Genomic DNA, 72,089 nt, shown 5'->3' on the forward strand with positions numbered 1-72,089 from the left:
GCGAGGTGGGGGACTCGCACACAGCGAGGGGGGGACACGCTCGCACACAGCGAGGGGGACACACACACACACAGCGAAGGAGGGACACGCTCACGCACATAGCGAGGGGGACACACACGTACACAGCGAGGGGGGACTCACGCACATAGCGAGGGGGAGACACACGCACACAGCGAGGGGGGGACTTACGCACACAGTGAGGGGGGGGACTCACGCACACAGCGAGGGGGGGACTCACGCACACAGCGAAGGAGGGACACGCTCACGCACACAGCGAGGGGGGGACTCACGCACACAGTCAGGGGGGACTCACGCACACAGTGAGGGGGGGACTCACGCACACAGCGAGGGGGGACTCACGCACACAGCGAGGGGGGGACTCACGCACACAGCGAGGGGGGGACACGCACACAGTGAGGAGGGGGGCTCACGCACACAGCGAGGGGGGTACACACGCACACAGCGAGGGGGGGGGACACGCACACAGCGAGGGGAGGGGACTCATGCACACAGCGAGGGGGGGACTCACGCACACAGCGAGGGGGGTCACGCACGCACAGAGCGAGGGGGGGATCGCACACAGCGAGGCGGGGGACACCCGCACACACAGCGAAGGAGGGACACGCTCACGCACACAGCGAGGGGGGGACACGCACGCACACAGCGAGGGGGGATCACGCACACAGCGAGGGGGGGGACTCACGCACACAGCGAGGGGGGGACTCACGCACACAGCGAGGGGGGGGACTCACGCACACAGCGAGGGGGGGGGACTCACGCACACAGCGAGGGGGGACACGCGCACGCACACAGCGAGGGGGGGGACACACACACACAGCGAGGGGGGGACACGCACACAGCGAGGGGGGGACACGCACACAGCGACGGGGGGGACACGCACACAGCGACGGGGGGACTCACGCACACAGCGAGGGAGGGACACGCACACACACAGAGAGGGGGGGACACACACACACAGCGAGGGGGACACACGCACACAGCGAGGGGGGGACACACGCACACACAGCAAAGGAGGGACACGCTCACGCACACACCGAGGGGGGGGACACATGCACAAAGCAACGGGGGGACTCACGCACACAGCGAGTGGGGGACACACGCACACAGTGAGGGAGGGACACATGCACACAGCGAGGGGGGGACTCACGCACACAGCCAGGGGGGGACTCACGCACACAGCGAGGGGGGGACTCACGCACACACAGCAAAGGAGGGACACGCTCACGCACACAGCGAGGGGCGGACACACGCACACAGCGAGGGGGGGGACACACGCACACACAGCGAAGGAGGGACACACTCACGCAGACAGCGAAAGGGGGACACGCACACAGCGAGGGGGGACTCACGCACACAGCGAGGGGGGGACACACGCACACACAGCGAAGGAGGGACACGCTCACGCACACAACGAGGGGGGGACACACGCACACAGCGAGGTGGGGCACACGCACACAGCGAGGGGGGGGCTCACGCACACAGCGAGGATGGGGGCTCACGCACACAGCGAGGGGGGTACAGACGCACACAGCGAGGGGGGGGACTCACGCACACAGCGAGGGGGGGACACACGCACACACAGCAAGAGGGGCGACTCACGCACCACAGCGAGGGGGGGGACTCACGCACACAGCGAGGGGGGGCTCACGCACACAGCGAGGGGGGGGCTCACGCACACAGCGAGGGGGGGGACTCACGCACACAGCGAGGGTGGGGACTCACGCACACAGCGAGGGGGGGGAGTGACGCACACAGCGAGGGGGGGGACACGCTCATGCGCACAGCGAGGTGGTGTCGCACGCACACACAGCGAAGGAGGGACTCGCTCACGCACACAGCGAGGGGGGGGACTCACGCACACAGCGGGGGGTACTCACGCACACAGCGAGGGGGGGCTCACGCACACAGCGAGGGGGGGGGTCACGCACACAGCGAGGGGGCTCACGCACACAGCGGGGGGGACTCACGCACACAGCGAGGGGGGACTCACGCACACAGCGAGGGGGGACTCACGCACACAGCGAGGGGGGGAATCACGCACACAGCTGGGGGGGGACTCACGCACACAGTGAGGGGGGACTCACGCACACAGCGATGGGGGGTCTCACGCACACAGCGAGGGGGGGACACACGCACACAGCGAGGGGGGTCTCACGCACACAGCGAAGGAGGGACACACTCACGCACACAGCGAGGGGGGGGGACTCACGCACACAGCGAGGTGGGGGACTCGCACACAGCGAGGGGGGGACACGCTCGCACACAGCGAGGGGGACACACACACACACACAGCGAAGGAGGGACACGCTCACGCACATAGCGAGGGGGACACACACGCACACAGCGAGGGGGGACTCACGCACATAGCGAGGGGGAGACACACGCACACAGCGAGGGGGGGACTTACGCACACAGCGAGGGGGGGGACTCACGCACACAGCGAGGGGGGGACTCACGCACACAGCGAAGGAGGGACACGCTCACGCACACAGCGAGGGGGGGACTCACGCACACAGTCAGGGGGGACTCACGCACACAGTGAGGGGGGGACTCACGCACACAGCGAGGGGGGACTCACGCACACAGCGAGGGGGGGACTCACGCACACAGCGAGGGGGGGACACGCACACAGTGAGGAGGGGGGCTCATGCACACAGCGAGGGGGGTACACACGCACACAGCGAGGGGGGGGGACACGCACACAGCGAGGGGAGGGGACTCATGCACACAGCGAGGGGGGGACTCACGCACACAGCGAGGGGGGTCACGCACGCACAGAGCGAGGGGGGGATCGCACACAGCGAGGCGGGGGACACCCGCACACACAGCGAAGGAGGGACACGCTCACGCACACAGCGAGGGGGGGACACGCACGCACACAGCGAGGGGGGATCACGCACACAGCGAGGGGGGGGACTCACGCACACAGCGAGGGGGGGACTCACGCACACAGCGAGGGGGGGGACTCACGCACACAGCGAGGGGGGGGGACTCACGCACACAGCGAGGGGGGACACGCGCACGCACACAGCGAGGGGGGGGGACACACACACACAGCGAGGGGGGGACACGCACACAGCGAGGGGGGGACACGCACACAGCGACGGGGGGACTCACGCACACAGCGAGGGAGGGACACGCACACACACAGAGAGGGGGGGACACACACACACAGCGAGGGGGACACACGCACACAGCGAGGGGGGGACACACGCACACACAGCAAAGGAGGGACACGCTCACGCACACACCGAGGGGGGGGACACATGCACAAAGCGACGGGGGGTCTCACGCACACAGCGAAGGAGGGACACACTCACGCACACAGCGAGGGGGGGGACTCACGCACACAGCGAGGTGGGGGACTCGCACACAGCGAGGGGGGGACACGCTCGCACACAGCGAGGGGGACACACACACACACACAGCGAAGGAGGGACACGCTCACGCACATAGCGAGGGGGACACACACGCACACAGCGAGGGGGGACTCACGCACATAGCGAGGGGGAGACACACGCACACAGCGAGGGGGGGACTTACGCACACAGCGAGGGGGGGGACTCACGCACACAGCGAGGGGGGGACTCACGCACACAGCGAAGGAGGGACACGCTCACGCACACAGCGAGGGGGGGACTCACGCACACAGTCAGGGGGGACTCACGCACACAGTGAGGGGGGGACTCACGCACACAGCGAGGGGGGACTCACGCACACAGCGAGGGGGGGACTCACGCACACAGCGAGGGGGGGACACGCACACAGTGAGGAGGGGGGCTCATGCACACAGCGAGGGGGGTACACACGCACACAGCGAGGGGGGGGGACACGCACACAGCGAGGGGAGGGGACTCATGCACACAGCGAGGGGGGGACTCACGCACACAGCGAGGGGGGTCACGCACGCACAGAGCGAGGGGGGGATCGCACACAGCGAGGCGGGGGACACCCGCACACACAGCGAAGGAGGGACACGCTCACGCACACAGCGAGGGGGGGACACGCACGCACACAGCGAGGGGGGATCACGCACACAGCGAGGGGGGGGACTCACGCACACAGCGAGGGGGGGACTCACGCACACAGCGAGGGGGGGGACTCACGCACACAGCGAGGGGGGGGACTCACGCACACAGCGAGGGGGGACACGCGCACGCACACAGCGAGGGGGGGGACACACACACACAGCGAGGGGGGGACACGCACACAGCGAGGGGGGGACACGCACACAGCGACGGGGGGACTCACGCACACAGCGAGGGAGGGACACGCACACACACAGAGAGGGGGGGACACACACACACAGCGAGGGGGACACACGCACACAGCGAGGGGGGGACACACGCACACACAGCAAAGGAGGGACACGCTCACGCACACACCGAGGGGGGGGACACATGCACAAAGCGACGGGGGGACTCACGCACACAGCGAGTGGGGGACACACGCACACAGTGAGGGAGGGACACACGCACACAGCGAGGGGGGGACTCACGCACACAGCCAGGGGGGGACTCACGCACACAGCGAGGGGGGGACTCACGCACACACAGCAAAGGAGGGACACGCTCACGCACACAGCGAGGGGCGGACACACGCACACAGCGAGGGGGGGGACACACGCACACACAGCGAAGGAGGGACACACTCACGCAGACAGCGAGAGGGGGACACGCACACAGCGAGGGGGGACTCACGCACACAGCGAGGGGGGGACACACGCACACAGCGAGGGGGGGACACACGCACACACAGCGAAGGAGGGACACGCTCACGCACACAACGAGGGGGGGACACACGCACACAGCGAGGTGGGGCACACGCACACAGCGAGGGGGGGGCTCACGCACACAGCGAGGATGGGGGCTCACGCACACAGCGAGGGGGGTACAGACGCACACAGCGAGGGGGGGGACTCACGCACACAGCGAGGGGGGGACACACGCACACACAGCAAGGGGGGCGACTCACGCACACAGCGAGGGGGGGGACTCACGCACACAGCGAGGTCGGGCTCACGCACACAGCGAGGGGGGGGCTCACGCACACAGCGAGGGGGGGGACTCACGCACACAGCGAGGGGGGGGACTCACGCACACAGCGAGGGGGGGACTCACGCACACAGCGAGGGGGGGGAGTGACGCACACAGCGAGGGGGGGGACACGCTCATGCACACAGCGAGGTGGTGTCGCACGCACACACAGCGAAGGAGGGACTCGCTCACGCACACAGCGAGGGGGGGGACTCACGCACACAGCGGGGGGGGACTCACGCACACAGCGAGGGGGGGCTCACGCACACAGCGAGGGGGGGGTCACGCACACAGCGGGGGGGCTCACGCACACAGCGGGGGGGACTCACGCACACAGCGAGGGGGGACTCACGCACACAGCGAGGGGGGACTCACGCACACAGCGAGGGGGGACACGCGCACGCACACAGCGAGGGGGGGGACACACACACACAGCGAGGGGGGGACACGCACACAGCGAGGGGGGGACACGCACACAGCGACGGGGGGACTCACGCACACAGCGAGGGAGGGACACGCACACACACAGAGAGGGGGGGACACACACACACAGCGAGGGGGACACACGCACACAGCGAGGGGGGGACACACGCACACACAGCAAAGGAGGGACACGCTCACGCACACACCGAGGGGGGTACTCACGCACACAGCGAAGGAGGGACACACTCACGCACACAGCGAGGGGGGGGACTCACGCACACAGCGAGGTGGGGGACTCGCACACAGCGAGGGGGGGACACGCTCGCACACAGCGAGGGGGACACACACACACACACAGCGAAGGAGGGACACGCTCACGCACATAGCGAGGGGGACACACACGCACACAGCGAGGGGGGACTCACGCACATAGCGAGGGGGAGACACACGCACACAGCGAGGGGGGGACTTACGCACACAGCGAGGGGGGGGACTCACGCACACAGCGAGGGGGGGACTCACGCACACAGCGAAGGAGGGACACGCTCACGCACACAGCGAGGGGGGGACTCACGCACACAGTCAGGGGGGACTCACGCACACAGTGAGGGGGGGACTCACGCACACAGCGAGGGGGGACTCACGCACACAGCGAGGGGGGGACTCACGCACACAGCGAGGGGGGGACACGCACACAGTGAGGAGGGGGGCTCATGCACACAGCGAGGGGGGTACACACGCACACAGCGAGGGGGGGGGACACGCACACAGCGAGGGGAGGGGACTCATGCACACAGCGAGGGGGGGACTCACGCACACAGCGAGGGGGGTCACGCACGCACAGAGCGAGGGGGGGATCGCACACAGCGAGGCGGGGGACACCCGCACACACAGCGAAGGAGGGACACGCTCACGCACACAGCGAGGGGGGGACACGCACGCACACAGCGAGGGGGGATCACGCACACAGCGAGGGGGGGGACTCACGCACACAGCGAGGGGGGGACTCACGCACACAGCGAGGGGGGGGACTCACGCACACAGCGAGGGGGGGGGACTCACGCACACAGCGAGGGGGGACACGCGCACGCACACAGCGAGGGGGGGGACACACACACACAGCGAGGGGGGGACACGCACACAGCGAGGGGGGGACACGCACACAGCGACGGGGGGACTCACGCACACAGCGAGGGAGGGACACGCACACACACAGAGAGGGGGGGACACACACACACAGCGAGGGGGACACACGCACACAGCGAGGGGGGGACACACGCACACACAGCAAAGGAGGGACACGCTCACGCACACACCGAGGGGGGGGACACATGCACAAAGCGACGGGGGGTCTCACGCACACAGCGAAGGAGGGACACACTCACGCACACAGCGAGGGGGGGGACTCACGCACACAGCGAGGTGGGGGACTCGCACACAGCGAGGGGGGGACACGCTCGCACACAGCGAGGGGGACACACACACACACACAGCGAAGGAGGGACACGCTCACGCACATAGCGAGGGGGACACACACGCACACAGCGAGGGGGGACTCACGCACATAGCGAGGGGGAGACACACGCACACAGCGAGGGGGGGACTTACGCACACAGCGAGGGGGGGGACTCACGCACACAGCGAGGGGGGGACTCACGCACACAGCGAAGGAGGGACACGCTCACGCACACAGCGAGGGGGGGACTCACGCACACAGTCAGGGGGGACTCACGCACACAGTGAGGGGGGGACTCACGCACACAGCGAGGGGGGACTCACGCACACAGCGAGGGGGGGACTCACGCACACAGCGAGGGGGGGACACGCACACAGTGAGGAGGGGGGCTCATGCACACAGCGAGGGGGGTACACACGCACACAGCGAGGGGGGGGGACACGCACACAGCGAGGGGAGGGGACTCATGCACACAGCGAGGGGGGGACTCACGCACACAGCGAGGGGGGTCACGCACGCACAGAGCGAGGGGGGGATCGCACACAGCGAGGCGGGGGACACCCGCACACACAGCGAAGGAGGGACACGCTCACGCACACAGCGAGGGGGGGACACGCACGCACACAGCGAGGGGGGATCACGCACACAGCGAGGGGGGGGACTCACGCACACAGCGAGGGGGGGACTCACGCACACAGCGAGGGGGGGGACTCACGCACACAGCGAGGGGGGGGACTCACGCACACAGCGAGGGGGGACACGCGCACGCACACAGCGAGGGGGGGGACACACACACACAGCGAGGGGGGGACACGCACACAGCGAGGGGGGGACACGCACACAGCGACGGGGGGACTCACGCACACAGCGAGGGAGGGACACGCACACACACAGAGAGGGGGGGACACACACACACAGCGAGGGGGACACACGCACACAGCGAGGGGGGGACACACGCACACACAGCAAAGGAGGGACACGCTCACGCACACACCGAGGGGGGGGACACATGCACAAAGCGACGGGGGGACTCACGCACACAGCGAGTGGGGGACACACGCACACAGTGAGGGAGGGACACACGCACACAGCGAGGGGGGGACTCACGCACACAGCCAGGGGGGGACTCACGCACACAGCGAGGGGGGGACTCACGCACACACAGCAAAGGAGGGACACGCTCACGCACACAGCGAGGGGCGGACACACGCACACAGCGAGGGGGGGGACACACGCACACACAGCGAAGGAGGGACACACTCACGCAGACAGCGAGAGGGGGACACGCACACAGCGAGGGGGGACTCACGCACACAGCGAGGGGGGGACACACGCACACAGCGAGGGGGGGACACACGCACACACAGCGAAGGAGGGACACGCTCACGCACACAACGAGGGGGGGACACACGCACACAGCGAGGTGGGGCACACGCACACAGCGAGGGGGGGGCTCACGCACACAGCGAGGATGGGGGCTCACGCACACAGCGAGGGGGGTACAGACGCACACAGCGAGGGGGGGGACTCACGCACACAGCGAGGGGGGGACACACGCACACACAGCAAGGGGGGCGACTCACGCACACAGCGAGGGGGGGGACTCACGCACACAGCGAGGTCGGGCTCACGCACACAGCGAGGGGGGGGCTCACGCACACAGCGAGGGGGGGGACTCACGCACACAGCGAGGGGGGGGACTCACGCACACAGCGAGGGGGGGACTCACGCACACAGCGAGGGGGGGGAGTGACGCACACAGCGAGGGGGGGGACACGCTCATGCACACAGCGAGGTGGTGTCGCACGCACACACAGCGAAGGAGGGACTCGCTCACGCACACAGCGAGGGGGGGGACTCACGCACACAGCGGGGGGGGACTCACGCACACAGCGAGGGGGGGCTCACGCACACAGCGAGGGGGGGGTCACGCACACAGCGGGGGGGCTCACGCACACAGCGGGGGGGACTCACGCACACAGCGAGGGGGGACTCACGCACACAGCGAGGGGGGACTCACGCACACAGCGAGGGGGGGAATCACGCACACAGCTGGGGGGGGACTCACGCACACAGTGAGGGAGGACTCACGCACACAGCGATGGGGGGTCTCACGCACACAGCGAGGGGGGGACACACGCACACAGCGAGGGGGGTCTCACGCACACAGCGAAGGAGGGACACACTCACGCACACAGCGAGGGGGGAACACGCACACAGCGAGGGGGGTCTCACGCACACAGCGAAGGAGGGACACGCTCACGCACACAGCGAGGGGGGGACACACGCACACAGCGAGGGGGGGACACGCACGCACACAGCGAGGGGGGGACACACGCACACAGCGAGGGGAGGACTCACGCACACAGCGACGGGGGGGGACACACGCACACAGCGAGGGGGGACGCATGCACACAGCGAGGGGGGGACACACGCACACAGCGAGGGGGGGACACGCACGCACACAGCGAGGGGGGGACACACGCACACAGCGAGGGGAGGACTCACGCACACAGCGACGGGGGGGGACACACGCACACAGCGAGGGGGGACGCATGCACACAGCGAGGGGGGGACACACGCACACAGCGAGGGAGGGACTCACGCACACAGCGAGGGGGGGACACACGCACACAGCGAGGGGGGGGACAGACGCACACACAGCGAAGGAGGGACACACTCACGCACACAGCGAGAGGGGGACACGCACACAGCGAGGGGGGACTCACGCACACAGCGAGGGGGGGACACGCACATAGCGAGGGGGGGACACACGCACACAGCGAGGGGGGGACACACGCGCACACAGTGAAGGAGGGACACGCTCACGCACACAGCGAGGGGGGGACACACGCACACACAGCGAAGGAGGGACACGCTCACGCACACAACGAGGGGGGGACACACGCACACAGCGAGGTGGGGCACACGCACACAGCGAGGGGGGGGCTCACGCACACAGCGAGGATGGGGGCCCACGCACACAGCGAGGGGGGTACAGACGCACACAGCGAGGGGGGGGACTCACGCACACAGCGAGGGGGGGACACACGCACACACAGCAAGGGGGGCGTCTCACGCACACAGCGAGGGGGGGGACTCACGCACACAGCGAGGGGGGGCTCACGCACACAGCGAGGGGGGGGCTCACGCACAAAGCGAGGGGGGGGACTCACGCACACAGCGAGGGGGGGGACTCACGCACACAGCGAGGGGGGGGACTCGCACACAGCGAGGGGGGGACACGCTCGCACACAGCGAGGGGGACACACACACACACAGCGAAGGAGGGACACGCTCACGCACATAGCGAGGGGGGGACACACGCACACAGCGAGGGGGGGACACACGCACACAGCGATGGGGGGACACACGCACACAATGATGGGGGGGGACACACGCACACAGCGAGGGGGGGACACACGCACACAGCGATGGGGGGACACACGCACACAGCAAGGGGGTACACACGCACACAGCGAGGGGGGGACACACGCACAAACAGCGAAGCAGGGACATGCTCACGCACACACCGAAGGGGGGACTCACGCCCACAGCGAGGGGGGGGCTCACGCACACAGCGAGGGGAGGGGACTCACGCACACAGCGAGGGTGGGACTCACGCACACTGCGAGGGGAGGGGACTCACGCACACAGCGAGGGGGGGAACACACACACGCAGCGAAGGAGGGACTCGCACACGCACACAGCGAGGGGGGACTCACGCACACAGCGAGGGGAGGGGACTCACGCACACAGCGAGGGGGGGAACACACACACGCAGCGAAGGAGGGACTCGCTCACGCACACAGCGAGGGGGGGGACTCACGCACACAGCGGGGGGGGACTCACGCACACAGCGAGGGGGGGCTCATGCACACAGCGAGGGGGGGGTCACGCACACAGCGGGGGGGCTCACGCACACAGCGGGGGGGCCTCACGCACACAGCGAGGGGGGACTCACGCACACAGCGAGGGGGGGAATCACGCACACAGCTGGGGGGGGACTCACGCACACAGTGAGGGGGGACTCACGCACACAGCGATGGGGGGTCTCACGCACACAGCGAGGGGGGGACACACGCACACAGCGAGGGGGGTCTCACGCACACAGCGAAGGAGGGACACGCTCACGCACACAGCGAGGGGGGGACTCACGCACACAGCGAGGAGGGTGCTCACGCACACAGCGAGGGGAGGGGACTCACGCACACAGCGAGGGGGGGACACACGCACACAGCAAGGGTGGGGACTCACGCACACAGCGAGGGGGGGACTCACGCACACAGCGAGGGGGGGACTTACGCACACAGCTGGGGGGGGACTCACGCACACAGCGGGGGGGCTCACGCACACAGCGAGGGGGGACACATGCACGCACACAGCGAGGTGGGACACGCATACAGCGAGGGGGGGACTCACGCACACAGCGAGGGTGGGGACTCACGCACACAGCGAGGTTGGGGACTCACGCACACAGCGAGTGTGGGACTCACGCACAGAGCGAGGGTGGGAGTCACGCACACACAGCGAAGGAGGGACACGCTCACGCACACAGCGGGGGGGGGACTCACGCACACAGCGAGGGGGGTGGACACGCACACAGCGAGGGGGGGGACACACGCACACAGCGAGGGGGGCCTTACGCACACAGCTGGGGGGGGACTCACGCACACAGCGAGGGGGACTCACGCACACAGCGAGGGGGGACTCACGCACACAGCGAGGGGGGACTCACGCACACAGCGAGGGGGGGAATCACGCACACAGCTTGGGGGGGACTCACGCACACAGTAAGGGGGGACTCACGCACACAGCGATGGGGGGTCTCACGCACACAGCGAGGGGGGGACACACGCACACAGCGAGGGGGGTCTCACGCACACAGCGAAGGAGGGACACGCTCACGCACACAGCGAGGGGGGAACACGCACACAGCGAGGGGGGTCTCACGCACACAGCGAAGGAGGGACACGCTCACGCACACAGCGAGTGGGGGACACACGCACACAGCGAGGGGGGGACACGCACGCACACAGCGAGGGGGGGACACACGCACACAGCGAGGGGAGGACTCACGCACACAGCGACGGGGGGGACACACGCACACAGCGAGGGGGGACGCATGTACACAGCGAGGGGGGGACACACGCACACAGCGAGGGGGGACTCACGCACACAGCGAGGGGGGACACATGCACACAGCGAGGGGGGGACTCACGCACACAGCGAGGGGGGGACTCACGCACACAGCGAGGGGGGTCTCACGCACACAGCGAGGGGGGGAACACACACACACAGCGAAGGAGGGACACGCTCACGCACACAGCGGGGGGGCTCACGCACACAGTGAGGTGGGGGACTCACGCACACAGTGAGGGGGGACTCAAACACACAGCGATAGGGGTTCTCACGCACACAGCGAGGGGGGGGGACACACGCACACAGCGAGGGGGGACACATGCACGCACACAGCGAGGTGGGACACATGCACACAGCGAGGGTGGGGACTCATGCACACAGCGAGGGGGGTGACACGCACACAGCGAGGGGGCGGCTTACGCACACAGCTGGGGGGGGACTCACGCACACAGCGAGGGGGGTCTCACGCACACAGAGAGGGGGGAATTCACTCACACAGCGAGGGTGGGGCTCACGCACACAGCGAGGGGGGGACACACGCACACAGCGAGGGGGGGACACACGCACACAGCGAGGGGGGGACTTACGCACACAGCGGGGGGGGACTCACACACACAGCGAGGGGGGGACTCACGCACACAGCGAGGGGGGGAACACACACACGCAGCGAAGGAGGGACACGCTCACGCACACAGCGAGGGGGGGGACTCACGCACACAGCGAGGGGGGGACACGCACGCACTAAGCGAGGGGGGGACACACGCACACAGCGAGGGGGGGTCACGCACACAGCGAGGGGGGGGACTCACGCACACAGCGAGGGGGGCTCACGCACACAGCGGGGGGGACTCACGCACACAGCGAGGGGGGGCTCACGCACACAGCGAGGGGGGTCATGCACACAGCGGGGGGGGTCACGCACACAGCGAGGGGGGGGACTCACGCACACAGCGAGGGGGGCTCACGCACACAGCGAGGGGGGCTCACGCACACAGCGAGGGGGGCTCACGCACACAGCGAGGGGGGGACTCACGCACACAGCGAGGGGGGACTCACGCACACAGCGAGGGGGGACTCACGCACACAGCGAGGGGGGACTCACGCACACAGCGACGGGGGGCTCACGCACACAGCGAGGGGGGCTCACGCACACAGCGAGGGGGGCTCACGCACACAGCTGGGGGGGGACTCACGCACACAGCGAGGGGGACTCACGCACACAGCGAGGGGGGGGACACACGCACACAGCGAGGGGGGGGACTCACGCACACAGCGAGGGGGGGAATCACGCACACAGCTTGGGGGGGACTCACGCACACAGTGAGGGGGGACTCACGCACACAGCGATGGGGGGTCTCACGCACACAGCGAGGGGTGGACACACGCACACAGCGAGGGGGGTCTCACGCACACAGCGAACGAGGGACACGCTCACGCACACAGCGAGGGGAGAACACGCACACAGCGAGGGGGGTCTCACGCACACAGCGAAGGAGGGACACGCTCACGCACACAGCGAGGGGGGGTCTCACGCACACAGTGAGGGGGGGACACGCACGCACACAGCGAGGGGGGGTCTCACGCACACAGCGAAGGAGGGACACGCTCACAGACAGCGAAGGAGGGACACGCTCACGCACACAGCGAGGAGGGGACACGCACGCACACAGCGAGGGGGGGACACGCACGCACACAGCGAGGGGGGGATACACGCACACAGCGAGGGGGGGACTCACGCACACAGCGAGGGGGGACAGAAACGCATACAGCGAGGGGGGACACATGCACACAGCGAGGGGGGGAACAAGCACACAGCGAGCGTGGGGACTCACGCACACAGCGAGGGTGGGACTCACGCACACAGCGAGGGTGGGACTCACGCACACAGCGAGGGTGGGAGTCACGCACACACACAGCGAAGGAGGGACACGCTCACGCACACAGCGAGGGGGGGACACACGCACACAGCAAGGGTTGGGACTCACGCACACAGCGAGGGTGGGACTCACGCACACAGCGAGGGTGGGAGTCACGCACACACAGCGAAGGAGGGACACGCTCACGCACACAGCGAGGTGGGGGACTCACGCACACAGCGAGGGAGGGACACGCTCGCACACAGCGAAGGAGGGACACGCTCACGCACACAGCGAGGGGGGAACTCACGTACACAGCAAGGGGGTTACACACGCACGCACACAGCGAGGGGGGGACAACGCACACAGCGAGGGGGGGACACACGCACACAGCGATGGGGGGACACACGCACACAATGATGGGGGGGACACACGCACAAACAGCGAAGCAGGGACATGCTCACGCACACACCGAAGGGGGGACTCACGCACACAGCGAGGAGGGTGCTCACGCACACAGCGAGGGGAGGGGACTCACGCACACAGCGAGGGGGGGACACACGCACACAGCAAGGGTGGGGACTCACGCACACAGCGAGGGGGGGACTCACGCACACAGCGAGGGGGGGACTTACGCACACAGCTGGGGGGGGACTCACGCACACAGCGGGGGGGCTCACGCACACAGCGAGGGGGGGGACACACGCACACAGCGAGGGGGGACACATGCACGCACACAGCGAGGTGGGACACGCACACAGCGAGGGGGGGACTCACGCACACAGCGAGGGTGGGGACTCACGCACACAGCGAGGTTGGGGACTCACGCACACAGCGAGTGTGGGACTCACGCACACAGCGAGGGTGGGAGTCACGCACACACAGCGAAGGAGGGACACGCTCACGCACACAGCGGGGGAGGACTCACGCACACAGCGAGGGGGGTGGACACGCACACAGCGAGGGGGGGGACACACGCACACAGCGAGGGGGTCTTACGCACACAGCTGGGGGGGGACTCACGCACACAGCGAGGGGGACTCACGCACACAGCGAGGGGGGACTCACGCACACAGCGAGGGGGGACTCACGCACACAGCGAGGGGGGGAATCACGCACACAGCTTGGGGGGGACTCACGCACACAGTGAGGGGGGACTCACGCACACAGCGATGGGGGGTCTCACGCACACAGCGAGGGGTGGACACACGCACACAGCGAGGGGGGTCTCACGCACACAGCGAAGGAGGGACACGCTCACGCACACAGCGAGGGGAGAACACGCACACAGCGAGGGGGGTCTCACGCACACAGCGAAGGAGGGACACGCTCACGCACACAGCGAGTGGGGGACACACGCACACAGCGAGGGGGGGACACGCACGCACACAGCGAGGGGGGGACACACGCACACAGCGAGGGGTGGACACACGCACACAGCGAGGGGGGTCTCACGCACACAGCGAAGGAGGGACACGCTCACGCACACAGCGAGGGGAGAACACGCACACAGCGAGGGGGGTCTCACGCACACAGCGAAGGAGGGACACGCTCACGCACACAGCGAGTGGGGGACACACGCACACAGCGAGGGGGGGACACGCACGCACACAGCGAGGGGGGGACACACGCACACAGCGAGGGGAGGACTCACGCACACAGCGACGGGGGGGACACACGCACACAGCGAGGGGGGACGCATGTACACAGCGAGGGGGGGACACACGCACACAGCGAGGGGGGGACTCACGCACACAGCGAGGGGGGGACACATGCACACAGCGAGGGGGGGACTCACGCACACAGCGAGGGGGGGACTCACGCACACAGCGAGGGGGGTCTCACGCACACAGCGAGGGGGGGAACACACACACACAGCGAAGGAGGGACACGCTCACGCACACAGCGGGGGGGCTCACGCACACAGTGAGGTGGGGGACTCCCGCACACAGTGAGGGGGGACTCAAACACACAGCGATAGGGGTTCTCACGCACACAGCGAGGGGGGGGGACACACGCACACAGCGAGGGGGGACACATGCACGCACACAGCGAGGTGGGACACATGCACACAGCGAGGGTGGGGACTCATGCACACAGCGAGGGGGGTGACACGCACACAGCGAGGGGGCGACTTACGCACACAGCTGGGGGGGGACTCACGCACACAGCGAGGGGGGTCTCACGCACACAGAGAGGCGGGAATTCACTCACACAGCGAGGGTGGGGCTCACGCACACAGCGAGGGGGGGACACACGCACACAGCGAGGGGGGGACTCACGCACACAGCGAGGGGGGGACTCACGCACACAGCGAGGGGGGGGACTCACGCACACAGCGGGGGGGGGACTCACGCACACAGCGAGGGGGGGGGACTCACGCACACAGCGAGGGGGGGGACTCACGCACACAGCGAGGGGGGGGACTCACGCACACAGCGAGGGGGGGGACTCACGCATACAGCGAGGTGGGGGACTCACGCACACAGCGAGGGGGGGGACACACTCACACAGCGAGGGGGGTCACACACACACAGCGAAGTAGGAACACGCTCACGCACACAGCGAGGGGGGAACTCACGTACACAGCAAGGGGGTGGGACACGCACGCACACAGTGAGGGGGGGACAACGCACACAATGATGGGGGGGGACACATGCACTCAGCGATGGGGGGACACACGCACACAGCGATGGGGGGACACACGCACAAACAGCGAAGGAGGGACATGCTCACGCACACAACGAGGGGGGGCTCACGCACACAGCGAGGGGGGGACTCACGCACACAGCGAGGGGGGGCTCACGCACACAGCGAGGGGGGGACTCACGCACACAGCGAGGGGAGGGGACTCACGCACACAGCGAGGGGGGACTCACGCACACAGCGAGGGGGGACTCACGCACACAGCCAGGGGGGGACTCACGCACACAGCGAGGGGGGGAACACACACACGCAGCGAAGGAGGGACACGCTCACGCACACAGCGAGGGGGGGGACTCACGCACACAGCGAGGGGGGGACACGCACGCACTAAGCGAGGGGGGGACACACGCACACAGCGAGGGGGGGTCACGCACACAGCGAGGGGGGGACTCACGCACACAGCGAGGGGGGCTCACGCACACAGCGGGGGGGGAATCACGCACACAGCGAGGGGGGGCTCACGCACACAGCGAGGGGGGTCATGCACACAGCGGGGGGGGTCACGCACACAGCGGGGGGGGGGACTCACGCACACAGCGAGGGGGGCTCACGCACACAGCGAGGGGGGCTCACGCACACAGCGAGGGGGGCTCACGCACACAGCGAGGGGGGGACTCACGCACACAGCGAGGGGGGGACTTACGCACACAGCTTGGGGGGTACTCACGCACACAGCGGGGGGGCTCACGCACACAGCGAGGGGGGACTCACGCACACAGCGAGGGGGGACTCACGCACACAGCGAGGGGGGACTCACGCACACAGCGACGGGGGGCTCACGCACACAGCGAGGGGGGCTCACGCACACAGCGAGGGGGGCTCACGCACACAGCGAGGGGGGACTCACGCACACAGCGAGGGGGGCTCACGCACACAGCGAGGGGGGGGACACACGCACACAGCGAGGGGGGGGACTCACGCACACAGCGCGGGGGGCTCACGCACACAGCGAGGGGGGAATCACGCACACAGCGTGGGGGGGAATCACGCACACAGCTGGGGGGGGACTCACGCACACAGTGAGGGGGGACTCACGCACACAGCGATGGGGGGTCTCACGCACACAGCGAGGGGGGGGACACACGCACACAGCGAGGGGGGGGACTCGCACACAGCGAGGGGGGTCTCACGCACACAGCGAAGGAGGGACACGCTCACGCACACAGCGAGGGGGGGTCTCACGCACACAGTGAGGGGGGGACACGCACGCACACAGCGAGGGGGGGTCTCACGCACACAGCGAAGGAGGGACACGCTCACAGACAGCGAAGGAGGGACACGCTCACGCACACAGCGAGGGGGGGACACGCACGCACACAGCGAGGGGGGGACACGCACGCACACAGCGAGGGGGGATACACGCACACAGCGAGGGGGGGACTCACGCACACAGCGAGGGGGGACAGAAACGCACACAGCGAGGGGGGACACATGCACACAGCGAGGGGGGGACACACGCACACAGCGAGCGTGGGGACTCACGCACACAGCGAGGGTGGGACTCACGCACACAGCGAGGGTGGGAGTCACGCACACACACAGCGAAGGAGGGACACGCTCACGCACACAGCGAGGGGGGGACACACGCACACAGCAAGGGTTGGGACTCACGCACACAGCGAGGGTGGGACTCACGCACACAGCGAGGGTGGGAGTCACGCACACACAGCGAAGGAGGGACACGCTCACGCACACAGCGAGGTGGGGGACTCACGCACACAGCGAGGGAGGGACACGCTCGCACACAGCGAAGGAGGGACACGCTCACGCACACAGCGAGGGGGGAACTCACGTACACAGCAAGGGGGGTACACACGCACGCACACAGCGAGGGGGGGACAACGCACACAGCGAGGGGGGGACACACGCACACAGCGATGGGGGGACACACGCACACAATGATGGGGGGGGACACACGCACAAACAGCGAAGCAGGGACATGCTCACGCACACACCGAAGGGGGGACTCACGCACATAGCGAGGAGGGTGCTCACGCACACAGCGAGGGGAGGGGACTCACGCACACAGCGAGGGGGGGACACACGCACACAGCAAGGGTGGGGACTCACGCACACAGCGAGGGGGGGACTCACGCACACAGCGAGGGGGGGACTTACGCACACAGCTGGGGGGGGACTCACGCACACAGCGGGGGGGCTCACGCACACAGCGAGGGGGGGGGACACACGCACACAGCGAGGGGGGACACATGCACGCACACAGCGAGGTGGGACACGCACACAGCGAGGGGGGGACTCACGCACACAGCGAGGGTGGGGACTCACGCACACAGCGAGGTTGGGGACTCACGCACACAGCGAGTGTGGGACTCACGCACACAGCGAGGGTGGGAGTCACGCACACACAGCGAAGGAGGGACACGCTCACGCACACAGCGGGGGGGGGACTCACGCACACAGCGAGGGGGGTGGACACGCACACAGCGAGGGGGGTGGACACGCACACAGCGAGGGGGGGGACACACGCACACAGCGAGGGGGGACAGAAACGTACACAGCGAGGGGGGACACATGCACACAGCGAGGGGGGGACACACGCACACAGCGAGCGTGTGGACTCACGCACACAGCGAGGGTGGGAGTCACGCACACACACAGCGAAGGAGGGACACGCTCACGCACACAGCGAGGGGGGGACACACGCACACAGCAAGGGTGGGGACTCACGCACACAGCGAGGGTGGTACTCACGCACACAGCGAGGGTGGGAGTCACGCACACAGCGGGGGGGGAATCACGCACACAGCGAGGGGGGGGTCACGCACACAGCGGGGGGGCTCACGCACACAGCGAGGGGGGGACTCACGCACACAGCGAGGTGGGACACGCACTCAGCGAGGGGTGGACTCACGCACACAGCGAGGGTGGGACTCACGCACACAGCGAGGGGGGGGACTCACGCACACAGCGGGGGGGGAATCACGCACACAGCGAGAGGGGGTCACGCACACAGCGGGGGGGCTCACGCACACAGCGAGGGGGGGGACTCACGCACACAGCGGGGGGGGAATCACGCACACAGCGGGGGGGGGGGTCACGCACACAGCGGGGGGGCTCACGCACACAGCGAGGGGGGGACTCACGCACACAGCGAGGGGGGCTCACGCACTCAGCGAGGGGGGGACTCACGCACACAGCAAGGGGGGGACTTACGCACACAGCTGGGGGGGGACTCACGCACACAGCGGGGGGGCTCACGCACACAGCGAGGGGGGACACATGCACGCACACAGCGAGGGGGGACACATGCACGCACACAGCGAGGTGGGACACGCACATAGCGAGGGGGGGACTCACGCACACAGCGAGGGTGGGGACTCACGCACACAGCGAGGTTGGGGACTCACGCACACAGCGAGTGTGGGACTCACGCACACAGCGAGGGTGGGAGTCACGCACACACAGCGAAGGAGGGACACGCTCATGCACACAGCAGGGGGGGGACTCACGCACACAGCGAGGGGGGTGGACACGCACACAGCGAGGGGGGTGGACACGCACACAGCGAGGGGGGACAGAAACGCACACAGCGAGGGGGGACACATGCACACAGCGAGGGGGGGACAACGCACACAGCGAGCGTGGGGACTCACGCACACAGCGAGGGTGGGACTCACGCACACAGCGAGGGTGGGAGTCACGCACACACACAGCGAAGGAGGGACACGCTCACGCACACAGCGAGGGGGGGACACACGCACACAGCAAGGGTGGGGACTCACGCACACAGCGAGGGTGGGACTCACGCACACAGCGAGGGTGGGAGTCACGCACACAGCGGGGGGGGAATCACGCACACAGCGAGGGGGGGGTCCCGCACACAGCGGGGGGGCTCACGCACACAGCGAGGGGGGGACTCACGCACACAGCGAGGGGGGCTCACGCACTCAGCGAGGGGGGGACTCACGCACACAGCGAGGGGGGGACTTACGCACACAGCTGGGGGGGGACTCACGCACACAGCGGGGGGGCTCACGCACACAGCGGGGGGGGGACACACGCACACAGCGAGGGGGGACACATGCACGCACACAGCGAGGTGGGACACGCACACAGCGAGGGGGGGACTCACGCACACAGCGAGGGTGGGGACTCACGCACACAGCGAGGGTGGGGACTCACGCACACAGCGAGGGTGGGACTCACGCACACAGCGAGGGTGGGAGTCACGCACACACAGCGAAGGAGGGACACGCTCACGCACACAGCGGGGGGGGGGACTCACGCACACAGCGAGGGGGGTGGACACGCACACAGCGAGGGGGGGGACACACGCACACAGCGAGGGGGGACTTACGAACACAGCTGGGGGGGGGACTCACGCACACAGCGAGGGGGGGACACACGCACACAGCGAGGGGGGGACACACGCACACAGCGAGGGATGGACTCACGCAAACAGCGAGGGGGGGACACACGCACACAGCGAGGTGGGGGACTCACGCACACAGCGAGGTGGGGGACTCACGCACACAGCGAGGGGGGGACTCACGCACACAGCGAGGGGGGGGACTCACGCACACAGCGAGGGGGGGGACTCACGCACACTGCGAGGGGGGGGACTCACGCACACAGCGAGGGGGGGACTCACGCACACAGCGAGGGGGGGGACTCACGCACACAGCGAGGGGAGGGGACTCACGCACACAGCAAGGGGGAACTCACGTACACAGCAAGGGGGGGACACACGCACGCACACAGCGAGGGGGGGACAACGCACACAGCGAGGGGGGGACACACGCACACAGCGATGGGGACACACACGCACACAATGATGGGGGGGGACACACACACACAGCGATGGGGGGACACACGCACACAGCGAGGGGGGGGCTCACGCACACAGCGAGGGGGGGACTCAAGCACACAGCGAGGGAGGCACTCACGCACACAGCGATGGGGGGCTCACGCACACAGCGAGGGGGGGACTCACGCACACAGCGGGGGGGCACTCACGCACACAGCGAGGGGGGGATACACGCACACAGCGAGGGGGGGATACACGCACACAGCGAGGGGGGGATACACGCACACAGCGAGGGGGGGATACACGCACACAGCGAGGGGGGGACACACGCACACAGCGAGGGGGGTCACACACACACAGCGAAGTAGGAACACGCTCACGCACACAGCGAGGGGGGAACTCACGTACACAGCAAGGGGGGGACACACGCATGCACACAGCGAGGGGGGGACAACGCACACAGCGAGGGCGGGACACGCACGCACACAGCGAGGGGGGGGACACACGCACACAGCGAGGGGGGGACACACGCACACAATGATGGGGGGGACACACGCACAAACAGCGAAGGAGGGACATGCTCACGCACACAGCGAGGGGGGGGGACTCACGCACACAGCGAGGGGGGGGACTCAAGCACACAGCGAGGGGGGGGACTCACGCACACAGCGAAGGGGGGACTCACGCACACAGCGAAGGGTGGGACTCACGCACACAGTGAGGGGGGGGACACACGCACACACAGCGAAGGAGGGACATGCTCACGCACACAGCGAGGGGGGGACATGCTCTCACACAGCGTGGGGGGGACACACGCACACAGCGAGGGGGGGACACGCACGCACACAGCGAGGGGGGGACACGCACGCACCCAGCGAGGGGGGGTCACACGCACACAGCGAGGGGGGGGACACACGCACACAGCGAGGGGGGACACACGCACACAGCGAGCGGGGGTACACACGCACACAGCGAGGGGGGGACTCACGCACACAGCGAGGGGGGGGACACACGCACACAGCGAGGGGGTACACACGCACACAGCGAGGGGGGGACTCACGCACACAGCGACGGGGGGACTCACGCACACAGCGAGGCGGGGACTTACGCACACAGCGAGGGGGGGAACACACACACACAGCGAAGGAGGGACACCCTCACGCACACAGCGAGGGGGGGGTCACGCACACAGCGAGGTGGGCTCACGCACACAGGGAGGGGGGGACTCACGCACACAGCGAGGTGGGCTCACGCACACAGCGATGGGGGGGACTCACGCACACAGCGAGGGGGGGGACTCACGCACACTGCGAGGGGGGGACTCACGCACACAGCGAGGGGGGGGACTCACGCACACAGCGAGGGGAGGGGACTCACGCACACAGCGAGGGGGGAACTCACGTACACAGCAAGGGGGGGACACACGCACGCACACAGCGAGGGGGGGACAACGCACACAGCGAGGGGGGGACACACGCACACAGCGATGGGGACACACACGCACACAATGATGGGGGGGGACACACGCACACAGCGATGGGGGGACACACGCACACAGCGAGGGGGGGGCTCACACACACAGCGAGGGGGGGGCTCACACACACAGCGAGGGGGGGACTCAAGCACACAGCGAGGGAGGCACTCACGCACACAGCGATGGGGGGCTCACGCACACAGCGAGGGGGGGACTCACGCACACAGCGGGGGGGCACTCACGCACACAGCGAGGGGGGGCTCACGCACACAGCGAGGGGGGGATACACGCACACAGCGAGGGGGGGATACACGCACACAGCGAGGGGGGGATACACGCACACAGCGAGGGGGGGACACACGCACACAGCGAGGGGGGTCACACACACACAGCGAAGTAGGAACACGCTCACGCACACAGCGAGGGGGGAACTCACGTACACAGCAAGGGGGGGACACACGCACGCACACAGCGAGGGGGGGGACAACGCACACAGCGAGGGCGGGACACGCACGCACACAGCGAGGGGGGGGGACACACGCACACAGCTAGGGGGGGACACACGCACACAATGATGGGGGGGACACACGCACAAACAGCGAAGGAGGGACATGCTCACGCACACAGCGAGGGGGGGGGGACTCACGCACACAGCGAGGGGGGGGACTCACGCACACAGCGAGGGGGGGGACTCACGCACACAGCGAAGGGGGGACTCACGCACACAGCGAAGGGTGGGACTCACGCACACAGTGAGGGGGGGGGACACACGCACACACAGCGAAGGAGGGACATGCTCACGCACACAGCGAGGGGGGGACATGCTCTCACACAGCGAGGGGGGGACACACGCACACAGCGAGGGGGGGACACGCACGCACACAGCGAGGGGGGGACACGCACGCACCCAGCGAGGGGGGGTCACACGCACACAGCGAGGGGGGGGACACACGCACACAGCGAGGGGGGACACACGCACACAGCGAGCGGGGGGACACACGCACACAGCGAGGGGGGGACTCACGCACACAGCGAGGGGGGGGACACACGCACACAGCGAGGGGGTACACACGCACACAGCGAGGGGGGGACTCACGCACACAGCGACGGGGGGACTCACGCACACAGCGAGGCGGGGACTCACGCACACAGCGAGGGGGGGAACACACACACACAGCGAAGGAGGGACACCCTCACGCACACAGCGAGGGGGGGGTCACGCACACAGCGAGGTGGGCTCACGCACACAGGGAGGGGGGGACTCACGCACACAGCGAGGTGGGCTCACGCACACAGCGATGGGGGGGACTCACGCACACAGCGAGGGGGGGGACTCACGCACACTGCGAGGGGGGGACTCACGCACACAGCGAGGGGGGGGACTCACGCACACAGCGAGGGGAGGGGACTCACGCACACAGCGAGGGGGGAACTCACGTACACAGCAAGGGGGGGACACACGCACGCACACAGCGAGGGGGGGACAACGCACACAGCGAGGGGGGGACACACGCACACAGCGATGGGGACACACACGCACACAATGATGGGGGGGGACACACGCACACAGCGATGGGGGGACACACGCACACAGCGGGGGGGGGCTCACACACACAGCGAGGGGGGGGCTCACACACACAGCGAGGGGGGGACTCAAGCACACAGCGAGGGAGGCACTCACGCACACAGCGATGGGGGGCTCACGCACACAGCGAGGGGGGGACTCACGCACACAGCGGGGGGGCACTCACGCACACAGCGAGGGGGGGCTCACGCACACAGCGAGGGGGGGATACACGCACACAGCGAGGGGGGGATACACGCACACAGCGAGGGGGGGATACACGCACACAGCGAGGGGGGGACACACGCACACAGCGAGGGGGGTCACACACACACAGCGAAGTAGGAACACGCTCACGCACACAGCGAGGGGGGAACTCACGTACACAGCAAGGGGGGGACACACGCACGCACACAGCGAGGGGGGGACAACGCACACAGCGAGGGCGGGACACGCACGCACACAGCGAGGGGGGGGGACACACGCACACAGCTAGGGGGGGACACACGCACACAATGATGGGGGGGACACACGCACAAACAGCGAAGGAGGGACATGCTCACGCACACAGCGAGGGGGGGGGGACTCACGCACACAGCGAGGGGGGGGACTCACGCACACAGCGAGGGGGGGGACTCACGCACACAGCGAAGGGGGGACTCACGCACACAGCGAAGGGTGGGACTCACGCACACAGTGAGGGGGGGGACACACGCACACACAGCGAAGGAGGGACATGCTCACGCACACAGCGAGGGGGGGACATGCTCTCACACAGCGAGGGGGGGACACACGCACACAGCGAGGGGGGGACACGCACGCACACAGCGAGGGGGGGACACGCACGCACCCAGCGAGGGGGGGTCACACGCACACAGCGAGGGGGGGGACACACGCACACAGCGAGGGGGGACACACGCACACAGCGAGCGGGGGGACACACGCACACAGCGAGGGGGGGACTCACGCACACAGCGAGGGGGGGGACACACGCACACAGCGAGGGGGGACACATGCACACAGCGAGGGGTGGACTCATGCACACAGCGACGGGGGGACTCACGCACACAGCGAGGGGGGAACTCACGCACACAGCGAGGGGGGGAACACACACACACAGCGAAGGAGGGACACCCTCACGCACACAGCGAGGGGGGGGTCACGCACACAGCGGGGGGGCTCACGCACACAGTGAGGGGGGGACTCACGCACACAGCGAGGTGGGCTCACGCACACAGCGAGGGGGGGACTCACGCACACAGCTGGGGGGGGACTCACGCACACAGCGGGGGGGGCTCACGCACACAGCGAGGGGGGACTCACGCACACAGCGAGTGGGGGACTCACGCACACAGCGATGGGGGGAATCATGCACACAGCGAGGGGGGGAATCATGCACACAGCGATGGGGGGTCTCACGCACACAGCGAGGGGGGGGACACACGCACACGGCGAGGGGGGACACATGCACGCACACAGCGAGGTGGGACACACGCACACAGCGAGGGGGGGACTCACGCACACAGCGAGGGTGGGGACTCACGCACACAGCGAGGGTGGGGACTCACGCACACAGCGAGGGTGGGACTCACGCACACAGCGAGGGTGGGAGTCACGCACACACAGCGAAGGAGGGACACGCTCACGCACACAGCGAGGGGGGGGACTCATGCACACAGCGAGGTGGGGGGACACACGCACACAGCGAGGGGGGTACTTACGCACACAGCTGGGGGGGGACTCACGCACACAGCGAGGGGGGGACACACGCACACAGCGAGGGGGGGACACACGCACACAGCGAGGGGGGACACACGCACACAGCGAGGGGGGGACACACGCACACAGCGAGGTGGGGGACTCACGCACACAGCGAGGTGGGGGACTCACGCACACAGCGAGGGGGGGACTCATGCACACAGCGAGGGGGGGGACTCACGCACACAGCGAGGGGGGGGGACTCACGCACACAGCGAGGGGTGGGACTCACGCACACAGCGAGGGGGGGGGACTCACGCACACAGCGAGGGGGGAACTCACGTACACAGGAAGGGGGGGACACACGCACGCACACAGCGAGGGGGGGACAACGCACACAGCGAGGGGTGGACACGCACGCACACAGCGAGGGGGGGGACACACGCACACAGCGAGGGGGGGACACACGCACACAATGATGGGGGGGACACATGCACAAACAGCGAAGGAGGGACATGCTCACGCACACAGCGAGGGGGGGGGGACTCACGCACACAGCGAGGGGGGGGGACTCACGCACACAGCGAGGGGGGGGACTCACGCACACAGCGAAGGGGGGACTCACGCACACAGCGAAGGGTGGGACTCATGCACACAGCGAGGGGGGTCTCACACGCACACAGCGAAGGAGGAACACGCTCATGCCCACAGCGAGGGGGTGGCTCACGCACACAGCGAAGGGGGGGGACTCACGCACACAGCAAGGGGGGACTCACGCACTACAGCGAGGGGGGGGGACTCCCGCACACAGCGAAGGGGGGGGACTCACGCACACAGCAAGGGGGGACTCACGCACTACAGCGAGGGGGGGGGGACTCACGCACACTGCGAGGGGGGTGGACTCACGCACACAGCGAGGGGGACACACACTCACACAGCGAAGGAGGGATACGCTCACGCACACAGCGAGGGGGGGAGTCACGCACAGAGCGAGGGGGGGCTCACGCACACAGCGAGGGGGGGCTCACGCACACAGCGAGGGGGGTGCTCACGCACACAGCGAGGGGGGGGCTCACGCACACAGCGAGGAGGGGGACTCACGCACACAGTGAGGGGGGGACGCACGCACACAGCGAGAGGGGTCTCACGCACACAGTGAAGGAGGGACATGCTCACGCACACAGCGAAGGGGGGACACACGCACACAGCGAGGGGGGCACACACGCACACAGCGAGGGATGGACACACGCACACATCGAGGGGGGGACACACGCAGACAGCGAGGGGGGGACACACGCACACAGCGAGGGGGGACACACGCACACAGCGAGGGGGGCACACACGCACACAGCGAAGGGGGGACACACGCACACAGCGAGGGGGGACACACGCACACAGCGAGGGGGGGACACACGCACACAGCGAGGGGGGACACACGCACACAGCGAGGGGGCGACTCACGCACACAGCGAGGGGGGGACTCAAGCACTCAGCGAGGGAGGGTCTCACGCACACACAGCGAAGGAGGGACACGCTCATGCACACAGCGAGGGAGGGACACATGCACGCACACAGTGAGGGGGGACACACACGCACACAGCGAGGGGGACACGCACGCACACAGCGAGGGGGGGACACACACGCACACAACGAGGGAAGGACACGCACGCACACAACGAGGAGGGGGACACGCACGCACACAACGAAGGGGGGGACTCACGCACACAGCGAGGGGGGGACTCACGCACACAGCAAGGGGGGGGACTCACGCACACAGCAAGGGGGGGTCTCACGCACAGAGTGAGGGGGGACACACGCACACAGCGAGGGAGGGGACTCACGCACACAGCGAGGGGGGACACACGCACACACAGCGAGGGGGGACACACGCACACAGCGAGGGGGGGACACGCACGCACACAACGAGGGAAGGACACGCACGCACACAACGAGGGGGGGGACATGCACGCACACAACGAGGGGGGGACTCACGCACACAACGAAGGGGGGGACTCACGCACACAGCGAGGTGGGGGACTCACGCACACAGCGAGGGGGGGACACACGCACACAGCGAGGGGGGGACACTCGCACACAGCGAGGGGGGGACTCACGCACAAAGCGAGGGGGGGACTCACGCACACAGCGAGGGGGGGACTCACGCACACAGCGAGGGGGGGACTCACGCACACAGCGAGGGGGGGACTCACGCACACAGCGAGGGAGGGTCTCACGCACACACAGCGAAGGAGGGACACGCTCATGCACACAGCGAGGGGGGGGACACATGCACGCACACAGCGAGGGGGACACACGCACGCACACAACGAGGGAAGGACACGCACGTACACAGCAAGGGGGGGGACTCACGCACACAGCAAGGGGGGGGACTCACGCACACAGCGAGGGGGGGACTCACGCACACAGCAAGGGGGGGGACTCACGCACACAGCAAGGGGGGGACTCACGCACACAGCGAGGGGGGGGACTCACGCACACAGCGGGGGGGGGGACTCACGCACACAGCGAGGGGGGGGACTCACGCACACAGCGAGGGAGGGGACTCACGCACACAGCAAGGGGGGGGACTCACGCACACAGCGAGGGGGGGACTCACGCACACAGCGAGGGGGGGGACTCACGCACACAGCAAGGGGGGGGACTCACGCACACAGCGAGGGAGGGGACTCACGCACACAGCGAGGGAGGGGACTCACGCACACAGCGAGGGAGGGGACTCACGCACACAGCGAGGGAGGGGACTCACGCACACAGCGAGGGGGGACACACGCACACACAGCGAGGGGGGACTCACGCACACAGCGAGGGAGGGGACTCAGGCACACAGCGAGGGGGGGACACACGCACACAGCGAGGGGGGGACACACGCACACACAGCGAGGGGGGGACACACGCACACAGCGAGGGGGAGACACACGCACACAGCGAGGGGGACACACACGCACACAGCGAGGGGGGGACACACGCACACAGCGAGGGGGGGACACACGCACACAGCGAGGGGGGGACACGCACGCACACAGCGAGGTGGGGACACACGCACACAGCGAGGGGGGGTCTCACGCACACACAGCGAAGGAGGGACACGCTCATGCACACAGCGAGGGGGGGGACACATGCACGCACACAGCGAGGGGGACACACGCACGCACACAACGAGGGAAGGACACGCACGTACACAGCAAGGGGGGGGACTCACGCACACAGCAAGGGGGGGGACTCACGCACACAGCGAGGTGGGGACGCACGCACACAGCGAGGGGGGTCTCACGCACACAGCGAGGGGGGTCTCACGCACACAGCGGGGGGGACTCACGCACACAGCGGGGGGGGTCTCACGCACACACAGCGAAGGAGGGACACAGTCACGCACACAGCGAGGGGGGACTCACGCACACAGCGAGGGGGGGACACACGCACACAGCGAGGGGGGGACTCACGCACACAGCGAGGTGGGGACACACGCACACAACGAGGGGGGACAGTCGCACGCACACAGAAAGGGGGGGACACGCACGCACACAGCGAGGGGGGGACTCACGCACACACAGCGAAGGAGGGACACGCTCATGCACACAGCGAGGGGGGGACACATGCACGCAGCGAAGGGGGGGGACTCACGCACACAGCAAGGGGGGACTCACGCACTACAGCGAGGGGGGGGGACTCACGCACACAGCGAAAGGGGGGGGAATCACGCACACAGCAAGGGGGGACTCACGCACTACAGCGAGGGGGGGGGACTCACGCACACTGCGAGGGGGGTGGACTCACACACACAGCGAGGGGGGGACACACGCACACAGCGAAGGAGGGATACGCTCACGCACACAGCGAGGGGGGGGAGTCACGCACAGAGCGAGGGGGGGCTCACGCACACAGCGAGGGGGGGGCTCACGCACACAGCGAGGGGGGGGCTCACGCACACAGCGAGGAGGGGGACTCACGCACACAGTGAGGGGGGGACGCACGCACACAGCGAGGGGGGTCTCACGCACACAGCGAGGGGGGTCTCACGCACACAGTGAAGGAGGGACATGCTCACGCACACAGCGAAGGGGGGACACACGCACACAGCGAGGGGGGGGGCTCACGCACACAGCGAGGGGAGGGGACTCACGCACACAGCGAGGGGGGGACTCACGCACACAGCGAGGGGAGGAGACTCACGCACACAGCGAGGGGGGGACTCACGCACACAGCGAGGGGGGGGACTCACGCACACAGCGGGGGGGGAATCACGCACACAGCGAGGGGGGTGTCACGCACACAGCGGGGGGGCTCACGCACACAGCGAGGGGGGCTCACGCACACAGCGAGGGGGGACTCACGCACACAGCGAGGGGGGGACTTACGCACACAGCTGGGGGGGGACTCACGCACACAGCGAGGGGGGGACTTACGCACACAGCTGGGGGGGGACTCACGCACACAGCGGGGGGGCTCACGCACACAGCGAGGGGGGGGACACACGCACACAGCGAGGGGGGACACATGCACGCACACAGCGAGGTGGGACACGCACACAGCGAGGGTGGGGACTCTCGCACACAGCGAGGGTGGGGACTCACGCACACAGCGAGGGTGGGACTCACGCACACAGCGAGGGTGGGAGTCACGCACACACAGCGAAGGAGGGACACGCTCACGCACACAGCGAGGGTGGGGACTCACGCACACAGCGAGGGGGGTGGACACGCACACAGCGAGGGGGGGGACACACGCACACAGCGAGGGGGGGACTCATGCACACAGCGAGGGGGGTCTCACACGCACACAGCGAAGGAGGGACACGCTCATGCACACAGCGAGGGGGTGGCTCACGCACACAGCGAGGGGGGGGACTCACGCACACAGCGAGGGGGGACTCACGCACTACAGCGAGGGGGGGCTCACGCACACAACGAGGGGGGGGCTCACGCACACAGTGGGGGGGGACGCACGCACACAGCGAGGGGGGTCTCACGCACACAGCGTGGGGGGTCTCACGCTCACAGCGAGGGGGTCTCACGCACACAGCGGGGGGGACACACGCACACAGCGGGGAGGGTCTCACGCACAAACAGCGAAGGAGGGACACAGTCACGCACACAGCGAGGGGGGACTCACGCACACAGCGAGGGGGGGGACACACGCACACAGCGAGGGGGGGACTCACGCACACAGCGAGGGGGGACACACGCACACAGCGAAGTGGGGACACACGCACACAGCGAGGGGGGACACTCGCACGCACACAGAAAGGGGGGGACACGCACGCACACAGCGAGGGGGGACTCACGCACACAGCGAGGGGGGGGACACACGCACACAGCGAGGGGGGGACACACGCACACAGCGAGGGGGGACACACCCACACAGCGAGGGGGGACACACGCACACAGCGAGGGGGGGACACACGCACACAGCGAGGGGGGGACACACGCACACAGCGAGGGGGAGACTCACGCACACAGCGAGGGGGGGACTCACGCACACAGCGAGGGGGGGACTGAAGCACTCAGCGAGGGGGGGGGTCTCACGCACACACAGCGAAGGAGGGACACGCTCATGCACACAGCGAGGGGGGTACACATGCACGCACACAGCGAGGGGGACACACACGCACACAGCGTGGGGGGGACACACGCACGCACACAAAGAGGGTGGGACACGCACGCACACAACAAGGGGGCGACTCACGCACACAGCGAGGGGGGACTCATGCACACAGCAAGGGGGGGGACTCACGCACACAGCAAGGGGGGGGACTCACGCACACAGCAAGGGGGGCGACTCACGCACACAGCGAGGGGGGGACACACGCACACAGCGAGGGAGGGGACTCACGCACACAGCGAGGGGGGACACACGCACACACAGCGAGGGGGGACACACGCACACAGCGAAGGGGGGATACACGCACACAGCGAGGGGGGGACACACGCACACAGCGAAGGAGAGACACGCTCACGCACACAGCGAGGTGGGGGGAGTCACGCACACAGCGAGGGGGGCTCACGCACACAGCGGGGGGGGCCTCACGCACACAGCGAGAGGGGGACGCACGCACACAGCGAGGGGGGTCTCACGCACACAGCGAGGGGGGACTCATGCACACAGCGAGGGGGGGACACACGCACACAGCGAGGTGGGGACACACGCACACAGCGAGGTGGGGACCCTCGCACACACACAGAAAGGGGGGGACACGCACGCACACAGCGAGGGGGGGACTCACGCACACACAGCGAAGGAGGGACATGCTCATGCACACAGCGAGGGGGGGACACACGCACCCAGCGAGGGGGGGGACACACGAACACAGCGAGGGGGTGACTCACGCACACAGCGAGGGGGTGACTCACGCACACACAGCGAAGGAGGGACACGCTCACGCACACAGCGAAGGGGGGATACACGCAGACAGCGAGGGGGGGGACTCACGCACACAGCGAGGGGGGGACGCACGCCCACAGCTGGGGGGGACACACACGCACACAGCGAAGGAGGGACACGCTCACGCACACAGCGAGGGGGGGATCTCGCGCACACAGCGAGGGGGGGCTCACGCACACAGCGGGGGGGCGGACTCACGCACACAGCGAGGTGGGGACGCACGCACACAGCGAGGGGGGTCTCACGCACACAGCGAGGAGGGTCTCACGCACACAGCGAGGGGGGTCTCACGCACACAGCGGGGGGGACTCACGCACACAGCGGGGGGGGTCTCACGCACACACAGCGAAGGACGGACACAGTCACGCACACAGCGAGGGGGGACTCACGCACACAGCGAGGGGGGGACACACGCACACAGCGAGGGGGGGACTCACGCACACAGCGAGGTGGGGACACACGCACACAGCGAGGGGGGACAGTCGCACGCACACAGAAAGGGGGGGACACGCACGCACACAGCGAGGGGGGGACTCACGCACACACAGCGAAGGAGGGACACGCTCATGCACACAGCGAGGGGGGGACACATGCACGCACACAGCGAGGGGGACACACACGCACACAGCGAGGGGGAGGACACACGCACACAGCGAGGGGGGGACACATGCACACCGCGGGGGGTGGACACACGCACACAGCGAGGGGGGTCTCACACACACACAGCGAAGGAGGGACACGCTCATGCCCACAGCGAGGGGGCGGCTCACGCACACAGCGAGGGGGGTCTCACACGCACACAGCGAAGGAGGAACACGCTCATGCCCACAGCGAGGGGGTGGCTCACGCACACAGCGAAGGGGGGGGACTCACGCACACAGCAAGGGGGGACTCACGCACTACAGCGAGGGGGGGGGACTCACGCACACAGCGAAGGGGGGGGACTCACGCACACAGCAAGGGGGGACTCACGCACTACAGCGAGGGGGGGGGACTCACGCACACTGCGAGGGGGGTGGACTCACGCACACAGCGAGGGGGGTCTCACACACACACAGCGAAGGAGGGACACGCTCATGCCCACAGCGAGGGGGCGGCTCACGCACACAGCGAGGGGGGTCTCACACGCACACAGCGAAGGAGGAACACGCTCATGCCCACAGCGAGGGGGTGGCTCACGCACACAGCGAAGGGGGGGGACTCACGCACACAGCAAGGGGGGACTCACGCACGACAGCGAGGGGGGGGGACTCACGCACACAGCGAAGGAGGGATACGCTCACGCACACAGCGAGGGGGGGGAGTCACGCACAGAGCGAGGGGGGGCTCACGCACACAGCGAGGGGGGGGCTCACGCACACAGCGAGGGGGGGGCTCACGCACACAGCGAGGAGGGGGACTCACGCACACAGTGAGGGGGGGACGCACGCACACAGCGAGGGGGGTCTCACGCACACAGTGAAGGAGGGACATGCTCACGCACACAGCGAAGGGGGGACACACGCACACAGCGAGGGGGGGGGGCTCACGCACACAGCGAGGGGAGGGGACTCACGCACACAGCGAGGGGGGGACTCACGCACACAGCGAGGGGAGGAGACTCACGCACACAGCGAGGGGGGGACTCACGCACACAGCGAGGGGGGGGACTCACGCACACAGCGGGGGGGAATCACGCACACAGCGAGGGGGGTGTCACGCACACAGCGGGGGGGCTCACGCTCACAGCGAGGGGGGACTCACGCACACAGCGGGGGGGACACACGCACACAGCGGGGGGGGTCTCACGCACAAACAGCGAAGGAGGGACACAGTCACGCACACAGCGAGGGGGGACTCACGCACACAGCGAGGGGGGGGACACACGCACACAGCGAGGGGGGGACTCACGCACCCAGCGAGGGGGGGACACACGCACACAGCGAAGTGGGGACACACGCACACAGCGAGGGGCGACACTCGCACGCACACAGAAAGGGGGGGACACGCACGCACACAGCGAGGGGGGGACTCACGCACACAGCGAGGGGGGGGACACACGCACACAGCGAGGGGGGACACACGCACACAGCGAGGGGGGACACACCCACACAGCGAGGGGGGACACACGCACACAGCGAGGGGGGGACACACGCACACAGCGAGGGGGGGACACACGCACACAGCGAGGGGGAGACTCACGCACACAGCGAGGGGGGGACTCACGCACACAGCGAGGGGGGGACTGAAGCACTCAGCGAGGGGGGGGTCTCACGCACACACAGCGAAGGAGGGACACGCTCATGCACACAGCGAGGGGGGGACACATGCACGCACACAGCGAGGGGGACACACACGCACACAGCGTGGGGGGGACACACGCACGCACACAAAGAGGGGGGGACACGCACGCACACAACAAGGGGGGGGACTCACGCACACAGCGAGGGGGGACTCACGCACACAGCAAGGGGGGGGACTCACGCACACAGCAAGGGGGGGGACTCACGCACACAGCAAGGGGGGCGACTCACGCACACAGCGAGGGGGGGACACACGCACACAGCGAGGGAGGGGACTCACGCACACAGCGAGGGGGGACACACGCACACACAGCGAGGGGGGACACACTCACACAGCGAAGGGGGGATACACGCACACAGCGAGGGGGGGACACACGCACACAGCGAAGGAGAGACACGCTCACGCACACAGCGAGGGGGGGGGGGAGTCACGCACACAGCGAGGGGGGCTCACGCACACAGCGGGGGGGGGCCTCACGCACACAGCGAGGGGGGGACGCACGCACACAGCGAGGGGGGACTCATGCACACAGCGAGGGGGGGACACACGCACACAGCGAGGGGGGGACACACGCACACAGCGAGGGGGGGACACATGCACAGTGAGGGGGGACTCACGTTCACAGCGAGGTTGGGAATCACGCACACAGCGGGGGGGGGACTCACGCACACAGCGAAGTGGGGGACTCATGCACAGTGAGGGGGGACTCACGCACACAGCGAGGGGGGGTCTCACGCACACAGTGAGGGGGGACTCACGCACACAGCGAGGGGGGGTCTCACGCACACACAGCGAAGGAGGGACACAGTCACGCACACAGCGCGGGGGGACTCACGCACACAGCGAGGGGGGGGACACGCACACAGCGAGGGGGGACTCACGCACACAGCGAGGTGGGGACACACGCACACAGCGAGGTGGGGTCACTCGCACGCACACAGAAAGGGGGGGACACGCACGCACACAGCGAGAGGGGGACTCACGCACACACAGCGAAGGAGGGACATGCTCATGCACACAGCGAGGGGGACACACACGCACCCAGCGAGGGGGGGGACACACGAACACAGCGAGTGGGGGACACATGCACGCACACAGCGAGGGGGGGACACATGCACACAGCGGGGGGTGGACACACGCACACAGCGAGGGGGGGACTCACGCACACAGCGAGGGGGTGACTCACGCACACAGCGAGGGGGGGGACACACGCACACAGCGAGGGGGGGACACACGCACACAGCGAGGGGGGGACACACGCACACAGCGAGGGGGAGACTCACGCACACAGCGAGGGGGGGACTCACGCACACAGCGAGGGGGGGACTGAAGCACTCAGCGAGGGGGGGGTCTCACGCACACACAGCGAAGGAGGGACACGCTCATGCACACAGCGAGGGGGGGACACATGCACGCACACAGCGAGGGGGACACACACGCACACAGCGTGGGGGGGACACACGCACGCACACAAAGAGGGGGGGACACGCACGCACACAACAAGGGAGGGGACTCACGCACACAGCGAGGGGGGACTCACGCACACAGCAAGGGGGGGGACTCACGCACACAGCAAGGGGGGGGACTCACGCACACAGCAAGGGGGGCGACTCACGCACACAGCGAGGGGGGGACACACGCACACAGCGAGGGAGGGGACTCACGCACACAGCGAGGGGGGGACACACGCACACACAGCGAGGGGGGACACACGCACACAGCGAAGGGGGGATACACGCACACAGCGAGGGGGAGACACACGCACACAGCGAAGGAGAGACATGCTCACGCACACAGCGAGGGGGGGGGAGTCACGCACACAGCGAGGGGGGCTCACGCACACAGCGGGGGGGGGGCCTCACGCACACAGCGAGGGGGGGACGCACGCACACAGCGAGGGGGGTCTCACGCACACAGCGAGGGGGGACTCATGCACACAGCGAGGGGGGGACACACGCACACAGCGAGGGGGGACTCACGCACACAGTGAGGGGGGGACACATGCACAGTGAGGGGGGACTCACGTTCACAGCGAGGTTGGGAATCACGCACACAGCGGGGGGGGGACTCACGCACACAGCGAAGTGGGGGACTCATGCACAGTGAGGGGGGACTCACGCACACAGCGAGGGGGGGTCTCACGCACACAGTGAGGGGGGACTCACGCACACAGCGAGGGGGGGTCTCACGCACACACAGCGAAGGAGGGACACAGTCACGCACACAGCGAGGGGGGACTCACGCACACAGCGAGGGGGGGGACACGCACACAGCGAGGGGGGACTCACGCACACAGCGAGGTGGGGACACACGCACACAGCGAGGTGGGGACACTCGCACGCACACAGAAAGGGGGGGACACGCACGCACACAGCGAGGGGGGGACTCACGCACACACAGCGAAGGAGGGACATGCTCATGCACACAGCGAGGGGGACACACACGCACCCAGCGAGGGGGAGGACACACGATCACAGCGAGTGGGGGACACATGCACGCACACAGAGAGGGGGGGACACATGCACACAGCGGGGGGTGGACACACGCACACAGCGAGGGGGGGACTCACGCACACAGCGAGGGGGGGACTCACGCACACAGCGAGGGGGGGACTCACGCACACACAGCGAAGGAGGGACATGCTCATGCACACAGCGAGGGGGACACACACGCACCCAGCGAGGGGGAGGACACACGAACACAGTGAGTGGGGGACACATGCACGCACACAGAGAGGGGGGGACACATGCACACAGCGGGGGGTGGACACACGCACACAGCGAGGGGGGGACTCACGCACACAGCGAGGGGGGGGACTCACGCACACAGCGAGGGGGGGACACACGCACACAGCGGGGGGGGACTCACGCACACAGCGAGGGGGGGACTCACGCACACAGCGAGGGGGTGACTCACGCACACACAGCGAAGGAGGGACACGCTCACGCACACAGCGAAGGGGGGATACACGCAGACAGCGAGGGGGGGGACTCACGCACACAGCGAGGGGGGGACGCACGCCCACAGCTGGGGGGGACACACACGCACACAGCGAAGGAGGGACACGCTCACGCACACAGCGAGGGGGGGCTAACGCACACAGCGAGGGGGGGGCTCACGCACACAGCGGGGGGGAGGACTCACGCACACAGCGAGGTGGGGACGCACGCACACAGCGAGGGGGGTCTCACGCACACAGCGAGGGGGGTCTCACGCACACAGCGAGGGGGATCTCACGCACACAGCGGGGGGGACTCACGCACACAGCGAGGGGGGTCTCACGCACACACAGCGAAGGAGGGACACAGTCACGCACACAGCGAGGGGGCCTCACGCACACAGCGAGGGGGGGACACACGCACACAGCGAGGGGGGGACTCACGCACACAGCGAGGTGGGGACACACGCACACAGCGAGGGGGGACACTCGCACGCACACAGAAAGGGGGGGACACGCACGCACACAGCGAGGGGGGGACTCACGCACACACAGCGAAGGAGGGACACGCTCATGCACACAGCGAGGGGGGGACACATGCACGCACACAGCGAGGGGGACACACACGCACACAGCGAGGGGGAGGACACACGCACACAGCGAGGGGGGGACACATGCACACCGCGGGGGGTGGACACACGCACACAGCGAGGGGGGTCTCACACACACACAGCGAAGGAGGGACACGCTCATGCCCACAGCGAGGGGGCGGCTCACGCACACAGCGAGGGGGGTCTCACACGCATACAGCGAAGGAGGAACACGCTCATGCACACAGCGAGGGGGGGGACACATGCACGCACACAGCGAGGGGGACACACACGCACACAGCGAGGGGGAGGACACACGCACACAGCGAGGGGGGGACACATGCACACCGCGGGGGGTGGACACACGCACACAGCGAGGGGGGTCTCACACACACACAGCGAAGGAGGGACACGCTCATGCCCACAGCGAGGGGGCGGCTCACGCACACAGCGAGGGGGGTCTCACACGCATACAGCGAAGGAGGAACACGCTCATGCCCACAGCGAGGGGGTGGCTCACGCACACAGCGAAGGGGGGGGACTCACGCACACAGCAAGGGGGGACTCACGCACTACAGCGAGGGGGGGGGGACTCACGCACACAGCGAAGGGGGGGGACTCACGCACACAGCAAGGGGGGACTCACGCACTACAGCGAGGGGGGGGGACTCACGCACACTGCGAGGGGGGTGGACTCACGCACACAGCGAGGGGGGGACACACGCACACAGCGAAGGAGGGATACGCTCACGCACACAGCGAGGGGGGAACTCACGTACACAGCAAGGGGGGGACACACGCACGCACACAGCGAGGGGAGGACAACGCACACAGCGAGGGCGGGACACGCACGCACACAGCGAGGGGGGGGGACACACGCACACAGCGAGGGGGGGGGACTCACGCACACAGCGAGGGGGGCGACTCACGCACACCGCGAGGGGGGGACTCACGCACACAGCGAAGGGGGGACTCACGCACACAGCGAAGGGTGGGACTCACGCACACAGTGAGGGGGGGACACACGCACACACAGCGAAGGAGGGACATGCTCACGCACACAGCGAGGGGGGGACATGCTCTCACACAGCGAGGGGGGGACACGCACGCACACTGCGAGGGGGGGAAACGCACGCACCCAGCGAGGGGGGGTCACACGCACACAGCGAGGGGGGGGACACACGCACACAGCGAGGGGGGACACACGCACACAGCGAGCGGGGGGACACACGCACACGGCGAGGGGGGACTCACGCACACAGCGAGGGGGGGGGACACACGCACACAGCGAGGGGGGACACATGCACACAGCGAGGTGGGCTCACGCACACAGCGAGGTGGGCTCACGCACACAGCGAGGGGGGGACTCGCACACAGCTGGGGGGGGACTCACGCACACAGCGGGGGGGCTCACGCACACAGCGAGGGGGGACTCACGCACACAGCGAGGGGGGGACTCACGCACACAGCGAGGGGGGGACTCGCACACAGCGAGGGGGGGACTTACGCACACAGCTGGGGGGGGACTCACGCACACAGCGGGGGGGCTCACGCACACAGCGAGGGGGGGGACACACGCACACAGCGAGGGGGGACACATGCACGCACACAGCGAGGTGGGACACACACACAGCGAGGGGGGGACTCACGCACACAGCGAGGGTGGGGGCTCACGCACACAGCGAGGGTGGGGACTCACGCACACAGCGAGGGTGGGACTCACGCACACAGCGAGGGTGGGAGTCACGCACACACAGCGAAGGAGGGACACACTCAAGCACACAGCGAGGGGGGACTTACGCACACAGCTGGGGGGGGACTCACGCACACAGCGAGGGTGGGGACTCACGCACACAGCGAGGGTGGGACTCACGCACACAGCGAGGGTGGGAGTCACGCACACACAGCGAAGGAGGGACACACTCAAGCACACAGCGAGGGGGGACTTACGCACACAGCTGGGGGGGGACTCACGCACACAGCGAGGGGGGGACTCACGCACACACAGCGAAGGACGGACACGCTCATGCACACAGCGAGGGGGGGACACATGCACGCACACAGCGAGGGGGACACACACGCACACAGCGTGGGGGGGACACACGCACGCACACAAAGAGGGGGGGACACGCACGCACACAACAAGGGGGGGACTCACGCACACAGCGAGGGGGGGACTCACGCACACAGCAAGGGGGGGGACTCACGCACACAGCAAGGGGGGGTACTCACGCACACAGCAAGGGGGGGGACTCACGCACACAGCGAGGGGGGGACACACGCACACAGCGAGGGAGGGGACTCACGCACACAGCGAGGGGGACACACGCACACACAGCGAGGGGGGACACACGCACACAGCGAAGGGGGGATACACGCACACAGCGATGGGGGGACACACGCACACAGCGAAGGAGAGACACGCTCACGCACACAGCGAGGGGGGGGGAGTCACGCACACAGCGAGGGGGTCTCACGCACACAGCGGGGGGGGGCCTCACGCACACAGCGAGGGGGGGACGCACGCACACAGCGAGGGGGGTCTCACGCACACAGCGAGGGGGGACTCATGCACACAGCGAGGGGGGGACACACGCACACAGCGAGGGGGGACTCACGCACACAGTGAGGGGGGGACTCATGCACAGTGAGGGGGGACTCACGTACACAGCGAGGTTGGGAATCACGCACACAGCGGGGGGGGACTCACGCACACAGCGAAGTGGGGGACTCATGCACAGTGAGGGGGGACTCACGCACACAGCGAGGGGGGGTCTCACGCACACAGTGAGGGGGGACTCGCACACAGCGAGGGGGGGTCTCACGCACACACAGCGAAGGAGGGACACAGTCACGCACACAGCGAGGGGGGACTCACGCACACAGCGAGGGGGGGGACACGCACACAGCGAGGGGGGACTCACGCACACAGCGAGGGGGGGACTCACGCACACAGCGAGGTGGGGACACACGCACACAGCGAGGTGGGGACACTCGCACGCACACAGAAAGGGGGGGACACGCACGCACACAGCGAGGGGGACACACACGCACCCAGCGAGGGGGGGGACACACGAACACAGCGAGTGGGGGACACATGCACGCACACAGCGAGGGGGGGACACATGCACACAGCGGGGGGTGGACACACGCACACAGCGAGGGGGGGGGACTCACGCACACACAGCGAAGGAGGGACACGCTCACGCACACAGCGAAGGGGGGATACACGCAGACAGCGAGGGGGGGGACTCACGCACACAGCGAGGGGGGGACGCACGCCCACAGCTGGGGGGGACACACACGCGCACAGCGAAGGAGGGACACGCTCACGCACACAGCGAGGGGGGGCTCACGCACACAGCGAGGGGGGGGCTCACGCACACAGCGGGGGGGAGGACTCACGCAAACAGCGAGGTGGGGACGCACGCACACAGCGAGGGGGGTCTCACGCACACAGCGAGGGGGGTCTCACGCACACAGCGAGGAGGGTCTCACGCACACAGCGGGGGGGACTCACGCACACAGCGGGGGGGGGTCTCACGCACACAGCGAGGGGGGTCTCACGCACACAGCGGGGGGGGACTCACGCACACAGCGGGGGGGGACTCACGCACACAGCGGGGGGGGTCTCAAGCACACACAGCGAAGGAGGGACACAGTCACGCACACAGCGAGGGGGGACTCACGCACACAGCGAGGGGGGGGGACACACGCACACAGTGAGGGGGGGACTCACGCACACAGCGAGGTGGGGACACGAACACAGCGAGGGGGGACACTCGCACGCACACAGAAAGGGGGGGACACGCACGCACACAGCGAGGGGGGACTCACGCACACACAGCGAAGGAGGGACACGCTCATGCACACAGCGAGGGGGGGGACACATGCACGCACACAGCGAGGGGGACACACACGCACACAGCGAGGGGGAGGACACACGCACACAGCGAGGGGGGGACACACATGCACACCGTGGGGGGTGGACACACGCACACAGCGAGGGGGGTCTCACACACACACAGCGAAGGAGGGACACGCTCATGCCCACAGCGAGGGGGCGGCTCACGCACACAGCGAGGGGGGTCTCACACGCACACAGCGAAGGAGAAACACGCTCATGCCCACAGCGAGGGGGTGGCTCACGCACACAGCGAAGGGGGGGGACTCACGCACACAGCAAGGGGGGACTCACGCACTACAGCGAGGGGGGGGACTCACGCACACAGCGAAGGGGGGGGACTCACGCACACAGCAAGGGGGGACTCACGCACTACAGCGAGGGGGGGGGACTCACGCACACTGCGATGGGGGTGGACTCACGCACACAGCGAGGGGGGGACACACGCACACAGCGAAGGAGGGATACGCTCATGCACACAGCGAGGGGGGGGGACTCACGCACACAGCGAAGGGGGGGGCTCACGCACACAGCGAGGGGGGGCTCACGCACACAGCGAGGGGGGGCTCACGCACACAGCGAGGGGGGGGGCTCACGCACACAGCGAGGAGGGGGACTCACGCACACAGTGAGGGGGGGACGCACGCACACAGCGAGGGGGGGGCTCACGCACACAGCGAGGAGGGGGACTCACGCACACAGCGAAGGGGGGACACACGCACACAGCGAGGGGCGCACACACGCACACAGCGAGGGATGGACACACGCACACAGCGAGGGGGGGACACACGCACACAGCGAGGGGGGGACACACGCACACAGCGAGGGGGGGACACACGCACACAGCGAGGGGGGCACACACGCACACAGCGAAGGGGGGACACACGCACACAGCGAGGGGGGCACACACGCACACAGCGAGGGGGGGACTCACACACACACAGCGAAGGAGGGACACGCTCATGCCCACAGCGAGGGGGCGGCTCACGCACACAGCGAGGGGGGTCTCACACGCACACAGCGAAGGAGGAACACGCTCATGCCCACAGCGAGGGGGTGGCTCACGCACACAGCGAAGGGGGGGAACTCACGCACACAGCAAGGGGGGACTCACGCACTACAGCGAGGGGGGGGACTCACGCACACAGCGAAGGGGGGGGACTCACGCACACAGCAAGGGGGGACTCACGCACTACAGCGAGGGGGGGGACTCACGCACACTGCGATGGGGGTGGACTCACGCACACAGCGAGGGGGGGACACACGCACACAGCGAAGGAGGGATACGCTCATGCACACAGCGAGGGGGGGGACTCACGCACACAGCGAAGGGGGGGGCTCACGCACACAGCGAGGGGGGGCTCACGCACACAGCGAGGGGGGGCTCACGCACACAGCGAGGGGGGGGGGCTCACGCACACAGCGAGGAGGGGGACTCACGCACACAGTGAGGGGGGGACGCACGCACACAGCGAGGGGGGGGCTCACGCACACAGCGAGGAGGGGGACTCACGCACACAGCGAAGGGGGGACACACGCACACAGCGAGGGGGGCACACACGCACACAGCGAGGGATGGACACACGCACACAGCGAGGGGGGGACACACGCACACAGCGAGGGGGGGACACACGCACACAGCGAGGGGGGGACACACGCACACAGCGAGGGGGGCACACACGCACACAGCGAAGGGGGGACACACGCACACAGCGAGGGGGGCACACACGCACACAGCGAGGGGGGGACTCACACACACACAGCGAAGGAGGGACACGCTCATGCCCACAGCGAGGGGGCGGCTCACGCACACAGCGAGGGGGGTCTCACACGCACACAGCGAAGGAGGAACACGCTCATGCCCACAGCGAGGGGGTGGCTCACGCACACAGCGAAGGGGGGGAACTCACGCACACAGCAAGGGGGGACTCACGCACTACAGCGAGGGGGGGGACTCACGCACACAGCGAAGGGGGGGGACTCACGCACACAGCAAGGGGGGACTCACGCACTACAGCGAGGGGGGGGGACTCACGCACACTGCGATGGGGGTGGACTCACGCACACAGCGAGGGGGGGACACACGCACACAGCGAAGGAGGGATACGCTCATGCACACAGCGAGGGGGGGGGACTCACGCACACAGCGAAGGGGGGGGCTCACGCACACAGCGAGGGGGGGCTCACGCACACAGCGAGGGGGGGCTCACGCACACAGCGAGGGGGGGGCTCACGCACAAAGCGAGGAGGGGGACTCACGCACACAGTGAGGGGGGGACGCACGCACACAGCGAGGGGGGTCTCACGCACACAGTGAAGGAGGGACATGCTCACGCACACAGCGAAGGGGGGACACACGCACACAGCGAGGGGGGCACACACGCACACAGCGAGGGATGGACACACGCACACAGCGAGGGGGGGACACACGCAGACAGCGAGGGGGGGACACACGCACACAGCGAGGGGGGGACACACGCACACAGCGAGGGGGGCACACACGCACACAGCGAAGGGGGGACACGCTCACGCACACAGCGAGGGGGGCACACACGCACACAGCGAGGGGGGGACTCACGCACACAGTGAGGGGGGGACACACGCACACAGCGAGGGGGGGACACACGCAGACAGCGAGGGGGGGACACACGCACACAGCGAGGGGGGACACACGCACACAGCGAGGGGGGGACACACGCACACAGCGAGGGGGGGACACACGCACACAGCGAGGGGGCGACTCACGCACACAGCGAGGGGGGGACTCAAGCACTCAGCGAGGGAGGGTCTCACGCACACACAGCGAAGGAGGGACACGCTCATGCACACAGCGAGGGGGGGACACATGCACGCACACAGTGAGTGGGGACACACACGCACACAGCGAGGGGGACACGCACGCACACAGCGAGGGGGGGACACGCACGCACACAACGAGGGAAGGACACGCACGCACACAACGAGGAGGGGGACACGCACGCACACAACGAAGTGGGGGACTCACGCACACAGCGAGGCGGGGACTCACGCACACAGCAAGGGGGGGGAACTCACGCACACAGCAAGGGGGGGTCTCACGCACAGAGCGAGGGGGGGACACACGCACACAGCAAGGGAGGGGACTCACGCACACAGCGAGGGGGTACACACGCACACACAGCGAGGGGCGACACACGCACACAACGAGGGAAGGACACGCACGCACACAACGGGGGGGGGACACGCACGCACACAACGAGGGGGGGACTCACGCACACAACGAAGGGGGGGACTCACGCACACAGCAAGGTGGGGGACTCACGCACACAGCGAGGGGGGGGACACACGCACACAGCGAGGGGGGACACACGCACACAGCGAGGGGGGGACTCACGCACACAGCGAGGGGGGGACTCAAGCACACAGCGAGGGGGGGACTCACGCACACAGCGAGGGAGGGTCTCACGCACACACAGCGAAGGAGGGACACGCTCATGCACACAGCGAGGGGGGGGACACACGCACGCACACAGCGAGGGGGACACACGCACGCACACAACGAGGGAAGGACACGCACGTACACAGCAAGGTGGGGGACTCACGCACACAGCAAGGGGGGGGACTCACGCACACAGCGAGGGGGGGGACTCACGCACACAGCAAGGGGGGGACACACGCACACAGCAAGGGGGGGGACACACGCACACAGCGAGGGAGGGGACTCACGCACACAGCGAGGGGGGACACACGCACACACAGCGAGGGGGGACTCACGCACACAGCGAGGGAGGGGACTCACGCACACAGCGAGGGGGGGACACACGCACAAAGCGAGGGGGGACACACGCACACACAGCGAGGGGGGGACACACGCACACAGCGAGGGGGGGACACACGCACACAGCGAGGGGGGGACACACGCACACAGCGAGGGGGGGACTCACGCACACACAGCGAAGCAGGGACACGCTCATGCACACAGCGAGGGGGACACACACGCACCCAGCGAGGGGGAGGACCCACGAACACAGCGAGGGGGGGACACATGCACGCACACAGCGAGGGGGGGGACACATGCACACAGCGGGGGGTGGACACACGCACACAGCGTGGGGGGGACTCAAGCACACAGCGAGGGGGGGGACTCACGCACACAGCGAGGGGGGGACTCACGCACACACAGCGAAGGAGGGACACGCTCACGCACACAGCGAAGGGGGGATACACGCACACAGCGAGGGGGCGGACTCACGCACACAGCGAGGGGGGGGAAACACGCACACAGCGAGGGGGGACTCACGCACACAGCGAGGTGGGGACACACGCACACAGCGAGGTGGGGACACACGCACACAGCGAGGGGGGACACTCACACGCACACAGCGAGGGGGGGACTCACGCACACAGCAAGGGGGGGGAACTCACGCACACAGCAAGGGGGGGGACTCATGCACACAGCAGGGGGGGGACTCACGCACACAGCGAGGGGGGGACACACGCACACAGCGAGGGAGGGGACTCACGCACACAGCGAGGGGGGACACACGCACACACAGCGAGGGGGGACACACGCACACAGTGAAGGGGGGATACACGCACACAGCGAGGGGGGGACACACGCACACAGCGAAGGAGAGACACGCTCACGCACACAGCGAGGGGGGGGGAGTCACGCACACAGCGAGGGGGGGCTCACGCACACAGCGGGGGGGGGCCTCACTCACACAGCGAGGGGGGGACGCACGCACACAGCGAGGGGGGTCTCACGCACACAGCGAGGGGGGACTCATGCACACAGCGAGGGGGGGACACACGCACACAGCGAGGGGGGGACACACGCACACAGTGAGGGGGGGACTCATGCACAGTGAGGGGGGACTCACGTACACAGCGAGGTTGGGAATCACGCACACAGCGGGGGGGGACTCACGCACACAGCGAAGTGGGGGACTCATGCACAGTGAGGGGGGACTCACGCACACAGCGAGGGGGGGTCTCACGCACACAGTGAGGGGGGACTCACGCACACAGCGAGGGGGGGTCTCACGCACACACAGCGAAGGAGGGACACAGTCACGCACACAGCGAGGGGGGACTCACGCACACAGCGAGGGGGGGGACACGCACACAGCGAGGGGGGACTCACGCACACAGCGAGGTGGGGACACACGCACACAGCGAGGTGGGGACACTCGCACGCACACAGAAAGGGGGGGACACGCACGCACACAGCGAGGGGGGGACTCACGCACACACAGCGAAGGAGGGACATGCTCATGCACACAGCGAGGGGGACACACACGCACCCAGCGAGGGGGGGGACACACGATCACAGCGAGGGGGCGACACATGCACGCACACAGAGAGGGGGGGACACATGCACACAGCGGGGGGTGGACACACGCACACAGCGAGGGGGGGACTCACGCACACAGCGAGGGGGGGGACTCACGCACACACAGCGAAGGAGGGACACGCTCACGCACACAGAGAAGGGGGGATACACGCAGACAGCGAGGGGGGGGACTCACGCACACAGCGAGGGGGGGACGCACGCCCACAGCTGGGGGGGACACACACGCACACAGCGAAGGAGGGACACGCTCACGCACACAGCGAGGGGGGGCTCACGCACACAGCGAGGGGGGGGCTCACGCACACAGCGGGGGGGAGGACTCACGCACACAGCGAGGTGGGGACGAACGCACACAGCGAGGGGGGTCTCACGCACACAGCGGGGGGGACTCACGCACACAGCGGGGGGGGGTCTCAAGCACACACAGCGAAGGAGGGACACAGTCACGCACACAGCGAGGGGGGACTCACGCACACAGCGGGGGGGGTCTCACGCACACACAGCGAAGGAGGGACACAGTCACGCACACAGCGAGGGGGGACTCACGCACACAGCGAGGGGGGGGGGCACACGCACACAGCGAGGGGGGGACTCACGCACACAGCGAGGTGGGGACACACGCACACAGCGAGGGGGGACACTCGCACGCACACAGAAAGGGGGGGACACGCACGCACACAGCGAGGGGGGGACTCACGCACACACATCGAAGGAGGGACACGCTCATGCACACAGCGAGGGGGGGACACATGCACGCACACAGCGAGGGGGACACACACGCACACAGCGAGGGGGAGGACACACGCACACAGCGAGGGGGGGACACATGCACACCGCGGGGGGTGGACACACGCACACAGCGAGGGGGGTCTCACACACACACAGCGAAGGAGGGACACGCTCATGCCCACAGCGAGGGGGCGGCTCACGCACTACAGCGAGAGGGGGGGACTCACGCACACAGCGAAGGGGGGGGACTCACGCACACAGCAAGGGGGGACTCACGCACTACAGCGAGGGGGGGGGACTCACGCACACTGCGAGGGGGGTGGACTCACGCACACAGCGAGGTGGGGGACACACGCACACAGCGAAGGAGGGATACGCTCACGCACACAGCGAGGGGGGGGAGTCACGCACACAGCGAGGAGGGGGACTCACGCACACAGTGAGGGGGGACGCACGCACACAGCGAGGGGGTCTCACGCACACAGTGAAGGAGGGACATGCTCACGCACACAGCGAAGGGGGGACACACGCACACAGCGAGGGGGGCACACACGCACACAGCGAGGGATGGACACACGCACACAGCGAGGGGGGGACACACGCACACAGCGAGGGAGGGACACACGCAGACAGCGAGGGGGGGACACACGCACACAGCGAGGGGGGACACACGCACACAGCGAGGGGGGCACACACGCACACAGCGAAGGGGGGACACACGCACACAGCGAGGGGGGCACACACGCACACAGCGAGGGGACACACACGCACACAGCGAGGGGGACACACGCACACAGCGAGGGGAGGACACACGCACACAGCGAGGGGGGGACACACTCAGACAGCGAGGGGGGGACACACGCACACAGCGAGGGGGACACACGCACACAGCGAGGGGGGGACACGCACACAGCGAGGGGGGGACACACGCACACAGCGAGGGGGCGACTCACGCACACAGCGAGGGGGGGACTCAAGCACTCAGCGAGGGAGGGTCTCACGCACACACAGCGAAGGAGGGACACGCTCATGCACACAGCGAGGGGGGGACACATGCACGCACACAGTGAGGGGGGACACACACGCACACAGCGAGGGGGACACGCACGCACACAGCGAGGGGGGGACACGCACTCACACAACGAGGGAAGGACACGCACGCACACAACGAGGAGGGGGACACGCACGCACACAACGAAGGGGGGGACTCACGCACACAGCGATGGGGGTCTCATGCACGGGGGGACTCACGCACACAGCGGGGGGGTCTCAAGCACACACAGCGAAGGAGGGACACAGTCACGCACACAGCGAGGGGGGACTCACGCACACAGCGGGGGGGGGTCTCACGCACACACAGCGAAGGAGGGACACAGTCACGCACACAGCGAGGGGGGGACTCACGCACACAGCGAGGGGGGGGCACACGCACACAGCGAGGGGGGACTCACGCACACAGCGAGGTGGGGACACACGCACACAGCGAGGGGGGACACTCGCACGCACACAGAAAGGGGGGGACACGCACGCACACAGCGAGGGGGGACTCACGGACACAGCGAGGGGGGGGCACACGCACACAGCGAGGGGGGGACTCACGCACACAGCGAGGGGGGGACACACGCACACAGCGAGGGGGACACTCGCACGCACACAGAAAGGGGGGGACACGCACGCACACAGCGAGGGGGGGACTCACGCACACACATCGGAAGAGGACACGCTCATGCACACAGCGAGGGGGGACACATGCACGCACACAGCGAGGGGGACACACACGCACACAGCCGAGGGGGAGGACACACGCACACAGCGAGGGGGGGACACATGCACACCGCGGGGGGTGGACACACGCACACAGCGAGGGGGGTCTCACACGCACACAGCGAAGGAGGAACACGCTCATGCCCCCCCCCCCCCCCCCCCCCACAGCGAGGGGGTGGCTCACGCACTACAGCGAGGGGGGGGGACTCACGCACACAGCGAAGGGGGGGGACTCACGCACACAGCAAGGGGGGACTCACGCACTACAGCGAGGGGGGGGGACTCACGCACACTGCGAGGGGGGTGGACTCACGCACACAGCGAGGGGGGGGACACACGCACACAGCGAAGGAGGGATACGCTCACGCACACAGCGAGGTGGGGGGGAGTCACGCACACAGCGAGGAGGGGGACTCACGCACACAGTGAGGGGGGACGCACGCACACAGCGAGGGGGGTCTCACGCACACAGTGAAGGAGGGACATGCTCACGCACACAGCGAAGGGGGGACACACGCACACAGCGAGGGGGGCACACACGCACACAGCGAGGGATGGACACACGCACACAGCGAGGGGGCACACACGCACACAGCGAGGGATGGACACACGCAGACAGCGAGGGGGGGACACACGCACACAGCGAGGGGGGACACACGCACACAGCGAGGGGGGCACACACGCACACAGCGAAGGGGGGACACACGCACACAGCGAGGGGGGCACACACGCACACAGCGAGGGGACACACACGCACACAGCGAGGGGGACACACGCACACAGCGAGGGGAGGACACACGCACACAGCGAGGGGGGGACACACGCAGACAGCGAGGGGGGGACACACGCACACAGCGAGGGGGGACACACGCACACAGCGAGGGGGGGACACGCACACAGCGAGGGGGGGACACACGCACACAGCGAGGGGGCGACTCACGCACACAGCGAGGGGGGGACTCAAGCACTCAGCGAGGGAGGGTCTCACGCACACACAGCGAAGGAGGACACGCTCATGCACACAGCGAGGGGGGGACACATGCACGCACACAGTGAGGGGGACACACACGCACACAGCGAGGGGGACACGCACGCACACAGCGAGGGGGGGACACGCACTCACACAACGAGGGAAGGACACGCACGCACACAACGAGGAGGGGGACACGCAACGCACACAACGAAGGGGGGACTCACGCACACAGCGAGGGGGGGGACTCACGCACACAGCAAGGGGGGGACTCACGCACACAGCAAGGGGGGGTCTCACGCACAGAGCGAGGGGGGACACACGCACACACAGCGAAGGAGGACACAGTCACGCACACAGCGAGGGGGACTCACGCACACAGCGAGGGGGGGGGCACACGCACACAGCGAGGTGGGGACACACGCACACAGCGAGGGGGGACACTCGCACGCACACAGAAAGGGGGGGACACGCACGCACACAGCGAGGGGGGAACTCACGCACACACATCGAAGGAGGGACACGCTCATGCACACAGCGAGGGGGGGACACATGCACGCACACAGCGAGGGGGACACACACGCACACAGCGAGGGGGAGGACACACGCACACAGCGAGGGGGGGACACATGCACACCGCGGGGGGTTGGACACACGCACACAGCGAGGGGGGTCTCACACACACACAGCGAAGGAGGGACACGCTCATGCCCACAGCATGCCCACAGCGAGGGGGCGGCTCACGCACACAGCGAGGGGGGTCTCACACGCACACAGCGAAGGAGGAACACGCTCATGCCCACAGCGAGGGGGTGGCTCACGCACTACAGCGAGGGGGGGGTCTCACGCACACAGCGAAGGGGGAGGACTCACGCACACAGCAAGGGGGGACTCACGCACTACAGCGAGGGGGGGGGACTCACGCACACTGCGAGGGGGGTGGACTCACGCACACACGCGAGGGGGGGACACACGCACACAGCGAAGGAGGGATACGCTCACGCACACAGCGAGGGGGGGGGGAGTCACGCACACAGCGAGGAGGGGGACTCACGCACACAGTGAGGGGGACGCACGCACACAGCGAGGGGGTCTCACGCACACAGTGAAGGAGGGACATGCTCACGCACACAGCGAAGGGGGGACACACGCACACAGCGAGGGGGGCACACACGCACACAGCGAGGGATGGACACACGCACACAGCGAGGGGGGGACACACGCAGACAGCGAGGGGGGGACACACGCACACAGCGAAGGGGGGACACACGCACACAGCGAGGGGGGCACACACGCACACAGCGAGGGGACACACACGCACACAGCGAGGGGGACACACGCACACAGCGAGGGGAGGACACACGCACACAGCGAGGGGGGGACACACGCAGACAGCGAGGGGGGGACACACTCACAACAGCGAGGGGGACACACGCACACAGCGAGGGGGGACACGCACACAGCGAGGGGGGGACACACGCACACAGCGAGGGGGCGACTCACGCACACAGCGAGGGGGGACTCAAGCACTCAGCGAGGGAGGGTCTCACGCACACACAGCGAAGGAGGACACGCTCATGCACACAGCGAGGGGGGGACACATGCACGCACACAGTGAGGGGGGATACACACGCACACAGCGAGGGGGACACGCACGCACACAGCGAGGGGGACACACGCACTCACACAACGAGGAAGGACACGCACGCACACAACGAGGAGGGGACACGCACGCACACAACGAAAGGGGGGGACTCACGCACACAGCGAGGGGGGGACTCACGCACACAGCAAGGGGGGGGACTCACGCACACAGCAAGGGGGGGTCTCACGCACAGAGCGAGGGGGGGACACACGCACACAGCGAGGGAGGGGACTCACGCACACAGCGAGGGGGGACACACGCACACAGCGAGGGGGGGACACGCACGCACACAACGAGGAAAGGACACGCACGCACACAACGAGGGGGGGGACACGCACGCACACACGAGGGGGGGACTCACGCACACAACGAAGGGGGGGACTCACGCACACAGCAAGGTGGGGGACTCACGCACACAGCGAGGGGGGGACACACGCACACAGCGAGGGGGGACACGCACACAACTCACGCACACAGCGAGGTGGGGACTCACGCACACAGCGAGGGGGGACTCACGCACACAGCGAGGGAGGGTCTCACGCACACACAGCGAAGGAGGGACACGCTCATGCACACAGCGAGGGGGGGGACACATGCACGCACACAGCGAGGGGGACACACGCACACACAGCGAGGGGGGACTCACGCACACAGCGAGGGAGGGGACTCACGCACACAGCGAGGGGGGGACACACGCACACAGCGAGGGGGGACACACTCACACACAGCGAGGGGGGGACACACGCACACAGCGAGGGGGGGACACACGCACACTGCGAGGGGGGTGGACTCACGCACACAGCGAGGGGGGGGACACACGCACACAGCGAAGGAGGAACACGCTCATGCCCACAGCGAGGGGGTGGCTCACGCACTACAGCGAGGGGGGGGGACTCACGCACACAGCGAAGGGGGGGGACTCACGCAAACAGCAAGGGGGGACTCACGCACTACAGCGAGGGGGGGGGACTCACGCACACTGCGAGGGGGGTGGACTCACGCACACAGCGAGGGGGGGGACACACGCACACAGCGAAGGAGGGATACGCTCACGCACACAGCGAGGGGGGGGGGAGTCACGCACACAGCGAGGAGGGGGACTCACGCACACAGTGAGGGGGGACGCACGCACACAGCGAGGGGGGTCTCACGCACACAGTGAAGGAGGGACATGCTCACGCACACAGCGAAGGGGGGACACACGCACACAGCGAGGGGGGCACACACGCACACAGCGAGGGATGGACACACGCACACAGCGAGGGGGGCACACACGCACACAGCGAGGGATGGACACACGCAGACAGCGAGGGGGGGACACACGCACACAGCGAGGGGGGACACACGCACACAGCGAGGGGGGCACACACGCACACAGCGAAGGGGGGACACACGCACACAGCGAGGGGGGCACACACGCACACAGCGAGGGGACACACACGCACACAGCGAGGGGGACACACGCACACAGCGAGGGGAGGACACACGCACACAGCGAGGGGGGGACACACGCAGACAGCGAGGGGGGGACACACGCACACAGCGAGGGGGGACACACGCACACAGCGAGGGGGGGACACGCACACAGCGAGGGGGGGACACACGCACACAGCGAGGGGGCGACTCACGCACACAGCGAGGGGGGGACTCAAGCACTCAGCGAGGGAGGGTCTCACGCACACACAGCGAAGGAGGGACACGCTCATGCACACAGCGAGGGGGGGACACATGCACGCACACAGTGAGGGGGGACACACACGCACACAGCGAGGGGGACACGCACGCACACAGCGAGGGGGGGACACGCACTCACACAACGAGGGAAGGACACGCACGCACACAACGAGGAGGGGGACACGCACGCACACAACGAAGGGGGGGACTCACGCACACAGCGAGGGGGGGGACTCACGCACACAGCAAGGGGGGGGACTCACGCACACAGCAAGGGGGGGTCTCACGCACAGAGCGAGGGGGGGACACACGCACACACAGCGAAGGAGGGACACAGTCACGCACACAGCGAGGGGGGACTCACGCACACAGCGAGGGGGGGGGCACACGCACACAGCGAGGTGGGGACACACGCACACAGCGAGGGGGGACACTCGCACGCACACAGAAAGGGGGGGACACGCACGCACACAGCGAGGGGGGAACTCACGCACACACATCGAAGGAGGGACACGCTCATGCACACAGCGAGGGGGGGACACATGCACGCACACAGCGAGGGGGACACACACGCACACAGCGAGGGGGAGGACACACGCACACAGCGAGGGGGGGACACATGCACACCGCGGGGGGTTGGACACACGCACACAGCGAGGGGGGTCTCACACACACACAGCGAAGGAGGGACACGCTCATGCCCACAGCGAGGGGGCGGCTCACGCACACAGCGAGGGGGGTCTCACACGCACACAGCGAAGGAGGAACACGCTCATGCCCACAGCGAGGGGGTGGCTCACGCACTACAGCGAGGGGGGGGGACTCACGCACACAGCGAAGGGGGAGGACTCACGCACACAGCAAGGGGGGACTCACGCACTACAGCGAGGGGGGGGGGACTCACGCACACTGCGAGGGGGGTGGACTCACGCACACAGCGAGGGGGGGGACACACGCACACAGCGAAGGAGGGATACGCTCACGCACACAGCGAGGGGGGGGGGGAGTCACGCACACAGCGAGGAGGGGGACTCACGCACACAGTGAGGGGGGACGCACGCACACAGCGAGGGGGGTCTCACGCACACAGTGAAGGAGGGACATGCTCACGCACACAGCGAAGGGGGGACACACGCACACAGCGAGGGGGGCACACACGCACACAGCGAGGGATGGACACACGCACACAGCGAGGGGGGGACACACGCAGACAGCGAGGGGGGGACACACGCACACAGCGAAGGGGGGACACACGCACACAGCGAGGGGGGCACACACGCACACAGCGAGGGGACACACACGCACACAGCGAGGGGGACACACGCACACAGCGAGGGGAGGACACACGCACACAGCGAGGGGGGGACACACGCAGACAGCGAGGGGGGGACACACTCACACAGCGAGGGGGGACACACGCACACAGCGAGGGGGGGACACGCACACAGCGAGGGGGGGACACACGCACACAGCGAGGGGGCGACTCACGCACACAGCGAGGGGGGGACTCAAGCACTCAGCGAGGGAGGGTCTCACGCACACACAGCGAAGGAGGGACACGCTCATGCACACAGCGAGGGGGGGACACATGCACGCACACAGTGAGGGGGGACACACACGCACACAGCGAGGGGGACACGCACGCACACAGCGAGGGGGACACACGCACTCACACAACGAGGGAAGGACACGCACGCACACAACGAGGAGGGGGACACGCACGCACACAACGAAGGGGGGGACTCACGCACACAGCGAGGGGGGGGACTCACGCACACAGCAAGGGGGGGGACTCACGCACACAGCAAGGGGGGGTCTCACGCACAGAGCGAGGGGGGGACACACGCACACAGCGAGGGAGGGGACTCACGCACACAGCGAGGGGGGACACACGCACACAGCGAGGGGGGGACACGCACGCACACAACGAGGAAAGGACACGCACGCACACAACGAGGGGGGGGACACGCACGCACACAACGAGGGGGGGACTCACGCACACAACGAAGGGGGGGACTCACGCACACAGCAAGGTGGGGGACTCACGCACACAGCGAGGGGGGGACACACGCACACAGCGAGGGGGGGACACGCACACAGCGAGGGGGGGACTCACGCACACAGCGAGGTGGGGACTCACGCACACAGCGAGGGGGGGACTCACGCACACAGCGAGGGAGGGTCTCACGCACACACAGCGAAGGAGGGACACGCTCATGCACACAGCGAGGGGGGGGACACATGCACGCACACAGCGAGGGGGACACACGCACACACAGCGAGGGGGGACTCACGCACACAGCGAGGGAGGGGACTCACGCACACAGCGAGGGGGGGACACACGCACACAGCGAGGGGGGACACACTCACACACAGCGAGGGGGGGACACACGCACACAGCGAGGGGGGGACACACGCACACAGCGAGGGGGGGACACACGCACACAGCGAGGGGGGGACACACGCACACAGCGAGGGGGGGACACGCACGCACACAGCGAGGTGGGGACACACGCACACAGCGGGGGGGGGACTCACGCACACACAGCGAAGGAGGGACACGCTCATGCACACAGCGAGGGGGATACACACGCACCCAGCGAGGGGGAGGACACACGAACACAGCGAGGGGGGGACACATGCACGCACACAGCGAGGGGGGGGACACATGCGCACAGCGGGGGGTGGACACACGCACACAGCGTGGGGGGGGACTCAAGCACACAGAGGGGGGGGGACTCACACACACAGCGAGGGGGGGGACTCACGCACACACAGCGAAGGAGGGACACGCTCACGCACACAGCGAAGGGGGGATACACGCACACAGCGAGGGGGCGGACTCACGCACACAGCGAGGGGGGACTCACGCACACAGCGAGGTGGGGACACACGCACACAGCGAGGGAGGACTCACGCACACAGCGAGGTGGGGACACACGCACACAGCGAGGGGGGACACTCGCACGCACACAGAAAGGGGGGGACACATGCACACAGCCGGGGGTGGGACACACGCACACAGCGAAGGAGGGACACGCTCACGCACACAGCGAGGGGGGGGAGTCACGCACACAGCAAGGAGGGGCTCACGCACACAGCGAGGGGGGGGCTCACGCACACAGCGTGGGGGGAATCACGCACACAGCGAGGAGGGGGACTCACGCACACAGCGAGGGGGGTCTCACGCACACAGCGAGGGGGGTCTCACGCACACAGCGAGGGGGGCCTCACGCACACAGCGAGGGGGGCCTCACGCACACAGCGGGGGGGGTCTCACGCACACACAGCGAAGGAGGGACACAGTCACGCACACAGCGAGGGGGGACTCACGCACACAGCGAAGGAGGGACACGCTCATGCCCACAGCGAGGTGGGGACAAACGCACACAGCGAGGGGGGGACACGCACGCACACAGCGAGGGGGGGACTCACGCACACACAGCGAAGGAGGGACACGCTCATGCACACAGCGAGGGGGGGACACATGCACGCACACAGCGAGGGGGAGGACACACGCGCACAGCGAGGGGGGGACACATGCACACAGCGGGGGGTGGACACACGCACACAGCGAGTGGGGTCTCACACACACACAGCGAAGGAGGGACACGCTCATGCCCACAGCGAGGGGGCGGCTCACGCACACAGCGAGGGGGGGACTCATGCACACAGCGAGGGGGGTCTCACACGCACACAGCGAAGGAGGGACACGCTCATGCCCACAGCGAGGGGGGGGACTCACGCACTACAGCGAGGGGGGGGACTCACGCACACAGCGAGGGGGGTGGACTCACGCACACAGCGAGGGGTGGACTCACGCACACAGCGAGGGGTGGACTCACGCACACAGCGGGGGGGGATACACGCACACAGCGAGGGGGGGACACACGCACACAGCGAAGGAGGGATACGCTCACGCACACAGCGAGGGGGGGGGGAGTCACGCACACAGCGAGGGGGGGCTCACGCACACAGCAAGCGGGGGCTCACGCACACAGCGAGGGGGGGCTCACGCACACAGCGGGGGGGGACTCACGCACACAGCGAGGAGGGCGACTCACGCACACAGCGAGGAGGGCGACTCACGCACACAGCGAGGGGGGGACGCACGCACACAGCGAGGGGGGTCTCACGCACACAGTGAAGGAGGGACACGCTCACGCACACAGCGAATGGGGGACACACGCACACAGCGAGGGGGGGACACACGCACACAGCGAGGGGGGACACACGCACACAGCGAGGGGGGGACACACGCACACAGCGAGGGGGGGACACACGCACACAGCGAGGGGGGGACACACGCACACAGCGAGGGGGGGACTCACGCACACAGCGAGGGGGGGGACTCACGCACACAGCGAGGGGGGGGACTCACGCACACAGCGAGGGGGGGGACTCACGCACACAGCGAGGGGGGGGACTCACGCACACAGCGAGGGGGGGACTCACGCACACAGCGAGGGGGACACACACGCACACAGCGAGGGGACACACACACACACAGCGAGGGGGGGACACACGCACACAGCGAGGGGGGGACACACGCACACAGCGAGGGGGGGACACACGCACACAGCGAGGGGGGGACACACGCACACAGCGAGGGGGTCTCAAGCACACAGCGAGGGGGGGACTCACGCACACAGCGAGGGGGGGACTCACGCACACAGCGAGCGGGGGACTCACGCACACAGCGAGGGGGGGACTCACGCACACAGCGAGGGAGGGTCTCACGCACACACAGCGAAGGAGGGACACGCTCATGCACACAGCGAGGGAGGGGACACATGCACGCACACAGCGAGGGGGACACACGCACGCACACAACGAGGGAAGGACACGCACGTACACAGCAAGGGGGGGGACTCACGCACACAGCAAGGGGGGGGACTCACGCACACAGCGGGGGGGGGGACACACGCACACAGCAAGGGGGGGGACTCACGCACACAGTGAGGGAGGTGACTCACGCACACAGCGAGGGGGGGGACTCACGCACACTGCGAGGGGGGACTCACGCACACAGCGAGGGGGGGACACGCACGCACACAGCAAAGGAGGGACATGCTCACGCACACTGCGAGGGGGGGACACACGCACGCACACATCGAGGGGGGGACACGCACGCACACAGCGAGGGGGGGACACGCACGCACACAGCGAGGGGGGGACACGCACGCACACAGCGAGGGGGGGACACGCACGCACACAGCGAGGGGGGGACACGCACGCACACAGCGAGGGGGGGACACGCACGCACACAGCGAGGGGGGGGACTCACGCACACAGCGAAGGAGGGACATGCTTACGCACACAGCGAGGGGGACACACACTCACGCACACAGCGAGGGGGGGACTCACGCACACAGCAAGGTGGGGGACACACGCACACAGCGAGGGAGGGGACTCACGCACACAGCGAGGGGGGACACACGCACACACAGCAAGGGGGGACTCACGCACACAGCGAGGGAGGGGACTCACGCACACAGCGAGGGGGGGACAAACGCACACAGCGAGGGGGGGACTCACGCACACAGCGAGGGGGGGACTCACGCACACAGCGAGGGGGGGACTCACGCACACAGCGAGGGGGGGACTCACGCACACAGCGAGGGGGGGACTCACGCACACAGCGAGGGGGGGACTCACGCACACAGCGAGGGGGGGACTCACGCACACAGCGAGGGGGGGACTCACGCACACAGCGAGGGGGGGACTCACGCACACAGCGAGGGGGGTCTCACGCACACAGCGAGGGGGGGACTCACGCACACAGCGAGGGGGGGACTCACGCACACAGCGAGGGGGGGGACTCACGCACACAGCGAGGGGGGGGACTCACGCACACAGCGAGCGGGGGGACTCACGCACTCAGCGGGGGGGGACTCACGCACACAGCGAGGGGGGTGACTCACGCACAGAGCGATGGGGGGACACACGCACACAGCGAGGGGGGACACACGCACACACAGCGAAGGAGGGACACGCTCACGCACACAGCGAGGGGGGGACACACGCACACAGCGAAGGAGGGACACACGCACGCACACAGCGAGGGGGGACACGCACGCACGCACACAGCGAGGGAGGGACACGCACGCACACAGCGAGTGATGGGACACGCACGCACACAGCGAGGGGGGGACACACGCACACACAGCGAAGGAGGGACACGCTCACGCACACAGCGAGGGGGGGACACACGCACGCACACAGCGAGGGGGGACACGCACGCACGCACACAGCGAGGGAGGGACACGCACGCACACAGCGAGGGATGGGACACGCACGCACACAGCGAGAGGGACACACACGCACACAGCGAGGGGGGGGGACTCACGCACACAGCGAGGGGGGGACTCACGCACACAGCGAAGGAGGGACACGCTCACGCACACAGCGAGGGGGGGGACACACGCACACAGCGAGGGGGGACACGCGCACACACAGCGAAGGAGGGACACGCTCACGCACACAGCGAGGGGGGGACACACGCACGCACGCACGCACACAGCGAGGGGGGACACGCACGCACGCACACAGCGAGGGAGGGACACGCACGCACACAGCGAGGGATGGGACACGCACGCACACAGCGAGGGGGACACACACGCACACAGCGAGGGGGGGGACTCACGCACACAGCGAGTGGGGACTCACGCACACAGCGAAGGAGGGACACACGCACGCACACAGCGAGGGGGGGACTCACGCACACAGCGAGGGGGGGGGACTCACGCACACAGCGAGGGGGGGGACTCACGCACACAGCGAGGGGGGTGACTCACGCACACAGCGAGGGGGGTGACTCACGTACAGAGCGATGGGGGGACACACGCACACAGCGAGGGGGGACACACGCACACACAGCGAAGGAGGGACACGCTCACGCACACAGCGAGGGGGGACACACGCACGCACACAGCGAGGGGGGGACACACGCACGCACACAGCGAGGGATGGGACACTCACGCACACAGCGAAGGAGGGACACGCTCACGCACACAGCGAGGGGGGGGACACACGCACACAGCGAGGGGGGACACACGCACACACAGCGAAGGGGGGACACGCTCACGCACACAGCGAGGGGGGGACACACGCACGCACACAGCGAGGGATGGGACACGCACGCACACAGCGAGGGGGGGGACACGCTCACGCACACAGCGAAGGAGGGACACGCTCACGCACACAGCGAGGGGGGGACACACGCACACAGCGAGGGGGGACACACGCACACACAGCGAAGGGGGGACACGCTCACGCACACAGCGAGGGGGGGACACACGCACGCACACAGCGAGGGGGGGGACACGCTCACGCACACAGCGAAGGAGGGACACGCTCACGCACACAGCGAGGGGGGACACACGCACACACAGCGAAGGGGGGACACGCTCACGCACACAGCGAGGGGGGGGACACGCTCACGCACACAGCGAAGGAGGGACACGCTCACGCACACAGCGAGGGGGGACACACGCACACACAGCGAAGGGGGGACACGCTCACGCACACAGCGAGGGGGGGGACTCACGCACACAGCGAGGGGGGGGACTCACGCACACAGCGAGGGGGGGGACTCACGCACACAGCGAGGGGGGGGACTCACGCACACAGCGAGGGGGGGACTCACGCACACAGCGAGGGGGGGGACTCACGCACACAGCGAGAGGGGGGACTCACGCACACAGCGAGGGGGGGGACTCACGCACACAGCGAGGGGGGGGACTCACGCACACAGCGAGGGGGGGGACTCACGCACACAGCGAGGGGGGGGACTCACGCACACAGCGAGGGGGGGGACTCACGCACACAGCGAGGGGGGGGGGGACTCACGCACAGAGCGAGGGGGGGGACTCACGCATAGAGCGAGGGGGGGGACTCACGCACAGAGCGAGGGGGGGGACTCACGCACAGAGCGAGGGGGGGGACTCACGCACAGAGCGAGGGGGGGGACTCACGCACAGAGCGAGGGGGGGGACTCACGCACAGAGCGAGGGGGGGGACTCACGCACAGAGCGAGGGGGGGGCTCACGCACACAGCGAGGGGGGGACTCACGCACACAGCGAGGGGGGGGACTCACGCACACAGCGAGGGGGGGGACTCACGCACACAGCGAGGGGGGGGACTCACGCACACAGCGAGGGGGGGGACTCACGCACACAGCGAGGGGGGGGACTCACGCACACAGCGAGGGGGGGGACTCACGCACACAGCGAGGGGGGGGACTCACGCACACAGCGAGGGGGGGGACTCACGCACACAGCGAGGGGGGGGACTCACGCACACAGCGAGGGGGGGGACTCACGCACACAGCGAGGGGGGGGACTCACGCACACAGCGAGGGGGGGGACTCACGCACACAGCGAGGGGGGGGACTCACGCACACAGCGAGGGGGGGGACTAACGCACACAGCGAGGGGGGGACTCACGCACACAGCGAGGGGGGGGACTCACGCACACAGCGAGGGGGGGGACTCACGCACACAGCGAGGGGGGGGACTCACGCACACAGCGAGGGCGGGGACTCACGCACACAGCGAGGGGGGGGACTCACGCACACAGCGAGGGGGGGGACTCACGCACACAGCGAGGGGGGGGACTCACGCACACAGCGGGGGGGGGACTCACGCACACAGCGAGGGGGGGGACTCACGCACACAGCGAGGGGGGGGACTCACGCACACAGCGAGGGGGGGGACTCACGCACACAGCGAGGGGGGGGACTCACGCACACAGCGAGGGGGGGGACTCACGCACACAGCGAGGGGGGGGACTCACGCACACAGCGAGGGGGGGACTCACGCACACAGCGAGGGGGGGGACTCACGCACACAGCGAGGGGGGGGACTCACGCACACAGCGAGGGGGGGGACTCACGCACACAGCGAGGGGGGGGACTCACGCACACAGCGAGGGGGGGGACTCACGCACACAGCGAGGGGGGGGACTCACGCACACAGCGAGGGGGGGGACTCACGCACACAGCGAGGGGGGGGAACTCACGCACACAGCGAGGGGGGGACTCACGCACACAGCGAGGGGGGGGACTCACGCACACAGCGAGGGGGGGGACTCACGCACACAGCGAGGGGGGGTCTCACGCACACAGCGAGGGGGGGGACTCACGCACACAGCGAGGGGGGGGACTCACGCACACAGCGAGGGGGGGGACTCACGCACACAGCGAGGGGGGGGACTCACGCACACAGCGAGGGGGGGGACTCACGCACACAGCGAGGGGGGGGACTCACGCACACAGCGAGGGGGGGGACTCACGCACACAGCGAGGGGGGGGACTCACGCACACAGCGAGGGGGGGGACTCACGCACACAGCGAGGGGGGGACTCACGCACACAGCGAGGGGGGGGACTCACGCACACAGCGAGGGGGGGACTCACGCACACAGCGAGGGGGGGGACTCACGCACACAGCGAGGGGGGGGACTCACGCACACAGCGAGGGGGGGACTCACGCACACAGCGAGGGGGGGGACTCACGCACACAGCGAGGGGGGGACTCACGCACACAGCGAGGGGGGGGACTCACGCACACAGCGAGGGGGGGGACTCACGCACACAGCGAGGGGGGGGACTCACGCACACAGCGAGGGGGGGGACTCACGCACACAGCGAGGGGGGGGACTCACGCACACAGCGAGGGGGGGCACTCACGCACACAGCGAGGGGGGGCACTCACGCACACAGCGAGGGGGGGCACTCACGCACACAGCGAGGGGGGGCACTCACGCACACAGCGAGGGGGGGCACTCACGCACACAGCGAGGGGGGGCACTCACGCACACAGCGAGGGGAGGACACACGCACACAGCGAGGGGGGCACTCACGCACTCAGCGGGGGGGTGACTCACGCACACAGCGAGGGGGGTGACTGACGCACACAGCGATGGGGGGACACACGCACACAGCGAGGGGGGACACACGCACACACAGCGAAGGAGGGACACGCTCACGCACACAGCGAGGGGGTGACACACGCACACAGCGAAGGAGGGACACACGCACGCACACAGCGAGGGGGGGACAGGCACGCACACAGCGAGGGGGGACACGCACGCACACAGCGAGGGGGGGACACGCACGCACACAGCGAGGGGGGGACTCGCACGCACACAGCGAGGGGGGGACACGCACGCACACAGCGAGGGGGGGACACGCACGCACACAGCGAGGGGGGGACACGCACGCACACAGCGAGGGGGGGACACGCACGCACACAGCGAGGGGGGACACGCACGCACACAGCGAGGGGGGGACACGCACGCACACAGCGAGGGGGGGACACGCACGCACACAGCGAGGGGGGGACACGCACGCACACAGCGAGGGGGGGACACGCACGCACACAGCGAGGGGGGGACACGCACGCACACAGCGAGGGGGGGACACGCACGCACACAGCGAGGGGGGGACACGCACGCACACAGCGAGGGGGGGACACGCACGCACACAGCGAGGGGGGGACACGCACGCACACAGCGAGGGGGGGACACGCACGCACACAGCGAGGGGGGGACACGCACGCACACAGCGAGGGGGGGACACGCACGCACACAGCGAGGGGGGGACACGCACGCACACAGCGAGGGGGGGACACGCACGCACACAGCGAGGGGGGACACGCACGCACACAGCGAGGGGGGGACACGCACGCACACAGCGAGGGGGGGACACGCACGCACACAGCGAGGGGGGGACACGCACGCACACAGCGAGGGGGGGACACGCACGCACACAGCGAGGGGGGGACACGCACACACACAGCGAGGGAGGGACACGCACACACACAGCGAGGGAGGGACACGCACACACAGCGAGGGAGGGACACGCACACACAGCGAGGGAGGGACATGCACACACAGCGAGGGAGGGACATGCACACACACACGCGCACACACACACACACAGCGAGGGAGGGACACACAGTGAGTGAGTAATATGCATACACACACATACAGAGTGAGGGGAGGACACCATCACACACTGCAAGAGGGGCGCGCGCACACACACACACACACACACACACACACACACACACACACACACACACACAGCGAGTTTGAGACACGCAGACAGAGCAAGGGTGGGACATGTGCTCAGAAAGCGAGAGGGGATACACACACACACACACACAAAGTGAGGGAGGGACACGCACACACACATGGTGAGGGAGGGACATGCTCACACACAACGAGGGAGGTACAAAACACACACAGTGAGGAGAATTACACACACACAGCATGGGAAGGGGACACACACACACATATACACAGAACAATGGAGGGACACGTGCACACACAGTGATGTGTCTCCTCGGACATATCATCGTCCAGCTCTCACTCCAGTCTGCTCCCTCACAGGGTCACCGTCTCTGTGACTCCCAGGTACAACTAGGCCTCGATCCTCAGTGCGGATTTATATTCTCCCAGGTGGGAGTCAGCCTCATGTTCCTGCTCCAAGTTGCTCCCTCACACGGTCCCTCCCTCTGTGACTCGGTGCTGATTTCAAGGCTCGTGCTCTGCTTTTTATCAAACTCCAAGTCCCAGTCGGTCCCGACCCTCGCTGCTGATTTATATTCTCCCGTTTTGTGCTGCTCTCTCTCAAGTTCTCTCCCCTTGTGACTCCCAGGTAATGGTCGGCCTCAAGCCTCAGCTGAGATTTATTCCACCCCATTCCGCACTGCTCTCTTACAGGATCGCCGTTGTGCCTGGAAGACAGTGGGGAAGGGGAGGATTAGACAGAGCAGAGGGTGTTACAGTGATTGAGGGAGCTGTAGGGGATGAAACAGGTTATCTGGGGAGCGAGGCAGACCTGCAGTAACTAAAGAACGTTACTGGAAGATACAGCGAGAGTTGGAGACACTGAAGAAGGTAAAGGAAATAGAGAGATGGTGGATTGTTCATGACGGAGCTTTGTAGAGTCGAAAGGGCTTCAAAGTTTGGGAGAAGATCTGGAGCTCGGGTGCTCGTTGTTGTGGTTCTGTTCACCGAGCTGGGAATTTGTGTTGCAGACGTTTCGTCCCCTGTCTAGGTGACATCCTCAGGGAGCCTCCTGTGAAGCGCTTCTGTGATCTTTCCTCCGGCAACTATAGTGGTTTGTATCTGCCGCTTCCGGTTGTAAGTTCCAGCTGTCCGCTGTAGTGGCCGGTATATTGGGTCCAGGTCGATGTGTTTATTGATTGAATCTGTGGATGAGTGCCATGCCTCCAGGAATTCCCTGGATGTTCTCTGTTTGGCTTGTCCTATAATAGTAGTGTTGTCCCAGTCGAATTCATGTTGCTTGTCATCTGCATGTGTGGCTACTAAGGATAGCTGGTTGTGTCGTTTCGTAGCTAGTTGGTGTTCATGGATACGGATCGTTAGCTGTCTTCCTGTTTGTCCTATGTAGTGTTTTGTGCAGTCCTCGCATGGGATTTTGTACACTACATTGGTTTTGCTCATGCTGGGTATCGGGTCCTTCATCCTGGTGAGTTGTTGTCAGAGAGTGGCTGTTGGTTTGTGTGCTGTTATGAGTCCTAGTGGTCGCAGTAGTCTGGCTGTCAGTTCAGAAATGTTCTTGATGTGTGGTAGTGTGGCTAGTCCTTTGGGTCGTGGCATGTCTTCATTCCATTGTCTTTCCCCGAGGCATCTGTGGATGAAATTGTGTGGAGTTTGACCCCACCCCACAGCTCACCAATCAGATAAACAACACACTGAGAAACCTACAAAAGAAAACAGACAGATAACCAGGTTTGAACTAGAGAGAATGAAAACTGAAAGCAACAACACCCCCAGATTCTATGGACTACCCAAAGTGCACAAACCAGACATCCCACTCAGACCCATAGTATCACTACCAGGGACACCATCACACAAACTGGCTCAAGAACTACAGCAGAAACTGAAACACCTGATCAGCGGATCCAGACACTCTGTACAGTCAACACAGGAATTCTTGGACATCATCAGAAATATACACATAGACAAGGAAGAAACCATGGTCTCATTCGATGTAATGGCACTGTTCACCTCTATCGACAAAAACCTAGCCAGAGAAACAATAGCCAACTTGCTGGACAAACAGAACAGACAACAGGACGGTGAACCTATCAACAAAGACGGCATACTCAAACTACTGGACCTGTGCCTCACAACACACTTCACATTCAACAACCAAATATATGAACAAATCAACAGCACACCCATGGGCTCACCCATCTCTGGACTCATAGCACAAGCAATAATGCAAAGGTTAGAACAAACAGTCTTACTGCAAATTCAAACCAAACTCTGGGTCAGATATGTAGATGACACCTTTGTAATCGTTAAAAACACAGAAATAGAGAACACACACCGGATCATCAACGCCACACTCACAGGAATCCGATTCACTAGAGAGAAAGAAAAGGACAACCAACTCCCATTCCTAGACGGGACGGTACAGAGAACACCGAATGAAAAATTCACCACAAAGGTATACAGGAAAGCCACACACACAGACCAAGTCCTAAACTATGAAAGCAACCACCCCAACACACACAAAAGAAGTTGCATCAAGACACTGTTCAAAAGGGCCACAACACACTGCAGTACACCAGAACTGCAAAAAGAGGAAGAAGAACACCTATACAATGTATTCGCCAAAAACGGATACCCCCGCAATTTCATTAGGGATTGTCTGTATGGATTTGCTCGACGACTGTCCTCTGATATTGATGAGGGCAGTGCAGATGATGTGGTTTATATGGAGTTCATTAAGGTCTTTGTCAAGGTCCCACACGGAAGGCTAGTCCAAAAGGGAAGATCCCATTGGATTTAAGGTAAGTTGGCAAATTGGCTCCACAATTGGTGGAGGGTTGGTTTTGTGATTGAAAGCCTTTGCCCAGCGGGTGTACCACAGGGATCTGTGCAGGAGCCATTGCTGGCTGTTACATACATTAATAACTTGGATATCAAAGAAGAAGGAATCATTAGTCAGTTTGCAGATAACATGAAAGGTGAGGGTGTTGTCCACAGTGAGGGGGATGGACTCAGGCTGCAGTCTGATATCGATCAGATGATAAACTGAGCAGAGTAATGACAGACAGAGTTTACTTCTGATCACTGTGAGGTCATGCACTGTGGGAAGTCTAATAAATGAATGATATACATCATGAATGGCAGGTCCTCCTGGAGTACTGAGGAATACAGGGACCTTGGTGGGCAAGTCCCTGGATGTCTGAAGGTGTCAGCACAGGTAGACAGGGTGGGGAATACACCTGAACTGGGAGCAGGAGGGGGACCCACATCCTGGTGGGGAACATTGCTGGAGCTGCTCGAGAGGATTTAAACTGGTCTGGCAGGGCTGGGTGACCCCAAAGGGTCATAAGGTCGGAAAGAAAGTTGAGGCTGGTACAAATGTTCAAGAGAGCAATATAAGGAGACAAGGGAGGGCAAGGACATAGCAGACAATGAGGGCAAACTGGTGGATTAAACTGCAGTTATTTCAATACAAAGGGCCAGACAGATAAAGCAGATGAACCCAGAGCATGGATGGGAACATGGGATTGGGATCCCATAGATATTACAGAAACACAGCTGAGGGAGCAACAGGACCAGCAGCTCAATGTTCCGGAGACAGATACTACAGGAAGGATAGAACAGGAGGAAAAACAGGAGGAGAGCTGGTGGGTTTGATTGGGGGAAATATCCCAGCAGTACCTCGAGGGAGGATTCATGTAGGATCGCCCAGGTAAACGATATTAGTGGAACTGAGAAATAAAAATTGGTCATTAGTTTTCTACGGTCGGACTACAGCGATAGGCAATGGGAGATGGAGGAGCAAATATGTCAGGAGATTTCAGATATCTCTTAGAATAATAGGGTTGTAATGATAGGGGATCTTAACCGTCCCAAACCTGGACTGGGATTGCTACTAAGTTAAACATTTGGATGGAAGAAATTTGTTAAGTGTGTTCCGAAAACTCCCAGTCATTATGTAAGTGGCCCAACTGGAGAATGGGGCTAAACCTGACCTCCCCTTGGGAAACAAGGTCGGGAACGGGACTGAGGTGTTAGTGGGGGAGCACTTTGGAAAGTTACCACAATTGTATTAGTTTGAAAATAGTGATTGAAAAGGACAGGCCTGGTCCACAAGTTAAAGTTATTCAATGGAGCAAGATCGTATTAGACAGGAATTTTTAAAGTAGATCTGGGGAAGCTATTGTAGATAAAGGGAAGCCTGGCAAGTAGGAATATTTTAAAGCCGAGATAAAAGGAGCGTTCAGCACCAGCGTGTTCCTGTTAGTGTGCAGCTCAATGCTGACTGAATTAGGAAACACTGGCTGAGTTTCGAGGCTGTGGTCCAGTAAAAAGGGGGTCACATGTCAGATATAACTGGCTGACTCAAGGGAATCCCTTCAGGAGCATCCGGGCTGTAGGAATACACTTAGGATGGAAATCAGGAATGTAAAAAGGGGACACGAGATCGCTTTGGCAGAGAAAGTTAAGGGGAATCCAAAGAGACTCTACAAGTGTATTAAGAGCAAAAGAAGAGCTCGGGACAAACCCTGTCTCCTTAATGATCAATGAAGGCAACGATGTGTGAAACTACAAGATCCAAAACAAATATTTCACTTTGGAACTTACTGTGGATAAAGACGGGGATGCTCAGGGAACTAAACAGTGTTTGGCCTGACTACTATTGGAATACTGTGTGTAATTCTGGTCTCAATGCCATCGGAAGGATGTCGTGGAACATGAAAGGGTTCAGAAGAAATGACCAGAGATGTTGCCAGGGTTGGAGGGTTTGTGCTTCAGGGAAAGGCCTGAATAGGCTGGGGCTGTTTTCAGTTGAACATGGGAGGCTGAGGAGTTAACCGATAAAAGGTGTTTAAAATCATGGTGGGCATCGACAGGGTCAATAGACAAGGTCATTTCCCCAGGCGAGGGAAACTTTTCAAAGGGGTCTAAAGGGCAACTGGCTCTCACAGAGTGGATGGAATAAGCTGCCAGAGCAAATAGTGGAGGCTGATAGAAATACATTTCAAAGGCATGTGGATGGGTGTATGAATCGCAAAGGTTTAGGGGGATATTGGCAAAATTGTGGCAAATGTGACTGGAAACATCATGCAGGAGTTGGTCCGAAGGGTCTGTTTCCGTGCTGTACATCTCTATGACTCAACGTCTTGAAATGAGTCCACATTATAGAAAAGGAGGTGCTGGAGGTTTTAAAACTGTCGATGGAGTTCAATCTGAATAAATGCGAGGTAATGCATTTGGTACAACAAACACGGGCAGGGCTTATACAATTAATGGCAAGACCTTCAGTAGTGTTGTAGAACAGAGGGACCTCAGGGTTCAGCTAAATAATTCTTTGAAGTTTGCAACATGGAGAGACAGGATCGTTTTAAAAAAGGTGCTTGCCTCACTTGCTTTCATTGCTCAGTCCTTTGGATATAGGAGTTGGGAAGTCACATTGAGATTATACAGGCCATTGGTGAGTCCTCTTCTGGAATACTGTGTCCAGTTCTGGTCGCCCAGTTATAGGAAGGATATTATTAAGCTGGAAAGGGTTGGGAGGAGATTTACTGGGATGTGGCTGGGTACGAAAGGCTTCAGTATAAAGAAAGGCTGAATAGGTTGGTATTTTTCACTGAAACCTGAATGTTGACAGATGACCTCATAGAAGTTTATAAAATCATGAGGGGGATAGATAGAGTTAATGGGAGTTGTCTTTTCCCATGGACGGGGAGTTTCAAGACAAGGCACTACATTTTTAAGTTTAGAGGAGAGACATATAAAAAAAGACACAAGAGGAACATTGTTACACAGAAGGTGGATTGTGTGTGAAATGAGCTTCCCAAGGAAGGGGGGAACATGGGGACAATTACAATGTTTAAAAGACATTTGGATTAGTACAGGAATAGGAAAGTTTTGAAGGAATATGATCAAGGAACAGGCAGGTGGGATGAGATCCGTTTTAGAGTATGGTTAGCGTTAACCAAACATTGCGGTATGACTTTCTGACTATGATTATAATGTTGTGTCATTAATTAAGAAAGGCTGCAAGAGAAAGCCAGGGAACTACAGACTGATGAGCGAGACATCATGGTAGGTCAGTTGTTGGAGGTCATTCTGAGAGGTAGGCCTTACATCCATTTGGAAAGATAAGGCCTGATGACAGACAGCCAGCATGGCTTTGTGCGTGGGAAAACATGTCCCATAAACTTGACTGGAGTTTGCTCAAGATGTGACCAAAAAGATAGACGAAGGCAGAGCAACAGACGTTGTTTTTGGTTTCTGCAAACCCTTGGTCAGGGTGTAGCATGATACATTGGTTAGTAAGGGTAGATCACAAGGGATCAGGGAGAGCTAGCCAACTGGATACAAAATGGGATGACAGTGGCAGACAGAGGGTGGTGGAAGAGGGTTGTTGTTTAGACTGGAGGCCTCTGACCAGCAGTATGCTGTAAGGATTGGTGCTGGGACCACTGTTGTGCACCATTTACATAAACAATCTGAGTGAAAATATAGGTGTCCCTCTTAGTATGTTTATGGATACCAAGATTAGTGGAAGAGTGGGCAAGGAATATAGTTATCGAAGGGGATGGTAATCAACTGGGCCAGGGGGCTAAGGAATGAAAGATGGAGTTTAATTCAGGTGTTGGATTTAGTTCAGACAAACCAGGGAGGACTAACAACGGGTAATGGTTGGGCCC

This window comes from Chiloscyllium punctatum, unplaced genomic scaffold, assembly GCF_047496795.1.
Source record: "Chiloscyllium punctatum isolate Juve2018m unplaced genomic scaffold, sChiPun1.3 scaffold_151, whole genome shotgun sequence".
Lineage (NCBI taxonomy): Eukaryota > Metazoa > Chordata > Chondrichthyes > Orectolobiformes > Hemiscylliidae > Chiloscyllium > Chiloscyllium punctatum.